Source organism: Mobula birostris, chromosome 4, assembly GCF_030028105.1.
Source record: "Mobula birostris isolate sMobBir1 chromosome 4, sMobBir1.hap1, whole genome shotgun sequence".
NCBI lineage: Eukaryota > Metazoa > Chordata > Chondrichthyes > Myliobatiformes > Myliobatidae > Mobula > Mobula birostris.
In genome coordinates, this window is record NC_092373.1 from 79,339,736 (window position 1) to 79,411,824 (window position 72,089).

Below are 72,089 nucleotides of genomic sequence, written 5' to 3' on the forward strand. Positions count from 1 at the left end.
CTGAGGCTTCTGCACCTCCACCCCTGATGGCAACAGTGAGAAAAGATCATGGCCTGGGCAGTGTGGGTCCTTCATAATAGATGCTGCCCTCCTGTGATAGCACTGCACGCAAATATGCTCAGTGGTAGGGAGGGCTTTACCAATGAGGAGCCGCGCCATACCTCATTACTCTCTGGATGATTTCTCATTCAAGGGCTTTGGTATTTCCATACAGCCAGTCAATGTACTCTTCACCAGACATCTATAGAAATCTGTCAAAGTTTTGTTTTGAATCTTTGCAAACTTCTAAGAAAGTAGAGGAGCTGCTGTGCTTTCTTTATAATGGCTCTTACGTGCTGGACCCACGATAGATTCTCTGAAATGATAACACCGAGGACTTTAAAGTTGCTGACCTTCTCCACCTCTGATCTCTCAATGAGGACCGACTCATAGACCTCTGGTTTCCTCCTCCTGAAGCCAATAATCATCTCCTTGGTCTTGCTGACATTGTGTGAGCGTTTGTTGTTCTGGAAGCACTCAGGCAAGTTTTCAGTCTCTCTCCTATATGCTGATTCATCACCACCTTTATCCAGCCAACGACAATGATGTTGTTAGCAAACTTAAATATGGCATTGCACCTGTGCTTCACCTTACAGTCATAAGTGTAAAGCGAGTAAAGCAGGGGCTAAACACACAGCCTCATGGTGCACCCGTGCTGATGGAGACCGAGGAGGAGGTGTTTTTTTTGTTGAAGCTTTCAACAAGTATTATGGGAGCAGGACATCTTCACTACCAAGGTGAAGCTGCCATTAAAATCTTACTGCCAAAGCCCCAGGTCAGGAGGCTCCAAATAAAGTGCCCATCACATCCAGCTCAGGCAAGTGTGATTATAGGATGGGCTGTACTTCTGTGATGGCACAGTTCCAGGAAAATCCATGTCACTCTGCTTTTAACTTCAATATTAGGGAAAATAAAATATATAGTGAGTTTACATACTTTTCATTTAGGTTACAGTCTTATTAATAATTGACTAAATATTAATCCTGACTATACAACAGGTTTGTTTTTCAAGAAGTAGTCACAATAGACTGCAGATGCTGGAATCAAAGGCATCAAACAATCTGCTAGAGGAGGATATGGAGGAAGAGTTGATGTTGCATTAGGTTTGCTTTTTAATTTCTTTTTATTTGCACTAAAAAGACCATCAAAAGAGTAAATGTCAGTAAAAAGATAACCCCTAAACATGTGCACATGGTTGGATATAATCCAGCCTCTATCTTCTCAGCTCTGTTCTGCGCATTCTGGGCTAACACTTTCCAGCAACACTGTGGTCATAAGGAACCTTGACATCCTGTCTCTGTAGCTGGACTCAGTCTTTTTAGAGCCATGGGGCAGAAGGGGTTACTTCGTGACTGGACCCCCAGCACATAATAACCTGAAACATTTGCATTTCGGATGTTCTCTGTCTCTTTGTTTGGACCTCCTGTCAAAGCGAATGAGAAGTTGTGTGATTATTATAGAGCACAGCACAGGGAGCTTGATGGAACCACATTGCCTCTCATTACTAAGTTTCTGTTGGTTATGTTAAGGGAATAACATAATTAGCTTCTGTCTGGACTTTCTGACTTGTTTCTTTTGGAGAAGAGGAGTTCGGTGAGTAATACCGTTCCGGCTGACCGGAAGTGCACCGAGAGCGGTAAGCGGTGTGAAGGAGTGGGGTGCTTACTGATCTGGCTAACAACGGATGGTGCAATCCGGGGTATATTATGATCGAGGAACGTGTTTGCAGACTGGATATTGAACTTTTTACTGTTGGACTTTGGCCACATTCCACCGTGACACAACACTTGGCGGCACGGGAGGTCGTTCCTGCCTGTGGCCATTGAACGTGCAGCTCCTCCCGTGGAGGGTCAGACACCCTGAGCCAATAGACTGGTCCTGGACTTATTTTCCATCTGGCACAGTTTGCATTTTGGTGTTTGATTGTTGGGGGTTTTTGTATTGCTATATTTACGCTCTATTCTTGTTTGGTGCAGCTGTAACAAAACCAAATTTCCCTCGGGATTAATAAAGTATATCTACCTATCTATCTATCTTCACCCAGGTTTTGGCACAACTCTGAGACTTGGGCCCCCTTGAATACATTTAAGAGTCAAAAGTGCAGGGAACAAGGTTATTAGGAAAATGGAAGTTTACATTAAGGCCCTTCATGAGAAATGAGTAAAAGAGGTGGGTGGATAATAATTAGTACAAAAGGAATATCTCTGATAGGGAGAGACCAAGATTGTTCAGGATTGTCATGAGGATACATATTGGGTTGATAGGCTACTGCTAGTTGAGAGATCAATGACATAGATGAAGAAGTGTAAAATATTGCACAGGCTGCACACAGCTTGTTATAACAATGCAGAAGGCCACATGCTGGAGTGAAAGTGGAAGCAGAATTAAAATGTCAGGTGACAATGAAGCTCAGGGTCAGCACTGAGGACCAAACACAGGTCTTCCATTGGTCTGCGTTTAGTTTGTCCATTGTAGAGGAGATCAAGTTCTGAATACACAATGCTGGACACCAGACTAGAAATTGTCCATTGTAGAGCAGATCACATTCTGAATACAGAATGCTGTACACTAGACTGGAAATTGTCCACTGTCGAGCAGATCACATTCTGAATACACAACGCTGGACACTAGACTGGAAATTGTCCATTGTAGAGGAGATCACGTTCTGAATTCAGAATGCTGGACACTGGACTGGAAACAGTGCAAGTAAATCATAGCTTCACTTGGAATGGCAGGACTGCTCAATTCCCTAAGCAATGGAAGAGAACGATATGAAAGGACAGTACTGCACCTACTGCAATTGAAAGGGAAAGCCATGTAAGAAGGATAGTGTTTGGACATGATTGAAGAGCAGACAGGGAATTACAAAGGAAATAACCTCCTCTCTGTCCTGAAAGGGAGGGGAGAGGGCATACGCTTCTGGTGGTGCAACTGTTAAAGTTGTTGAAAGTAATGAAAAATGACTCATTAAATATAGACACTAGAGAAGTAGAGGGAGAGGACAAGGGGTATTCTAACCTTGCTCTGTCCAGGGGGATTGGGTTGAGAGCAGAAGTAGGGGAAATAAATAAGGTGTGTTAAAGGACTCTGTCAACTATGTAGAGAGAGCTCTAAAGTTCAGGAAAAGGGAAGACATCTCAGAGGTACCTGTTGTAGCGTGGATGAAATCACTGGAGAGACAGAGTCACTGGTAGATACAAAGCAGCTTCTTTATTCGACACAACAAGGTACAGCAGGCATTTTAACAGATGGAGACACTTTCCACAGAAAGGTCTGCTAGCTAAATGTGGGCTCGATATTTATATGCTAAACACAAAGGCAATCTCTACTTAAAAAGTTACAGACAATACATAGACAATGCTTCCTTTTGAAGTTGCATACAAATGTCACACCTTCGGATTTCATCCTTTCCTTCCGACGCCAACATGTCTGTGTTGGTATCCACAGCCTTTAGTTCAATCCACAATACACTTATTTGGCATTTTACGTGCTAACATAGAAGACAATTAATATTTATAATGTATAGATAAGACTGTCTTCGAAACTACAGCATCAGGCACCGGAAGCATCTGGTATTTACACCTTTTAGGAAGCCCATTGTGGTGGACTCAATCCACAGTCCTTTGTCAAACAGTTAAAATAGAAGTCTGGTGGCCAAAGTCATTTAAGTGTTAACAAATCATCTACCCAAAAAGAAATCCACTCTTACAGTCCCTCCCCTTGGCCTTCCTGGACAAATTAAATTTGTATCAGGAAAGGCCAGCCTAGGAGGATCTGCTCAAATAGGGCAGCAAAAATGCCCTGTCTCGAAATTCCCCCCCAATTTTATGTACGTCGATATCTATCCTAGCATTACCTACCAAATGTTAAGCAGAGAGGCTGTTCCAAGTCTTTAGGAATGCAGCTCCTTTCGTGTGCCTGCAGGCTGACTGCATCTTAATCACATTCCTTTGTCTTCAGCCCTTTATCCTCTGGTCACTGAAACTCTCCTTCCAGGAGCACCCGCAGGCTCTCTCATTGATGTACAGGAAGGGGTTGGGGTGACCTCTACGTAAATATCTGCAAGGACCTCTCCCCGGTGGCACCCCCTTCCGAACTGTCCAGTCGATCACTGGCTCAAATGCTGAAAAGGGCTCAGCTCCTCAGACTGGGGGTGACTGCTTTCAGATGCCGTGTGCAGTCTGAAATGCCATCGAAGGGGTGGAACTTGCCATCTCTGCTTTACCTCAAAAATCCCTCCCCATCTATTTCCCAAATAATTTTCTATACTATGCTATAAAATTAATCATCTACCTTCAGCAACCAGCCTTCTTTACAGAGTACCATCGTCATCACACTTTAGCAGGCTATTTGTGGTTTTCCAACACGTTCTCAGTGTCTTCTGCCACGCTCTCAGCGTTTTCTGCCTTTGCGTTTTCTCTGGGTATGTTTTCATCAGCTGTGGTCAGGTCTGCCATGGCCGACTGGTGTTCCTCTCTTAGGTTCTCTGTAATTACATGGTTACTGGGTACACTTGGTTCCCCACTCCATCTGTGGGAGCAACAAGAGGGTGAGTTGTATGCTTTAACCTGGGCCTAGTGTTTCCACTGGCTGCCTCGTCGAGTCTGTACACAGACACAGGTATCATTGGTTAAGAGTACTGTCTGTGGTCCTATCCACCTGGGGGCAAACCCTGGCCGTTCCGGCAGCAACCTCACCATAACTTGGTCACCGGGCTGTGGAAGAACTATCCCCTTTCCCTCTGGCTCTTTCTGATCAGCGATTTGCTGTTGTTGTTTCGCTCGGTCCTTTAATACTTTAAGTTGACAGTAACTTTTCCCTCTGCTTTTTGGCAGGGGCCTGTGAAGTCTATCTGGATGTTTTCCCAGAGTCCCCTCGGCCGAGGCTGATTTGCCCGTTGTAGCTTTCTGCCCTCACCAGGGTTATGCTGGGCACAAGTGATACAACGGCTGCAGAATTTCTCAACATCCCCGCCCATCCCTGGCCACCACCAGTCCTGCTGGAGGGTTGTGCTCATGCTCTGCCTTCCCTGATGCATCACCCCATGATATAACTTTAGTACCATCTGTCTAATGCAGGGTGGGGCCACCGTGACTCTTTCCTCCCCATGTGTCCAGCACCCGTCTGGTCCCTCCTTTGCTCCTTTTCTCCTCCATTTTCCCTTCTCTTCTGCCTCTACCTCTCCATATAATTTTACTAAGCTGGCTTCTGTCCTTTTCTCCTGCACACTTGCAATTTCAGTTACCTCTTGTTCCTCTGCTTCCTTATTTGCAGTAATGTCTACCCTCGGAAGAACTGGGAAAACTTTATGTTCTGGAGTGGCCGCAGTCTCTCTGAGTATCCCCTGGTGTTTTTGTTCCTTCGCTATACCGTGAACAGTGGTCAGTGTGTCAGTTTGTATTGGGTCCTGCTTCGGGGGTTTATACAGACCCTCCTCGATTTTAACTGGGTCTATCTCTACCTGCTCACAATCTTGCTTGTCTCTAGCCCACACAGCTGGGAACTGCTGACAAGGTAACCCATAGACACCATCCCGGCTACAGTCTCTAATGATCGGGTCAGCTGCGCCTATGCTAGCCAGGCTGTGTATTCTGTTGGTTGTGCGCGTACTCTGCCCCTGACTCCTCCATATTATTTCTCCCTTTCCCGAATCTATGACAGCTCCTGCTTCCCTGAGGATGTCTATTCCAATGATCATGCCCTCATTATTTGGACATACCCAGAAATACACTGGAAGCTGCACTCCCCGGATTTCTAGTATTTGCTTCTCGCTTCTTTCTGCTTTTACTGTTTTCCCTCCTACACCCCTGATATAACTGGCCTGTCCAGTTGTTCGTAAGGGCAAGTCTGTTATCGATACAGATGCCCCTGTGTCCACTAACATACTGCATTGCTGTCCCCCTAACAATGCCGTTATGTACATCCGCGGGTCACCAGAGCTGGCAGTGGAGCCTGCTGCCACATCGTTTCCTGACTTAGAAGCCGTCTTTACTAGTTCTATGATCTGGTCAGCAGTCAGATTGGACAGACTGGGTACTGATGGGGTGAATGACTGTGTGTCTGCTGTCTCCTTCGCCTGGGTTTTCCCCTCTGCTTTGGACACTGTCTCCAGCCATGTCCCGATAGGCCACAGCTGTAGCATATCAACTCCTTCACTGTCTTGTACCTGGTCCGGCAGTCCTTTGCAAAGTGCCCTGGCTGCCAGCAAACAATACAAACTATCCGGAACATCACAGCAGCCGCATCCACTATACCCACTTTATGATTTCTCTTGCCTTCTCTTTGGTCTATCTCACTGGCCCATGAAACTATCTCAGAGTAGTTGGACCCTACCGTTATGCCTAAATCTAAAACTTCCTGGTAGGCTGAGCTCAGGCCTTCCTTCAGCATTTTTAGGAAGACTGGGTCATCCTTCCCTGGGTTATCCAACCCGGAATACTCCTCGAACACTCGGTATTTACGTTCTGCGTAATCCATGGCTGTCTCGTCAGCCTTTTGAATCACTGCCATTATTGTTCCCCAGCTACTCTCGCCTCCCACCAGCCGCTGCCTCACTTCCCCTTTAAAGGAGCGATATCTTTCTTCATTACTGGCGCTCCCGGTAGTCGTCCATGTACCATCCCACACCCCCTGGGCCATCCTGTCCCACATATTCCTCGGGCACTTGGCTTTCACTAACACATGTATATCTTTAGGGTGCATCTAGTGAATTTCAACCATTTCCTCGAGTTTGCGCCAGAACTCTGAATTCCCACAGGCGACTTTAAGTGAGGGCAACTCGGACAAAATGCTCTGTTTCTCCCGGGGGGTGAAGGGCTTATGAATAGTCATAATCAAGGTCAAGGGCTGGCTCGGATCATCAGGGTTCTCAACCTGACGTTGCCTGACCTCAATAGGTGCCATTCTGATAGATCTCTCTGGGTAAAACCTCTCCCTGAGAATTCCCCACGCTAATTCCCACACTACGCAAAATATCATAGACGGGTAGCAGTTAAACAGTACATACTTAAAACCGCAGAGTATGTATTCCACAGTCTGCCACTTTTGAGAACTTGAACTCATGATGCCTGTTGTATTCCCTTGCATCACTCTTGCACACGCATACACTAAAATGCAGCTCCCCAAACGAGTATACACACCCCTACGCTGGCGTCTCGAACGTCTTGAACCGTACCATTGGTTACCACTTTTCGCATCTGGTGGCTCCAAGTTAACCAAGTCAACATGCAAAGATTTCTCACTTACATAAGTACACATGCACACGCACACACTACTTTAATATCTACCAGTTCAGCTCTCCGCATTTGTGATAACACGTGTTCCCATGTACCACTGACCAAACAGATCCAAGTGTGAGTGTTATTTTAGAAAACTATTCATCAACTTAGACTGCTAGGAACGCTGGCCACACGACGGGTCATGAAGGTATCCCACTCCTGACACCAAATGTTGTAGCGTGGATGAAATCACTGGAGAGACAGTTACTGGTAGATACAAAGCAGCTTCTTTATTCAACACAACAAAGTACAGCAGGCATCTACGTACCGAGACCTTTCTGCTGTACTTTGTTGTGTTGAATAAAGAAGCTGCTTTGTAACTACCAGTGACTCTGTCTCTCTGGTAATTTCGAGCACGCTACAACAGTACCCATGTGGAAAATTTCATCACTGGAGCAAATATGTTGGGGATAGATGAATTGAAGAGAATGGAGTGAAATAATATGTAGGACCAGGTTACCCAACTACTTTAGAAAATCACTCTTTCCTGTTCACCGAGGTTTCTGAAGCCACTTTGAATCAGTTACAAATGCCATGAATCTGTGGTCAGACCAGCTGCTAGCCGGCGCAGTAACTGGTCCAAGAATAGGGACTATAAACAGTGTTCCTTTGGTACCCAATAACTAACACACACCCACTCTAATGGTAATTAAACATGTCTGTTTGGCAAAACATGGGGATCAATGCAGCAAGCAAATGAGAGAGGAGATAACTCCGTTTGACTACAAAACTCCAAGTCTCTGATTTCCGCCCATCAATTGAGATCACGCTGTATGTATTTGCATACTCCAGTCCAATCTAATTGCAGATCTCCTTGCTCTCACTCGACAACCTTTCAATGTTCTTTGTGTTTGATAACATCATGTTCATTGTCAATTAATTGGCTGGAGTGTTTACAGTCATCTTCAAACTCTTGCTTCAACAAGTACTCACCTGTTTCAAACAGGCCTCAATCCTACTGGTACCCAAAAAGAACGTGATAAGCTGCCTGAATGACTATCATCCAGTAGCACTTACATCCACAGTGATGAGTGCTTTGAGTACTTGGACATGGAACATACCGTCTCTTGTATGAGGAGTGATCTGGATCTGCACCAACTTTGCTCCCACCATAACAGGTCAATAGATGATGCCATTTCATTGGCTCTTCACTCAGTTCTTAAACAATGGCAAATGAAGATGCATATGCCAGGATTCCCTTATTGACTACAGCTCAGCATTCAACACTATCATCTCCTTGAAATTTACCTCTGAGCTCCATGTCCTGGGCTTGATACCCCATGTGCAATTGAACCCTTGATTTCCTCATTAGAAGAGTTTATTTAGTATGGATTGCTACAACATCTCCAAACTCACCGAGAGGGTGGAAATCCAGTTGAGTGATGCCTCAACAACCACCTGTCAATCAACATAATCAAAATCAGAGAGCTGCTTATTGACAACAGGAGGAAGAAACCGGAGGTCCATGATCCAGTCCTCAGCTGGATAATGGAGATGGAGGGGGTCACTAACTTTAACTTTCTTGGTGTTAACATGTCAGAGGATCCATCCTAGAACCATCAAGTAAGTGTCATCACAAAAAAGGTACGGCAGCACCTCTACTTTCTTAGAAAGTATCCTAACTGGTTGCATTGTGGCCTTAGCTTGGCAGGAAGTACCAATGCCCAGGAACAGAAAAAGCTAAAAAAAAGTGGTAGATATAGCCCAGTAGATCGCTGGTGATTCTATGACCTTCAGACTCACTTTCAAGGACTCTTTACAACTCTTGTTTTCAGTATTGTTTTTATTTGCTCTGTTTATCTTCTTTTGCACATTGGTTGCTTGTCAGTCTTTCGCTGTTTATGTATTGACTTTTGATAAAATTTGATTACATTTTTTCCTTTAAATGCCTGCAAGAAATAAATCTAAAGATAGATCAAAGTAAATTTTATTATCAAAGTACATATATGTCACCATATAAAACCCTGAGATTCATTTTCCTATGGGCATACTCAGCATATCTATAGAATAGTAATTATAACCAGATCAATGAAAGATCAGCTAGAGTGCAGAAGGCAAGCTATGTAAGTGCAAATATAAATAATAGTATTAAATAATAAGAACATGAGATAAGAAAATAAGGAGTCCTCAAAGTGAGATTATTGGTTGTGGGAACATCTCAATGGATGGGCAAGTGAGTGTAGTTATTCCCTTTGTTCAAGAGCCTGATGGTTGCGGGGTAGTATCTGTTTTGAACCTGCTGGTGCAAATCCTGAGGCGCTTGTACCTTCTATCTGATGGCAGCAGAAAGAAAAGAGCATGGACTAGGTTGTAGGGATCTCTGATGATGGATGCTCGTTTCCTACGACAGCGTTTCATGTAGATGTGTTCAATGGTTGGAAGGGCTTTACCCATGATGTACTGGGCCAAATCCACTACCTTATGTGGGATTGCCCATTCAAAGGCATTGGTGTTTCCATACTTGGCTGCGATGCAGCCAATCAATGTACTCTCCACTACACACCTATAGAAGTTTGTCAAAGTTTTAGATGTCATGCTGAATCTCCGCAAACTGGGGAAGTAGAGGCGTTGCCATGCTTCCTTCACAATTACACTGACATACAGGATCTAGGACAGGTCCTCTGAAATAGTAACACTCAGGAATTTAAAGTTGCTGACCTTGTCCACTTCTGATCATCCAATGATGACTTGTCATAGACCTCTGGTTTCCCCCTCTTGAAATCTGCAATCTGTTCCTTGGTCTTGCTGACATTGAGTGATAGGTTGTTGTTATGACACCACTAAGCCAAATTTCCAGTCTCCCTCCTGTATGGTGATTCATTACCACCATTGATACAGCCCACAACAGTGGTGTCATCAGCAAACTTGTAAATGGTGTTGGAGCTGTACTTGTCCACTTAGGTGTAAAGTAAGTACAGTGTACAATAAGATATATGTACTCTGATAATAAATTCACTTTGAATTTTGAACTTTGATCCTATTATCACTGACGTACATCAGAGTCATAGCACAGTGGTGTAGTAGTTGATACTTCTGTTTACAGCTTCAATCCTGACCTCCAATGCTCTCTGTGTGGAGTTTGCATGTTCTTCCTATGACTGTGTGGGTTTCCACAAGTGTTCTGGTTTCATTGTCCATGCCAAAGATGTGCTGGTTAGTAGATTAACTGGCTGCTGTAAACTACACCTTGCATAGATATGTGAAAGCAGCAATGGTGCGTAGATGTACATTTGAGAGAGTATAAGTGGCCATAAATGAGGCAATTCGTTCAGATGGGAATGATCTGTGAGCTGGCATGGTTGTGAATGGCTGAATATCCTTCTTCAATGTTACAATAAAATAGGAAATATATATGACAACATTTAATTTTTTTTGACTGCTCATTGTATTGATAATTTCCTTTACAGAAATATTGTACTCATAGTAGCAGTGAGAGTGAATGTTGGTGTTGATGCAGGATGAATTTGGTCATTACAAGCCCATTTATAACTCTTGGAATTGGCCTATCAAAGCCCACTTCGATTCAAATGACCCTGTTCAAAGACCTTTCAGATATTTCCAGAAAAACAAAATCCCCTTTATGTATGTTCATAGTCTGACCTGCTATTAATCACTAGGATTAATAGCAGGTCTGACCAGGATTCTGCCTGGAGCGAGAATATACCGCAAAGTTAGGCAACTTCTAAATAAGATTTTCTTTAAGGGAAATGTATCTGGCAGTTGAACTTTTGCTGAGTTTAACCTAATCTGACGTGTAAGGTCAATGAACAACTGAAAGAAATAAATTCTATTTACATAATTTTTCTAGTTTTTCCAAAATCCTTTGCTGAATTAATGGGAAATTATTGGAATACCAACAAATGAAATAACTATGATTAGTATTTTAATTAAAGAAGTTATGCATCATCTGATTCTTAGTAATACAAGTAAAGATTCACCTGGTTATGTCACTAGCTTAATTCTGTCAACACCTCTCCATTAGGGATAGGGGCAAATAACGTTTACCTCTCTGTGCCCTTTCTAATATACCATGCTGTAATCCTAGAACTAAGATAATATAAATACATAGAACATAGAAGGACATAGAACAGTAAAGCACAGCGCAGGCCCTTCGGCCCACAATGTAGTGCTGACCTTTTAACCTAATTCGTTAAGACAGTAAGTCTCCAGGTAAGTAAATAAGCCGAAATGAAGATTAAACAGAATTCATGCTGAGGAAACATGAGTCCAGATATTTCAATTTAGACTAAGGAAATATTTCATTTTATGTGCTCAGTAGTAATCTGGTTTGCTCTTTGAAATAAGAAACATAAATACCATGTTAGTGAATATAACTTGAAAGTGAAACTGCAGGAGATTCTGAAGCAGTCATTGGGATGGCATCATAGTGCAGCAGGTAGATTTGGTGGCTCATAGCTCCATCAAAACAGGTTTGATTCTGACCTCTGGTGCTGTCTATGTGAGTTAACACATTCTCTTTTTAACCCCATAAATATCCCCTGGGTGCTTTGGTGTCCTCACACATCCCCAAAAAAAAAAGATCTTTGGTAAAGTAATGTTACATGTTAAATAAGATAATCCTGATGGTAAGGGATAGAAGGAGATGAAGAGCATCTGAGTGATAATGGGTGAATGGAATAGATGGTATTACACTAAGAGCCAATGTAGGCTTGATAGGCCAAATGGCTATCTTGCATGAAGTCAGGATATAAAAACATGCATGAAACATGAGATTTTGTCCTTTCTTTCAGTTCTCCTGCCTGAATATTGTATTGTTGCCTTGCTTATAGCCATCTTTTCCATTTGAAGACTGGTGTTCTCAGCTCAGGACTCAATACAATCATCCCTCAGAGGCTGGTGAGTAAACTGTCCCTGATGGGACTCAAGACACCTCTCTTTGGACTTCCTGATGGAAAGTCCCCAGTCATCCCTAGATAGCATCAATATCTCAAGCTCCATCATGCTGAGCACTGGTGACCCCCAACACCCCCCAGGGCTGTGTGTTCAGCCCGCTACTGTTAACACTGCTGACTCCCAACTTCACTGTCAAACCACATCAGGTCCATTGATGATACAACAGTGGAGGGCCTCATCAACCAGAATGATGATCCGGCATACAGAGGGGAGGTAGAGAAGTTTGTCAAATGGTACGAGAACAGCAACTTGAGTCTCAATGTGGACAAGACATAGAAAACATAGAAACATAAAAAATAGGTGCAGGAGTAGGCCATTCAGCCCTTTGAGTCTGCACCGCCATTCAGTATGATCATGGCTGATCATCCAACTCAGAATCCTGTACCTGCCTTCTCTCCATACCCCCTGATCCCTTTAACCACAAGGGCCATATCTAACTCCCTCTTAAATATAGCCAATGAACTGGCCTCAACTGTTTCCTGTGGCAGAGAATTCCACAGATTCACCACTCTCTGTGTGAAGAAGTTTTTCCCCATCTCGATCCTAAAAGGCTTCACCCTTATCCTCAAACTGTTACCCCTCGTTCTTGACTTCCCTAACATCGGGAACAATCTTCCTGCATCTAGCCTGTCCAATCCCTTTAGAATTTTATACATTTCAATAAGATCCCCCCTCAATCTTCTAAATTCCAGAGGGTATAAGTCTAGTCGATCTAGTCTTTCATCATATGAAAGTCCTGCCATCCCAGGAATCAATCTGGTGAACCTTCTTTGTACTCCCTCTATGGCAAGGATGTCTTTCCTCAGATTAGGGGACCAAAACTGCACACAATACTCCAGGTGTGGTCTCACCAAGGCCTTGTACAACTGCAGTAGTACCTCCCTGCTCCTGTACTCGAATCCTCTTGCTACGAATGCCAGACTAAAGAGATGGTTGTAGACCTCAGGAAGGCACAGGTCAGCTTCTCTGCTTTGCACATCAATGGCTCTGCTGTGGAGAAGGTGAAGAGCATCTATAGTTTCTGAGGAGACTGAGGCAAGCAAAGCTCCCTGCCCCATTCTAACATCTTTCTACAGGAGCACCATTCACAGTGTCCTGTCTGGCTGCATTATTATGGGGTAAGCAAGCTGCAAGGCTTTGGACCACAAGACTCTATAGAGGATAGTAAAAACCACCAAGAGGATCACCAGATCCCCCTTCCCCACCATTTGTGACACTTACTGGGAGAATTGTATAATAAAGGGCCCAAAGCATTGTGGAAGGATCCATACTATCCACCCACAATCCATTTGACCCACTGTCATCAGGAAGCAGGTAATGGAGCATCAGGACTAGGACTGCCAGACTGGGTAACAGCTTCTTTCCCCAGTCTCCCAGCTAATGAATACCCCGCCCCCACCAAAATCTCATCACTACGACAGCAAAATGTTTACTGTTTACTGTTTACCTGTCCTGTACGTGCACATTGAATTACATTTTATTAACTTATTTGTGAAAATATTTTGTCCTATGTGCTGTGAATGTTATATGCTTTGTGGGTGCACTGTGATCTGGAGGAAAGTTGTTTTATTTGGTTGTATACATGTACAGTCCGGTGACAATAAAATTAAACTGGATAATTCAAAATAGAAGTTTAATTAGATAATTTGGCTTAATGTTGAGAAAATCACTCACTTAGAACTAATTCTATATGAATTCCATTTTTTTAACCCTTCTCTCTTTTCTACCACCTACCACCTTACATCTACATTCAGTAACCATTTTATTAGGTATCTCCTGTTCTTAATAAAGTAGCCACTGAGTGTATATGAAAAGGTTGTAGAAGTGCACAACCTCCTGTGCACTAATTGCTGGCCTAAATGCAGAAAATTATGGTGTCGAGCAGGATTTGTCATTAATCCAACAGGTAGCTGAGCCTGTGGAGGGGAATGACTGGAGCTTTGATCCATATTCTGCTGTGAATCAACTGATCACCTGAGGCACAGCAATGTTCTTGCAGCTGAGACACACAGATATGATTCTGATTATTACTCTTGCCCTTCCAGAATGATGGCAGCATGCTTGGATGCAGCGGCTTTTCAGAGGTCACTTTTTTATTTTTCTGTTTTACGATCGCAAGACAATGCTGAACTCCAAGGACTTCAAATACTGCAGGTTTACACCCCCCACCCCCATCAGTGAATTGCTCTTTGGCAGGGTAGCTGGACTTGGTGCAGACCATGTTGCTCTCTGCTACAGGATGGCATCAAAGGCATTGGAGTTGATATGGGAAGGTAGCGTGAAGTGTAACCATGGGTGATTGCCTTGGACATTCCTCTGGTGTTCCTAAGACCCTGTTGGAAAATGATAATGTAAGATGTCACAGGCCTGTTTCCCTTGTTTGGTGGCGTGACAGATGGCAGGGGAGCTGTGTGGGCTTGCTTGTAGCAAGGACTAGGCTTCAAGCTGCGGGCTTTGCTGTTGCTGCAGTCCAGCAGAGAAGACACTGGAGGCAGTGTAGCATGTCCTCTCCAGCTGAGGTGTGACCTCCCTGTCAGTGCTGCCCTCCAGTGTTTGATAGGTGGAAAGGCAAGCTGGATTGTGTACATGTGTTTGGCTGAAGACTACCGGGAGCAGCACCACCAATGTGTAGGATATGTCATCCACTGACTTGGGTCAACTTATCTTTTTTTTTTTGCGTGACTGTATGTGTCTTCACTGTCTTGAATGTGTTGCATGCCTTGTGCTGTGTATGTTTTGCACCTTGACCCCAGAGAAACATTGCTTTGTTTGCCTGTATTCATGTATTGTTGAATGATAATTAAACCTGAATTTGATTTGACCATTACTGGAATAGTAGTTGGTTGATGGCAGGACTGACAATCTGCTGTAGTGCTCTAAGTATTAGATAAACCACCAAATGGTCAGTGTCCAAGTTCATGAGTAACTAACAAACCAATGCCAATGAAATCTCAGTAAACAATTGGTACCTTTAAGCAGATAAGAGTTAACATTGCTGGAATAAATTAACATGTGGATGATTGAACATTTTGTGCCATTTTAATTGTGATATTTCTCCTATTATCTAATTATTTATGCAAGAGCTTTTTTTTATAATCTTCAAAAAGTTCTTTCATTTTTTTTCTTTCTCCTGCCTAATTTAATGAAATAAGAATAGAAAGAAGCTGAGATATAAGGCGGAAGCCCTGTCGCCATCTGACAAGAGAAAATAACAGGTTAGCGTTTTGGGTGCAAAGCTGACAGATGCTGACAGACTTACTGTTTACTTCCAGCGTCTACTGTTTCTATTTCAGATTTCTCATATCCCACCTCCTTTTCTTCTCAATGTTTCTTTCATTGAAACCCTTAGATCATACCATAAGAAATAATTAAAAACTCTTTTCTTACTTGTTTTCCAAAAAGTAATCAAAACAAAATTGAATTTTTAACAATTGAGTTTTAAAGCAGATATCTTCCAAACACTTGTCTGTGTTTCCTTTCATTAACAGAAGGAGCAGAGTGCAAGGAGCTAGGAAAATTGCTACATGCCTTGGGCAATGGACTTGTTTCAATGACTTTAATAGATTGAAGGAAATACTGATTAACATTGCCTCTTCAATACAATCATAATTTTAACCTGAAACATTTAATAGCCAGTTTAACAAAACACTAAATATATCCTTGAGAGCAAACTTATAAAAATAACCTTTACCATCAGATTAGTAATAACCTTTTCAAATCTTTGATATGCCCATGCTTTCCAACAACTCTATTTCCATCAATAAACTATTCATGGTAAGCATTGAATTGGTGCTTTTGAAAAGAATGTGAGGAAAATAATTAATGTCAAGGGTGTAGTAAAGATCACACAACGATTAGCCAGAATACTTTCTTGAAAGTCAAGTTATGAAGTTAAGAAATTAATCTGAACCTCTTTATGGGTAAATATTGATGGATCAAAAAACTGCATATTGGGAAGCACAGCCAAATTCACTCCTTCTGCAAACAATTCCTGAGAAACATAGTCACAGTGCAGCACATTGAGTTCCAAATCTAATTATCAATTAATTTTCCATTAATTGGGATTTACCACTGGGTGTGTTATCTTATAGCAGCTTTGTCTGAAAAAAGTCGATTACTGATTCCACCTGCATTGAGAAATGAGTTTTTTAAACAACAAGACTTTAATAGAGAAACTGAATGGAAGGAAAGAAGAAAAGTACAAACAATGAATACAACAATGGAAATAAGCGCTGGAGCAGACCATGAGACATTTAACCATGCTTTGTATTCAATAATATTATTAAAAAGTCTGATGTTTGGACTCAGTTCCTTTTTGCCACAAATTTCCCTGTAACCTTAATACGAACCCTTAATATTTAAGGGTTCTGTCTCCATCACTGGCTGGGTTAGAGAATTCCAAAAACACTCATTGTTGTCTCGGAAAAGTAGCTTCTCCTCTTTCTATGACTATGTTGCAGTTCCAAACTCACCAACTACAGGGACATATTGACTCTGACATGTGATAAGAGGCTTTGGAGACGATGGTAAGGAGCCAAGTGCTGGAGTATCTGAGACTAGACATGATTTTCAGATTGAGGTGAGAATGGGGTACTTGACTAAATGCCAGATGAGAATCCGATTGAGACAGAAATCCTAAAATGCAATTACAGATTGAACAAAAGTTGAGTTGATGTCTCAATGCTGAACCTGAACATTCAGACTCCTGATGTCTGAACCTGAGAAAAGGTGCTCTTTAAATAATAAAATCCTGGCACCAAAATATGACCGTCAATTAGCAGAGCGGGCCTTAATATTTAAGTGGCCTTACCAGCTATTCATACTCTGGAGAATCAGAGGTTCTAGACCCTGGAAGCTGGCACTGTTGGGTGCGTACTCTAACTTGACAAACCTCAATGAGATGACCTCTGTTGACTTCAGAGATTCTGGATACTTTTGCATAATCTTTCTGCAAAGGACAACCTTCCTATCCCTGGAATTAATTTAGTCAATTTGTCAATTGTTGGATTGATCAAATAATTGAGAATTCAACATCCAATCAATTGACTCTTGAATTGCACCCACTATTATCACTGGTCTAGACAACTTTACACAAAGGTGGATTCCACAAATAGGGTGCAAGATGAATGACCAATTGATCTATATCTTTGGAGGCAGAGAAATAAAAGCTGCTCTAAAACAGTGGACCTTCACTGTTTGATCAGTATCTGGTTTAGGTGAAACCTTCCGCTGAAACAATTTATGGGTGTTGGGAGATCTGGAAGTCATTTTTTCAAAGGATCTATGTCTTTATCTTCTAATTACATCTCAACAGAGTATTAGCTTGTTTCATGAAAATTTCAAAATGGCATCATATCCAAAGGTTAGTAATCAACATGATGAGATGCAATATTGCTGATAAAATTCATAGGCTGCTTGCAAACTGTTATGATTCTCCCTCCTTTGTACTTATGAGGCAAATAGATGGAATTAGATGTAGCTTGTTTTATTAAGCATTAATATTCCATTGCAATGATTTTCTAGTTAGTGTTCTGCTGATTTAATGTTCTTGTAAATATTAAAATCTTTAGATTTATTCCTGTCTCATGGGATGTGGTTGAGGGAATTATAACTTTCTTTGTATTATTTGCATAGCAGTACTCCTGCACTCCAGAGAATTTAGTGCAAGGTTGCTGATTCACTCATAAAATTGCCTGCTTTGCTTAACACATCACCTAATTATCAAGTTTTCGTAATTATGAAGTTTGATCTGTGTTTAAGCTGTATCACAGTGTACATTTCAGAATAGATTTATTGCACCACAAGCCTCTTTATCTTGGTAAATTTATAGTTGAGATTCCGTTTTATTGAATATCTTGTGCAGATAAACATGAGACCAGTGCAAGGTAGTTATTCAAAATAGAACTCTAATATTTGACTCAAAAATAAAATAATACAGTCCCAGCAAAGTATCTTCTTCTCAGTTCAGTGTTAAATCGTGTAAAAGGATTGAAATTTCTGAGTAGAGTGCCAGTCCCAAAGATCAAATTCAGCATATTGCATGAAGCTGTGCCAGGAATGCTGATCTGTTAAACCTATAAATACATATGTAGAATGCAAGCAATAAATATTATTTTATATCGATGATCTTCATTTTAATTTGTTTAAAGATAATAAATGTTTCTTTGCTATCCTTCCGTACTTATACCTTGCTTTATTTTAGCATTGGACAAAAATGTTAAGATTTTAGATAACTTATGATGATTTTCTCATGCAGTATATGATGTGTACTTGAAGGTTAGCTTGTGCCAGTGAACAATGGATGTTGACACTGGGGTGGTAAGAGGTGAAAGGAGAGAAAAGGTGGAATGATGAGCAAATCACAAGAAGATTAATTTCGTTGAAAATCCAACTAGCTCGTGTTGGAGACGGCATCAGAAAAGTGAAAAATATGCTTATCTGACAAGAGTTCTTGTAACAATTGAAGAAGAAGCCAATGACTAGAATTTCTGAGTGGAATTGAGTAAGTACCTATTCAGTACAGACTCTTTGTAGCAGTAGATGAGATCATGGGGTCTTCTTTACTTTTTGTGTATTATAATAAATCTGTTGTACAGAGACATGCAATCTTTTTTAATTCCCATTCTATACAATGGATAATTTAGCATCTCAACTAAATGTTGATTATCCAGTTAACTGCTTAGAAAATAATTGTAGAAGGATTCCAGAAAATAGCAATCTAAGTATTTCCTCTACTTACACATTTCAGCAGGAATCTTCAGATTATGATCAGGAGTGGGAAGTCCTGATGGGTGGTCTGGTGACACATCTAGTTCAACAACTGCTGAACAGTGCCAGAGATGAGGTTTCAATCATGACCCTTGCTGTTTCTATGTGTATTCTCCCCGTGAAAATGTGGGGTTCTTCCTGATGCTCCAATTTCCTCCCACATTGTGAAGACTTAATTGGCCTCTGTATATTGCCCCATGATATGTTCAACGCAATTTTTTTTATCAAAGTACATATATGTCACCATATACTACCCTGAGATTCATTTGACAATAAAATCAATGAAAAACTGCACACAGCAAAGTCAGACAAACAACCAATGTGCAAAAGACAATAAATTGTACAAAAACAAAAACAAAATAATAAGTATTGAGACATGATTTGTAGAGTTCTTGAAAGTGAGTCCATAGGTTATGGAATCAGTTCAGTGTTGTTGCAAGTGAAAGTATCTATGGTTTCAGGAGCCTGATAGACAAGGGCTAATAACTGTTCCTGAACATAGTGGTATGGGACCTAGGGCTTCTGTGCCACTTTCCAGATGGCAGCAGTGAGAAGAGAGCATGGCCTAGTTTGTGGGAGACTTTGATTATGGATGATGCTTTCCAGTGACAGTAATCCTTGTGGATGTGCTCGATGGTGGGGAGGATAGTAGTCAATAGTCAGCTGTTTGGTTTTCCTGACACTGAGTGAGTGGTTGTTGTTGTGGCACCATTCAGCTAAATTTTCAATATCCCTCCTATATGCTGATTTGTCACAACCTTATGTATGCTTATGTGAATGAATGAATGGAAGAATCTGGAAGGAGTTGATAGGAATATTAGGAGAATAAAGAGTAGGATTAATATATGATTGGTGTAAATATGTGGCCAGTGGTCAGCATGGAAACAGGCCAAAGAACCTGTTTCTGTGCTCTATCTCTCTACGACACCTCTGAATATTTACATAGAAGGTTTTGTCTTAATATTAAAATTCTAACCCCTGCTATGGCTGAAGTTATCACAGGAAAAGGATAGCTGAGAAATTAATCTTAGAATCTTTTGTTCTAAAACAGAAATTCTCCATTTTTCCGTCCTTGAATCTAGACTGGATAGGCTACAGGGTGCAGCAAGGTGAATTTGTGCATCTTATATTGATAAGTATGATTACAGTGCCCAATTTCTGCATTATTTGACATAATAATCCTTGAAATTAACATGTGATACTGCCTGCACATACATAGCCTCTAACTCTCTCATACTGGAATTAACAACACTTAATAAGGCTAGATGCAGAACATTCAACTATTTTGCTTATTGTTAGCAATTGAATTCTGCAGATTACAGTCAAAGAAAATTGCATTTTGTTAATTAATCAGATTAATTCTAACTTTTGGTGAGTGGTGTAAAGCTAACTTTCCTGGTCTTCTATTGAATTCAGTGGGAAGAGTAGCTGAGGAAGATGTAGGAGCATTGGAAAAAAAACTCATCGGAAAAAAATAAAAATAGCTCCAGTTCTGTTTCTCTTCTGGAAAACTGGGGAGGGGAACAACAAACCACGAGTCAATTTCTTTCAAAAGGTGGTGTATGATATTTGGCATGCAAATATTTTAGTTTATTTCTCCGGTATTATAATCCTGCAGGAATTCAACAGCAGATTAGCCAACCATACAGGCTACATCACCAGTTAAGGCATTATATGCCACAAAAACATTATGCCATGCCTTTGCAAGTAGAACAGTTCTTATTTTTAATGGGTGTGCATGTGTGCAGAAATTATTGAATTGAAGCAGGCTATTCTGCCCTAATGGTCTACATTAGTGTTTATACTCTGCATGTTTACCACCTCCCCAACCCATTACCATTTACAGCCTTAACTCAGTATCTTTATTTCCTACTTGCTCAGGTCTGCAAGAAGGATCCATTTTCCTTACTGCAGCCATTCCTCTGCTGCAGTTAGTATACCTCCCTTCATATTAATAAGATCAATAAAAGTAATTCATATCTCTATTACTTGCTCCCAAATTCTTCATTTGATCCATTAGATGCTATACTACATTTACACTCCTTTATTATAGACTTATAACCAAATGGAAGTCTTTTCTCCACACCTACTTTATTAATCTGTTCTTAATTTTATAGACTACTATTTGATCTCCTGATACGAAATAACTCAAACATACAAGTATTTCCAGATAACCTCATGCTATAAAGCTTTGTAACAGTAGTATTTTATCCATTTTATATTAGTGTTGTAATATGCATTAGTTTTATAGCTTTCCAAGAAAAATCTGGTCAAAATTCCAGCTAATTCTATTGCTTCCTCTTCCATTTTCTCTACAAATGAACAACAGCATTTACATACTTTATGATCATATCAGTTTGATTTATGTATCTGTATTTTCAGATCTCTTTGATTCTCTTAAATGGGGTAATGCATTGCTTAACAAGGCTTTCTGGGGAATTTTTAATGTCTCTCTTTATCTCAGTTTAGTAGTTAAAGCAGATAGGGTCATATATTAAATTTTCATATGTAAGGCAGCACCTCTGAGAATGCAACACCTCTCCATACTGCACTGAAGCATCAGTCTAGATTATGCACTCTATCAATCAATAGTGCATGAATGACAACCGTCTGATTCTCTGAAATTGTGAGTCAAGCCAATGCCACAAAATATTCAAAGCAAATACCCTCAAGTTTTCCAAATAAATTAGCTTTTCCTACCATCTCCTTCTCTCTATAAATCACCCACAGATATGAGAGGGGATTTGTACATTCCTACCAATCAGAGTTTTGTTATGAAGTTTAACTTTAATTTCTTTGTTGTCTATTTTGGTACCATCATACAATTCATCACTGACTTGGCAAGGAATCCATCAAATCAATTTTCCTTCACAAAAGCCATTGACTGCCAAAAACAATTAAATCTGTTCTTGCTTCTTATACAGTGCCCATGAATGTGGTTCGTTGTGCCTATTCTCTTCAATATACTGTACATTCTTTCCAAAACAAAATCTCTTCAAAAGAAGTCAATGTCAAAGAATTTCAAGTATATTTACTTCATTCCCTTAGGCTTTGTGCAGTTTTTTTTTCTTCCAAAAGATGGTCAGAGATTTGACCCTATTGTCCACTTGTGAAACATCTGCAGTTCCCACATTTACCTTGTCAGTCACTTGAACTCCCAGAAGTATCTAAGAATTGAATAAAGATTGGCCAGAGATTGTACTATCTGCTAGTTTATTTGTAATTCTGTTCTACTAATACCCACTGTGCTGAACCAGTCCAATATCAGTTTTTCTGACTGCTTTATGATCAAGAATGGTTTTGCATTATCAAAGAACACCATAATAGTAAGCGTGATGTAAACTCCTGAAAGAGGCTTTTTATTATATTTATTTTTTAGTACCCGTATGCTCCTGTTGAAGTCAGTATTCACTGTCCATCTGTAACTTCACAGTCATACAGTTGTACAAGACAGAAATAGGGCTCTTTGGCCCACGGCAACTATGCCTCCTATTAACCTATCTATACTAGTTCTATTTTCTTACACTGAGCATGAAGCCTTTATGCCTTGGCGATTCGAGTACCTGTTTTAGATGCTTCTTAAATGCTGTTAGTGATCTGACCCCACCACCTCGTTACGCGGTTGTTTCTTGACGCCAACGACCTGCTTGGTGAATAAAAAAATATTCCCTACCAGATCCCCACAAAACCCCTACCTCTCACCTTATGCCCTCTGTTTTAGATGCCTCTACCAAGGGAAAGAAATAATTCTGATTGTCCATCCCCTTCATAATCTTCTTTACTGTTATGAGGGTCACCCCTCAGCCTCCTCTACTCCAGTGAAAACAACTTATGTATTAGTGTGACTGTTTTTTTTTCCATGTATTAGTGTAACTGTCCCAGCAGGAAATTACTTGATTTTCCCATTCTCTTGTTAGCTGGTGACACGGTAGCGTAGTGGTTAGCACTACACTTTACAGTTCAGGCGACCTGGGTTCATTTCCTGCCACTGCCTATGGGGAGTTTGTACGTTCTCCTCATGTGGGTTTCCTCAGGGTGCTCGCGATTCCTTGCACAGTCCAAAGACATACTGGTTGGCAGGTCAATCGGTCAATGTAAATTGTCCCATGATTAGGCAAGGATTAAACTGGGGAATTGCAGGGTGGCGTGGCTTGAAGGGCCGGAAAGGCCTACTCCACGCTGTATCTCAATAAATAAATTAAATAAGTACTTCCCTCCTAATCCATGATGATTGACGTGATTTTTCAGTTATTTAAAAAAACAGTACCAGAAACCATATGATCTGTGACCACAGTACTATCCCTTATCATTTGAAATGTTACCTCACTCATTTGGACTCTTTGTTTCCTGCTCGAAACCATGCAGTGTGGTTTCTAACACCCCCTACCTCCCATAGAAAAAAAACCTGCCACAGCCAAAGTCATAAATGACGTTCTTGGTGACCGCAGTGACTTCACTTTCTGCACTCTCCACAGGGTTTAACTGCGTTACCTTCTTTGTTCTTAGAGGACACCATCCTTTGTACCTCCTCCTCTATCCGGAAATGTCATGTCTGATCTTTTATCTCAATATCCTTAGATTCACTTGATAACTTCATCTACCTCAGCTATGTGCTCTGGAACTCTATTGAGATGCTCCTCATCCTCCATGGCTTTCGTTCATTCTTGTAAGCTTTGCTAAAACATGAGGTTTGCCATTTCTCCTGGTCTATTCCTCTGGTATATCAGTAATTTAATCTTTCTCTGAGACATTCCATCCAGTTTTGGGAATTCACTTCTCCAAGGAGCTTTGGTTATCTGGACATGGATTGTTCCCAGCTTTTTGGTTGCTAGGTGAACCAAGGCATATAGCAACCATCCAGGAATATGGACTGGGCAAAGCATAAAAATCACAATCATGAGAAAGTCTACAGACGCTGGAAATCCAAAGCAACATGCACAAAATGCTGGAGGAACTCAGCAGGTCAGATAGCATCTATGGAAATGAATAAACAGTAGACATTTTGGGCTGAGACCCTTCTTCCTGACTCTGTAAATCAGAATTGTAAGGGACCACCTGGCTTGTTTCTTAATTTTCCTACTTTTCCTCATTGAAAGCACGGAGTTAAAACAGACTGAGTGACTGCCTCTATCAGATTCAGCATACTTGCTAATATTTTGCTAAGATGTGATTTTTGAATCAACATTTTCAAATTCTAGACTTTTTTATTGCCTTTCTCACTCCTCTGTTGTCATACGTAGCTTGATTTATTATCATACTGAAAGTCTGCTGCTTTCATTTAGTTTATGGTAATAAAAAGATATATTGTAATTCACATCATTTCTCCACAATAATACTTGGAAATTTCCAAGTCAGTTATCAAAACTTTATCCTAACCTGATTAATTTGGCTATGGTAAATAGAACTGATATAGTAAGGGTGGGGAACTAGGGAATGCTACAAATTCAACTTGTTAGTAGGTGAATGTTTCAACTCAGGCAATTTGAAGTGACTGACAGAAGAAGAATGTAACTCAGACAAGGAGTATGATTCTCCCTGACCTCTTGAAATCCACACATATTCTAATCAGAATCAGTCTAAAAGCAGTCAGGATGAGATTAATGGTAAATCTGGGGAATTTGTAGCTCATACTGTTCCAATTGCTAAATTAAAGGAAGGGAGAATGTGATTATAGTGAGCAGAGAGAGTCTCCAATGGGAATAGTCCAGCAAGAAGATGGAAGTGTAGTTTAAATATCTGTTGAAGTAAGTTGTTTCTTCCATTTATCATTTTTATTTATGAGGGGTTTGAAAAGGTCCCTCTGAATAAACATTCTACTGAAGCAAGTACTCGCGTATCTAAAGCAATGTTTTACAATCGTTGCTGTATGGGCAACTTCCTGCAGATATCGTCATACTGTTGGGACTCATCCCCTTCCACACCCCCTGGCCTGCAATTATTGACATACTCCAAGGGGTCAGCACAGTGGCTTGAAAGAAACAGTGTCAGCTACACACAAAAGAAATGCCATGATTGCAGAAGTGATTTTTTTCAGTATCCAACAACAAAAATGATGAAGGTGAATGTTAACTATGTCCACTTATTGGAATTCCACAAAAGCAGGATTTAAAATGACTAGTTGACTGCGCTGCTGACACATCCATATGGCTGCACCATACAAAAAATAATGTTAGGTCCTGTTTCAGGTATCTTGCTCAACATTATGCATTCATGATCAACATATTAAAATAAGATAAGAGATGCATTTGTCCTTCTGCTATTTGTGAAAATCATCTGAGTTAAAATTAGTTGCCACATTTTATGGTATTAGATGTGACAATATTTCAAAAAGTTTTCTCTTTATTTTCCTTTAGGAGTGATGGAAATCTGAGTGAGTGCTGTACTAATGTAAGTTAAGTTCTTTTTCTCTTGTACCTTGTGCAGGGAACTGTACTTAGTTTTGTTACATTACCATGGAAAATATTTTATTGTCATTGACAGAGAACCGAGGTGAATCAGGAAGATTACTGAGACATTTGGGAATTATAGAGGAAGGCTGCACGCATTGACTTTACTTACTTTGGAGAAGTGACCTGAAGTTTCCAAAACTGCCAAGTGTGATTCATCTGAGTATTTATTATGGCAAAAGTTTAAGATATCGAATAACTTGCAGTACATATTAAATATATATTACACATCTAAAGACAGCAGTGGAGGTGGTGGGTCTCAGAGAAGCAACGTGGAAGATAGTAACATTGGAATGGCAAGCTACCAGTCACCCAATCTCGTTTTTGCAAGAGTGTTCTCTCTCTCTCCCTTGTTGGTGATAGAAAGCCTGTCTAAGACAGCGAAGTACTGGATTATGAACTGTAGTTTTTGATGGACTCTAGATCAAGGTTGCTTTGGGGGACTTTTGGTATTGCTTGCCTGGTGTGGGGTGGGTAGGAAATCAGTGCTTCTGCTGGTGCAAGTGGGAGGAGGAGGGGAAGGCTCAACACATCTGCTGGTGCAAGTAGGGGGGAGGAAGAGTGTAGAGTAAACACATCTGCTGGTGCAAGTAGGGGGGAGGAAGAGTGTAGAGTAAACACATCTGCTGGTGCAAGTAGGGGGGAGGAAGAGTGTAGAGTAAACACATCTGCTGGTGCAAGTAGGGGGGAGGAAGAGTGTAGAGTAAACACATCTGCTGGTGCAAGTAGGGGGGAGGAAGAGTGTAGAGTAAACACATCTGCTGGTGCAAGTAGGGGGGAGGAAGAGTGTAGAGTAAACACATCTGCTGGTGCAAGTAGGGGGGAGGAAGAGTGTAGAGTAAACACATCTGCTGGTGCAAGTAGGGGGGAGGAAGAGTGTAGAGTAAACACATCTGCTGGTGCAAGTAGGGGGGAGGAAGAGTGTAGAGTAAACACATCTGCTGGTGCAAGTAGGGGGGAGGAAGAGTGTAGAGTAAACACATCTGCTGGTGCAAGTAGGGGGGAGGAAGAGTGTAGAGTAAACACATCTGCTGGTGCTTGTGCATGGAAGGTGTAAGGGAGGACTTGGGGTTCTGATGCTACTATCATTTATTCTTTGGGGTTTCTTGTTTTGTGGATGTCCCTGTGAAGGGGAAGAATTGCAGATTGTATACCATATACATTCTATAAGACCATAAGACCATAAGATAAAGGAGCAGAAGTCGGCCATTCGGCCCATCGAGTCTGCTCCGCCATTTTATCATGAGCTGATCCATTCTCCCACTTAGTCCCACTCCCCTGCCTTCTCACCATAACCTTTGATGCCCTGGCTACTCAGATACCTATCAATCTCTGCCTTAAATACACCCAATGACTTGGCCTCCACTGCTGCCTGTGGCAACAAATTCCATAGATTCACCACCCTCTAACTAAAAAAATGTCTTCGCATTTCTGTTCTGAAAGGGCGCCCTTCAATCCTTAAGTCATGCCCTCTCGGACTAGACTCCCTCATCATGGGAAACAACTTTGCCACATCCACTCTGTCCATGCCTTTCAACATTCGAAATGTTTCTATGGGGTCTCCCCTCATTCTTCTAAACTCCAAGGAATACAGTCCAAGAGCGGACAAACGTTCCTCATATGTTAACCCTCTCATTCCCGGAATCATTCTAGTGAATCTTCTCTGTACCTTTTCCAACATCAGCACATCCTTTCTTAAATAAGGAGACCAAAACTGCCCATAGTACTCCAAGTGAGGTCTCACCAGCACCTTATAGAGCCTCAACATCACATCCCTGCTCCTATACTCTATTCCTTTAGAAATGAATGCCAACATTGCATTCGCCTTCTTCACCACCGACTCAACCTGGAGGTTAACCTTAAGGGTATCCTGTACGAGGACTCCCAAGTCCCGTTGCATCTCTGAACTTTGAATTCGTTCCCCATTTAAATAATAGTCTGCCCGTTTATTTTTTCTGCCAAAGTGCATAACCATACACTTTCCAACATTGTACTTCATTTGCCACTTCTCTGCCCATTCTTCCAATCTATCCAAGTCTCTCTGCAGACTCTCTGTTTCCTCAGCACTACCGGCCCCTCCACCTATCTTCGTATCGTCAGCAAACTTAGCCACAAAGCCATCTATTCCATAATCCAAATCGTTGATGTACAATGTAAAAAGAAGCGGCCCCAACACGGACTCCTGTGGAACACCACTGGTAACCGGCAGCCAACCAGAATAGGATCCCTTTATTCCCACTCTCTGTTTCCTGCCAATCAGCCAACGCTCTATCCACATATGTAACTTTCCCGTAGTTCCATGGGCTCTTATCTTGTTATTAGCCTCATCTGTGGCAGTTTGTCAAAGGCCTTCTGAAAATCCAAATATACAACATCCACTGCATCTCCCTTGTCTAGCCTACTGGTAATTTCCTCAAAAAATTGTAATAGGTTTGTCAGGCAGGATTTTCCTTTAAGGAATCCATGCTGAGTTCTGCCTATCTTGTCATATGCCTCCAGGTACTCTGTAACCTCATCCTTGACAATCGACTCCAACAACTTCCCAACCACCGATGTCAAGCTAACAGGTCTATAATTTCCTTTTTGCTTCCTTGCCCCCTTCTTAAATAGCAGAGTGACATTTGCAATCTTCCAGTCCTCCGGAACCATGCCAGAATCTATCGACTTTTGAAAGATCATCGCTAATGCCTCCGCAATCTCCACAGCTACTTCCTTCAGAACACGCGGGTGCGTTCCATCTGGTCCGGGAAATTTATCTACCTTTAGACTATTCATCTTCCTGAGTACTTTCTCTGTCGTAATTGTGACTGCGCACACTTCTCTTCCCTGCCACCCTTGAGTGTCTGGTATACTACTGATGTCTTCCTCAGTGAAGACTGATGCAAAATACTCGTTCAGTTCCTCTGCCATCTCCTTATCTCCCATTACAATTTCTCCAAGCGTCATTTTCTATCGGTCCTATATCTACTCTCACCTGTCTTTTACTCTTTATATACTTGAAAAAGCTTTTGGTATCCTCTTTGATATTATTTGCTAGCTTCCTTTCATAGTTAATCTTTTCCCTCTTAATGACCTTCGTGGTTTCCTTTTGTAAGGTTTTAAAAACTTCCCAATCCTCTGTCTTCCCACTAATTTTTGCTTCCTTGTATGCCCTCTCCTTTGCTCAATTTAATTCTCTGATATTAAATTGAACCCTTTGAACCATTTGACATTTTAGCAGAATTTATTTGTCAAAATATAACAGTTATAAAATAATTTATCAGGATGGCTTTGAGGCATGCAAAATAAGTGAACATTAGAATCATTTGGATATATTATTGGCAAGAACATAGATTGGAGGCATAGTTAGAAGCTAATAAATAGGGCTGAATATGCTAAGAAAGGATGGGCTTCTTAAGCATTATCACATATTTCTATTCCTAACTATTTTGTTAAATGCTATCTAATTTTGACTTACCAGCATTTGCCTGTTCATTTCAAAGGATATTACTAACCTTCAAGCTGTTAATTGTGCTGCTCCACCCATATTTCTCTGATGATAGCAGCATTGATTCATATTGTCAATGAACAGAATACCTTCAGATATATTTTTACATTTGGCTGCTCCTGATCTGCTTTCTCCATTATTAAGCAGTAAAAATTTTGTAAACGTGTGAGTACATTTAAATGCTAAGCAGCTGCTTGATGACCTATATATACACTGCTCTGCACCCAGAATAGGTTTATCAGATGGTAGTTCTGAAGACTGCCTTCAAACTAATGAAATGATATGAGAAGATTTCCAAAACGATATGGCAAGAAGCCTCAGAATGATAGAATATGACCCAATTTGATTGTTGACACGGATGATTTGTACTAAGTGCATGAATAAAGACATACTTTTATTTTACTCCATTAGGAAAGGAACAAAAAACCCTTCTAATACATCCTTTTTTGAAGAGAGGCTTGGTCAATCAAATATGATAAAATTCTAAACAGAAGGATGATATTTGCAACTGGAATAAATGGTAAGAATAAAACAGGAACTGCTATTATTCTCTAACCCACAATAATGAAGATATTTGAATTGTCTCTGGATTAAAATTAAGGAAAGCTATCAAAAATAACGTTATCAAGAGCATTACTAATGAAATGTACTCTTGAACTACTAACTTTTAAATGAAAAATGTGATCATCTGGATACAATAGATTTAAAATTAAAAAAACAAAATAATGGATATTGAGGGCTAACTGATAGAGAAAAAAATGTAATGTCCACAATTTGTCCATTTGCCAACTAGCCTTAATACTACATGTAACAGTTCCTTATGAGACAAGAGTTTTAACAATGAGCATATTGTAATTGGATTGAGTTAGATATTGTCTTGCTCTTGAATTGCTGTCACCTTGGTTCATTTATCAGCAGAACATTTGAGGTTGTAGTGATTATTCTGATTTTGACCTGCAAGGTTGACGTTGCAACAGCTCTGACATTTAATTTTTAAAATAGTCAATAATGGTGTTTCCTTGATTTTCTACTTTAACCCCGGGGAGATATGACCAAATGTGTGTTTATGCCCAGCATAACTCAACAGGGACGACCGTGAGCAATGAAAGCTTCCACTTACCTTGAATTCTAATTGGTTAAACCTTTTGCTAATCCTTAGGAGCATCCTCAATAAAATATTGATGAAGCCACATAGGCACAAACAAGAGACAAAGATACTTTAAAGGTGGAGGACAAGGACTAGCGGTAAAGAATTTTGAGGAGGATTTTAAGGCCCAGAGACTAGAAAATCAAACCGAAAGTTCTAGCTCCACTAAAGAATATGTTCGTGGTGGAGGTTAAAATATGAGATTAGTAATTCAGAGACTGGAGTTCAAATCCAAACAGTTGATAAGGAGGAATGTTAATGAGTCATAGTACCGTTTACCTTAAATTGTTATAAATTAGTCTAATTGATCAATGCAATGGGAAGAAATCTGCCTTCCTTACCCAGTCTGCCTATGTTACTGGGCCCATTTCATATGGACTTTAAAAGTCATTGCAGGTCTCTCAGTTGAATATGGCTCATCACTACGCTCTTAAGGGTGATTAAGAATGAGAAACAGAATTTACATTTTAGGTAAAAAGAACTCTATAAATTCTAGAAATCTGCCGTGTCCTGGTTGTACCACATGAAATAAACTACCAGTGAAAGTGGTAGAGGCAGGTGCAATTACAATGTTTAATGGATGTTTGGACTGGTTCATTGGACAGGAGAAGTAAATGTGGCTAGCTCAGGTAGGTACTTTGGTCAGTATTGTTTCTATCTTGTATAACTAGAATCTGTGGCTCAGTGAAACAAGATCAAAACTGCCCCAATCTGTACATGACCAGTTGGGTCTCGCTCCCTCTCTCTCTCTTTCCTCTCCTCTTTCCTCTCCTCTCCCCCTCATTACTGCCATCATTACTAATATTAGTTGTGTATTTTTTCAAGATTCCAGATGAAGTGAATTTACATTCCACAGCTCCTGTGTAAACAAGTGAAGACCTCAGAATTAGCTATTTGGCGAATTAACAATTGCACCATCATTCTTCCTACCGAAGAAGTAGAGAAAGGAAAAATGCTAATGGCTAAGTGCTTTATCTTGGAGGAGAACACATTTGTGGATGGATTTCAGAGATGGAGGTTTCAGGATTCAGAAGAGAGAGGCCCATGGAGAGGTTTGAAGACATCAATGAAATCTGAAATATAAAGATATCGCTGTTTGGAAGCACAAGAATAATGTTTGAAGAGAAGCTGATACTTCACTCTACCAATGGAGGAAGATACTGTGAATGTGTGTAGGATTTACCCTGGGGTAAAGACAGGAATGAAAGTAAAAGAGCAGAAAAACAATTTGGTGTGATTGATGAATTAGACTTTATTCCCACACTACATCATATATTCCTGGCCAGGGCCAGTGATGTGCCCAGTTACTGGTGAGGAGAAAACGTTACCATCCTTTATTATACTCAGCTGGAAGGGACATGATACAAGAAAGGATAGATGTGTAAACCACTGTTCTTCTCATCCAGCACATTTAAATTTCACCAGCATGCCCCCAAGTCACTGAAATATCATTATTTTCTGAGATCTCATATTTTATTTCAGGTTTTAAATGAGTACTCTGAATTTCATAATTGTATCTTATTACCTCAGGGTAGTACAATAAATTGTTCTGAAGCACTGTAAAATAAATTGAAACACTCTAAACAAGGCTCTTAAATAGATAAATATAATGCTTGTTGAAAAAAAAATCGGCAAACTGGTCTGTACTTTTTCAACAGACAACAAATCTGGTGAGAAACAAGGATGCTTGAAGAGATCAAAGAACATAGAACAATTCAGCACAAGAGCTGTACCATTTGCCAACAATGCCTGCACTGAAAATGCAGAATTAAAATTTATCTCTCATGCCTGTATATGATCTATATCCCTCCATTCCCACATAGTTATGTACCTATCCAACTGACTCTTAAATGATACTATGATATCTGCTTCCACTGCTAGCCCTGCAGCTGGTTCCAGGCATCTACCACACTGTGTAAAAAAAGATATTCCCTCGCACATCTGAGTTTTCTGCTCTCATCTTTAATACATGTCCTCTAATATTTGACACTTCAAGTCTGGGAGAAAGATTATCACTGTCTACCCTAACTATGTCTCTCATAATATTATAAACCTATCAGGTTGACCTAGAAAATATTTTGCTCCCAAATGGGACATTTAAACATGTTCATTTTTGCCCCTGAGCCGTTTTGAAGAAGTAGCTACAATGGCTAGTAGGCTAGCTAATGGGAGATCTGATTGGATTTCTTGTCATTGCTGGAAATTAGCCACAAAATTGGAAGTTTCAGACTTGGGCCTTAAAGGGGTCCACACAAATGCAAGGGGTGGCCAAAGCTGGTGGCATGGCAGAGAGAGAGGGAGGGAGAGGGAGTGGGAGTGGGAGAGGAGGGGAGAGAGACAGACAGAGAGAGAGAGAGAGAGAGAGAGAGAGAGAGAGAGAGAGAGAGAGAGAGAGAGAGAGAGAGAGAGAGAGAAGATTGAGGGGAATGAGATTTTCCCACTTCATGGACAAAGATCTTAGCATTCTGGTGGAGAAGGTCCATGGTTGTAGAGAGACACTTAGTACCAAAGAGCAAGAGGTGGTCAGTAGTGAAGTGTGGCACACCAGCAGAAGAAATGAACAGTAACAATGAAACATTTCGCACATGGTGTAATATAGGAATAAATTTCATGTGCTTTCAAGGTGGATGAAGGTGAGTTGTCCAAAGTTTACAATTCCTACTGAGAGGTACTACTGTTAGATTCAAATCTATAGACATTTGTTCTCCCGGCCCGCATGTGTGCTTTCAGTTAGTCAGGGCATCATCTCACTCACAGTGAAAAGACATCAATGTAATTCATTAACTAGCCCCTTTGTCTTGAAGTTCAAGATGAACGGTGGCCATCATTCCGAGGAAGAGGAAGATACTTGTCTGTTCGTGGTTGAAAGGTCAATAAGAAGGAGCCTTTCTTTTTGACAGACACAGTGTCAGTACCTCCAGTTGAACTTTGTCTTTTTGTGCGTTTTTCCACTAGCCGTGATTCTGTGGTTTTGTATTACCATGTACTCTTGTTTGTTTTCATGCCCCATGTGCTCCTGTCCCCACTTCTGCTCTACTCTGTCCCTCACCCGTTTCTCATTATTATCTGTTTTGCTGCCACTTCTGTCTCATTGTGCTCCACCTATCATCTGCCTCTCTGTTTATTGCTCAGTGTATTTTAGTCCTGTGTTTTCATCTGTTTGTCGCCAGATTGTTTGAATTTTCCTGAGCCTTTCCAGCATTTGTATCTGGACTCTGTCCATCTGGATATCAACTCTGCCTGTTTCCCGATTGTGGTTTTTGGATTTCTCTGGCTGTTTTGATCTCTGCCTGAACTTTGACGCCGACTTTGTTTGCACCTCGAAATTTGTTACTTAATTAATATCATCGTGTGTACAGTACTGGGTTTGCGATTGGATCCCTGCTCCAGCGTCCTGACACAGCAACAACCAACTCCCTTGCAGCCAGGTGTGAAAAGAAGCAGCAACTGTCAGAGGAATTAAAACATCATTTCTCCTTAAGCATCTCTATTGCAATGGCCTTTCAGAATAAAAGAATACACATACACTGCCCACTCGGGACTTTGCCTGCAGCATTTCTGTAATATCATTGCAGGTCTGACACGATGACAAGAAGTTTGTACAGAGGCAAAAGGGAAGGGAGAATATTATTGATTAGTATTGAATTATGATTGTAAGATGTCCCAAGATACAGTGAAACACTTTTGTTTTGTGTGCCATCCAGACAGATCATTCCATACCTCAACGTAGTAGAAAGAAAACAAAATGTGGTATACAGTGCTGCAGTTAAAGAGAGCATGTCATGCTTGTAGACAAAGTGCAAGGGCCACAAAAGAGACTTTGTGAAATTTAAGAGTTCAAGAGTTTATCTCTAACATATAACAGGACAATTCAAGAGTGCAATAGCAGTGGGATAGAAGCTATCTTGAGCCTGGTGGTTTGTGCTTTTAAATGTTTGTGCCTTCTGCCCATTGGAAAAGGGGAGAAGAGTAAAGGACTGTGGTGGGAGGGGATTCTTCATTAACTGCTTCTGCATGTCAGCGGGACATCTCAATGCAGTCATTGGCGGAATGGTTGGTTCCACGATGGACAATTATACAATATTTTTGGTGCTCTCTCTGACAATGAGCCAGAAACTAATATGATAAGCCAACCCTGCATTATCATATCAATATCCATAAAGTCCCAGATCAGGCACTGCCTCTGCAAGAACAGGTCATTGGCCAAAGGGAGCACTGCATGAATGGAGTCCACTACTACAGGTTTATGCAGTCTGGAGAAAAGATAAGGAAAAAGAGTTCATAGAGTTTTATAAAATATAGACAGGTTATTCAGCCCAACTGGTTCACACTGATTAAGATAGCATTTGGCCCATAACATTGTGAATTCACAAGTTGATTATGGAGCTAGAAGATGATCAATTGTCTTCCACTGTCAACAGAACAATTGGATGCAGCAAATTTCTGCTCTGGCCTTTTAAAGAGTTCACATAGAAACATAGAAACATAGAAAATAGGTGCAGGAGTAGGCCATTCAGCCCTTCGAACCTGCACCGCTATTCAGTATGATCATGGCTGATCATCCAACTCAGAACCCTGTGCCTGCCTTCTCTCCATACCTTTTAGCCACAAGGGCCATATATAACTCCCTCTTAAATATAGCCAATGCACTGGCCTCAACTGTTTCCTGTGGCAGAGAATTCCACAATTCACATCACCTTTACGAATCGGAGACCTGTTAACCATGAGCCAATTGTAGATTAGAAACTGGAAACACTGCAAAAATTTTGCCCTATCCAGGTCCTTTGTACTCTGCACATTCAATACCAGGAAAATTGAAATCTTCCACTAGCATTTCTGTTTCCACAAATATCCAATTTCTCGACACACATACTCCTCAAGTTCCCACTGACTATTGAGAGGTCCATAATATGGTGACTGTCCCTTTCTTATTTCTGTGCTCTTCTTGAATGGCCTTGTTAGATGAACCATCCAGAATATCTGCTAAGCATTTTATGCCCTCACTTATAAAAAGGGTAGCACCCCCTCCACTCCTATCTGTTCCCCTGTCATGCTTAAAGTGTCAATTTTCCAAAACTTTGATCTGCCAATCCTGTCTTTCTCTTATCTAAGTCTCTGTAATGGTCATGCTATCCCAACCCCCAGAGGCAATCCACACACTCAGTTCTTCTGTCCAATGGAAGGGGGAGAAGGGAGAATGTTCAGAATGGCAGGGTTCTTTGTTTTATTGGCTGTTGTTTTCTGATTCAGCAGAAACTGTATTCAGAGTCCATAGAGTGGAGACTGGTTTCCATGGTATAGTGAGTGTGCTCACAACTCTCTGTAGTTTCTTGTGCCACAATGCAACATCAGTAGTATAAACAACATCAACCCATCCTTATTATTTTCCAGCATATTACTTATTCTAACAGAGAATTGAGAGCAAAGGTAGTTCACAAATCTGTGGCTACAATTTATATTGTTGAAATTTATCCGTGACTTAGAATGCCCCTGCTGGCAGAGGAGAATTTTTTTTTTTGCTTTTGATTTTAACTACCTGATTGTTCAGTGCATTTCTTATGTGGAGAGCTCTTATTACAGTGTGTGTACTTACAGGAGCTGCTCACTGCAGAGCTTAATGTTGTGATATCAGTTTGAATTATGACTTCATACTTCGTGATGTGGAACAACATTTTGCATGGGAATTGATATGCGGGGGCTTAGTGACAGGGAAGGATGAGGTGGCTACAGACACCTGGGACTTCTCTTTTCCACTCTGGATAACTCCCCACCGCCTCCTGTCAAGGTTTCTGTCAGCTCAATGCTGACCATGTGCTACTGCCTTGTGGTTACCGCAGAGTGATTATTTTAAAGCACTAACGTTCTTCCCAGTGATCAGCTTTAAAAAGAAGAGGCAGCTGAAAACAGCAGGAATTCACATAGCCAAGGTTGTAATGAGGGAAAGAATTTGCATCATCCAAATGACTTCAAGATAAATTTAGTTTACTAGAATTTTGTTTGGTTTTGCTTGATCTTTAATTTGTACTAAATTCAGCTCCCAAAAAATTAATCAGAAATAGATTAAATAAAATTCCTGAGTACATAAGTTTTCAAAGGATTCTGGATTACTTGAGTAAATGACACAAGATTGGCAGATAAAGGAAACATAAGTTTCTCCTTTTTATCAGAAGGGTAGAAAAGCAGATTTTGGTTTTAATGAAGAAGCTACAAAATGCCAGACACGATAATTAGTTTTTTATTCATGAAAAGAAATGGGTTGTGATGCAGGTACAGGATGAAATACAAAAATATACTTCCATAGCAGGATTCAAAGAAGGCAACTTCTGGAGTGCTTTGTAAAATTTTGTTTGCTATACTGTACTTGCATTGGAAGCAGTTCATAAAAGGTTTAGTAGGTTAATTTCTGGATTTTAAGATTAAGAGAGACGATTGCCAAACTTTTGTGGAGTTTAGAAAAATAAGATGACATTTTTCAGAAACATAGAGTCTAAGGGAGCAACAGAATAAATGCTAAGAGAATGTTTCTGCCACATGTGGAATTCTAAAAGGAGGAGAGATTATTTCAGAAAAGGAGGTTGTTCATTTGCAATGGAGGAGAGTTTGGAGATGTGAAACCTTAGAATTTTCTTATTGAGTGAGCTGTAGAGATTGTGCTTGAGCTTTTTACTGAAAAAGTACTGAATGCACATATGATGGCATGGACAATTCCATCAGATCAACATCTGAAAATGCCCTGCAGTATGCATAGTGATTAGCAATCATATATTAAGGGAATGATACCTATCCTTCAGGATCTAATAATTGGGATATGGAAGATGTTGGGCAACTACTAGCGCAAACACGAGGAAATCTGCAGATGCTGGAAATTCAAGCAACACACATAAAAAATGCTAGTGAACACAGCAGGCCAGGCAGCATCTATAAGAAGAGGTACAGTCAATGTTTTGGGCCGAGACCCTTCGTCAGGACGAGACTCTTCGTCCTGACGAAGGGTCTCGGCCCAAAACGTTGACTGTACCTCTTCCGATAGATGCTGCCTGGCCTGCTGCGTTCACTAGCATATTTTATGTGTGTTGGACAACTATTAGTACAGATTGAGTACTCCTTATTCAAAAATCAAAAATCCAAAAACTCCAAAATCAGAATTTTTTTGAATGCTGATGTGATATCGCAAATAGAAAATTCCACAAGTCACTGGGAAGGTTCCCAGGTGATTACAGGTCCCTGCACACTCCAGACCTCATATATGTAATGAATAGAAGTTAATGAAAAAAAAAATTAAAATGTATAAGGCAAAAAATAAGATCTGGATTGTGTATTAAAAAAGTGGATTCATCGGTGTCAGAGTGGACATATGCCAGTTAATAGTATGCTGATCATGAAACAAGCAAAGATCTATCACGACAAACTGAAAATTAAAGGTACTTGTGAATATTCAGCAAGCTGGCAGAAATCTAAGAAAAGGCACAACATTATATTTTTAAAGCAACTGCTGATCACGAAGCAGCAAACAAACTCATTCATGAATTTGCCAAGATCGTCGCTGATGGAAGTCTAACACTAGACCAAGTCTGCAATGCTGGTTGTTTTTATACCTTACATAAAACCTAACAAAAAGTAAAATACAGTGTATTGTAATCTTTTAGTCAAAACACAACACCGTAGGTACCAACTGAAAGCCTGCCATTGTTTGTTGCCGTTCAAAAGCTGATTCTGGTATTCTCTCAGATCTGCTGTGCTGCTTTTGTTACCCTGAGTACATTATATTAATGATATTTAACAATATTTACTGTTATGTATATATGTGTGATGAACAAGTGTAAGACAAAGACTGCATGTTGATGGTACATGAATTCAGAATCAGAAATGATGGCAATCCCAAATTATCTCATTATATATTCTAAAATCCAAAAAAATACAAAAGACTTCTGTCCCCAAGCATTTTGGATAAAGGGTACTGTCTTGTGAGGCCATGATTTATTCTGCCTGTCGGAGGTCACTTTATCATGATTGGTTAGTTGAGAAACTGCCGCTGCTTTTCCATTGGTTAGCCAGCTGGAGTCCAGTTTCAAATATCCCGGATATAAAATATCACATGGAAGAGTCTTGCTTTCTCTTCATTTGTTCAAGGCAAGCAGTGTGCATAACCATTGGGAAGATATGCTCTGCACATGCATTTAGCAAAGTGTGTTCATTGAATCTATATCTGTTGAATACTTATCTTTGTAGTTTCTATAACGTGGGAAATATGAACGATTGATTGCAGTTTTTACTGTTGGTGAATAAGTGATTAATATACTTATTCGGAGTCAGTGTTTTCTGTCTCTTTTGCCAGACCCGCAGCTCTGATTCAACGTTACATTTTGGCGCTGCAAGCGAGCAGGGTCCGGCTTTTTGAGCAGAAATGGATTTCTTTACAAGGCTGTTTAAAAGAGAGGACCCCCCCTCCCCTGAATGAGAGATCCAGAGTCCCAGGGTGGACAGTTAACAGCACAGCCATTACAAGTCTCGCTAACCTACTGATGGGTTATGGAATGCCAGTAGATTGGTCAGACCAGTTAGATTTCACTGGGGTTGAAATGGGACACCACATTGCTTCCATGCTTAAATCATTGGGTTTTCACAGGAGAACGGATAACTGGCTGGATACTTTCTGGCTGTTTGCAGCAATTGTAAGGCATCAGTATAAAATGATAGCATCTCCTAAGAATGTATTATTCTGAGAGAATCACTATCGAAGGCTCAGATGTGCTGCAAAGTTGAAGCTGAAAAGAATACAGAGATAGCTTGTCAGCTAATGAAACCACAGCTCTTGGATGCTGTGTACCGAGCTGGTGAGCTGCTTGATTCTGTTAAGGTTTAAGCAATGATAAGAACCATGATCCTGCTCTGGAGCTGGGGGTTGGAGATGTCTAGCTGGGTGATGAAAATGAGGGAGAGAGGGTAGCATGCACCCCTCGGTTTAATCCTCAAAATGATCACTCTCGCCTACAAGTGTCTGAAACAGTACAGGCCAAGCCAGCAATCACACATTCCCACACCCACCACATCAGTCCACGGCTTCTTCCTCTCAGGAGGGGGAAAAGGATCGGGAATGTCTGGAAGAGGGATTAATGAACACCTTCAAGACAACTGAGGTCAGATAATTCTCCACTAAGGAATTAGCGAGTGTAGGGGATAGGTCCAGACAAAAGTCTTTAGCCACATGGTTATTGGGGATATGAGATGAGGCGAGTACTGGACTGAGCCTATCTACCAGAGAGATAGGTGTTGCAGGGAGCCTATCATCCCAACGTGTGATCAATAATGCCCTCAGAATGCTGCTTGCTTGCCCCAAGTGGAATGGAGCACAGTAGCTAAGGATACTAGAGTCTTACACCAGTGTGTACTTATCACAGAATTATACCAAGGTAGAGGTATCCCGCTAGAGAATATTGCATTAACATCTGGAATGTTAAGACAGCTGGTTACAGGGGCAGCTTCCCAAATAAAAGGGGTATGCTTTCTTTAACAGCAAGAGCTGTTGGTCAACCTATAAGTACAGTGATTTAATTATTACAAGGTTTAGAGTACGTAGCAGACAGTGTGTATAGTCAAGTATGGAAGTTGGATAAGCAGACAGGGAGTCAGCGGGGGGGGGGTGTTGTTCCCACATATTCTGTAAAGAAATGTTTTAGTGTTGCTCAAATCTGGGATCTCAGAGGTGCAGGTAAATGGGGTTCCCAATCCCCTGCTATGCGATGTGGAGAAATTATTGTCCTGGGAAGCAAAAAAGGGAGGCTGGTAAGGGGAAGGGTCATTTTTCAAAACCTCTGAAATTGGGGGTTCCTTTTGTCCTCTACCAGATTACTCGTATTCAAATCAGGATATCTTGCAAAGGATATTGACTAACGTTTGGCAGCAGTGGGAATCAAGGGATGGCTAGCACATTTGCACCTCATCCTCATATGAAGGGGGTCATTTGACCTGCATCCCTCTTCCCTGTAAATAGAATGTGAATGATTTTCATGCAGAAAAATGTGAGGTGTAGCCACATGCATCAGTTTGCTTTTGTGCTGTATGTAAGGACTTTGCCTTCAAAAGACTGTGAATGTGTTGGGTCCCATCTAGTTTATTTTTCCTTCACAGTTGTTCTCTGATAAGTGTACTATTTCTCTGTGAGAAATTAACTGTCTGTTTTCAGTTTTTGCAGTTCCATACGAAGTACAGCCTGAGCTTTGTGTTTTGTGTTCTAATCTATTAATGTTTCTTGTGTTTGTTTAGTCAGTTACTATGTTTCTTATTTTATTAAATATGTTATGTGTTTATTTTGTCTTAATTTGTTATGTTGTGCTTTATTACTTTGTTTTCCCATGCAGCTGGTTTTAGGGTGACTCACATTTCGTACTGGCCATATGAAATTCGAGTAGGTGATGCAGAAATTGGGTAACTTTATTTCAGATATGAGAAGCCCATATTTCAGAGAGCGATAACTATTTGGGGAGCAATTCTGGTAGTTCTGTTGTTTTTGTGTTTTCTAAATATCCAGTGACTAATCAGGAGTGAGTGAACTTGTATCTCCCTGCATTAGAGATGTTAAAATAGTAGGTGCTAACTTGTTGTGGGAGATCCTGTGTTACATTCCTGTGGATGACATTTGAATTTCCACACTGGACCGATGAGTCAGATTACTGAATTTATATGAGGACTTGTTACTACGTTGCGGAGGGGACACCACAAACATCAATCCGTTTGGTAAAGAAAAGACAGCCGGGGAAATGATCTGGCTGCTAGGGTTTTGGCATTCTGGTTTGGAGAAGCTGGGAGGGGGTAGTCTATTTCAACCAACATCAACCCAGAGAATGCTAACAGACTTAGGGGAAATGAGCCTTAGTAGCCCTGGTGGGGTATGTACTTTAAGGACTGGTATTTCCCTATGTACCATTTATTTAATTGGCAGAGATTCTCTCTTAAAGTGATTTCTCCACCTGATAGCGTGTTGGTTTAGGTGGTATGTTGAGTACAGGTACAAGGTGCAAGCAGAATGGCAAGTGTGAGTAGGAACAGTGTCCTGGGATAGCTGTGTCTAAGCCAAATGGTGTGGAGAAGCTGGACATTTGGGCAATCAATAGCATTTATTAGATATGCAGTTCCTCAGCCTATCTGTGGTTCCCACAGGGTGGTGTGGTTGATATGTGGTGCTGTACGTATTCCACCCCAGTCCCCTCGATGAGCAATTTGCTCATGCTGGTTAGTAAGAAGGCTAATACAAAGGAAGGAAAGTTTGAATAATTATCATGTGTGTGCCATGCGAGGTGACAGCGCATTACAGTAGCATCATGTATTTGTTTGTCTTAATGTTATTTAGTGTGTTTCTTTCATTGTGTTAGTACTGAATAGCAACACACTGAGATAACAATGAGCATTAATCTGTTTAAGGATACTTTCATCATCCTTCTGGCTCCTGGGATATTCTATTCCATTGAGTGCTGTGACTACAGTAGCAGAGGCAATATTGTATATAGCCTCTATATTGTATATATTGGGAACAGCTCCCATCAACGAGGAGCAGCTTTGTTTGCACAGCAGAAGCTCAATATTGCAGACAAGCTGAGATGGAGATACCGAGGCTGCAGATAAGAGCAACGCAACAAGAAACGGAGATATAAACCATATCTCCCAACTGTCATTATAGGGAATGTAAGACTGCTAGCAATGAAACTGGAGGAACTAGCAATAGTCACGAAGACACAGAACAAGTACTGGGAATGTAGTATAATGTGTTTCTCCGAGACATGGCTACATAAGCAAACCCTGGATTCCAATGCTACCGTGAATGGGATTTCAATGATATCAGCAGACAGTTAATCTGCAGTGTGGAAAGAGGAAGGGAGGTGAGCTTGCTGTGTTTGTGAACAAGAAGTGGTGTAATTCCAGTCACTTTTCTGGGAAAGAACGAATCTGCAGTCCGGACATTGAACTGCTTGCTGCGAACTTGTGTTCATATTATTTACCTCATTCGGCCACGTCATTGTCTACGTTCTGCCTTCCTGACACAGTCCCAATGTTGTGTGTGACATCGTACATACTACCGCCGAGCGACTCCACACTCAACACCCCAATGCGTTCACTGTAGTATAGGGAGACTTCAACCATTCTTCTCTCTTGACAACCCTACCCACCTTCGATTGGTTTGTCAAGTGTCATACAAGAGAAAGTAAAACTTATGACCCCTTTTAAGCAAATGTTAAAGATGCATATAGCTCCACCCCCACTTGGAAGATCAGATCACAACCTGGTTCACCTCATGCCCTTGTATAAGCCCAAAGTACAGCAACAGCTCGTTACCACTAAGATAGTAAAGGAACTGTGTCCAGAGCCCATTGAGGCCTTGAAGGGCTACATTAAGGTTTCTGACTGGAATGTGCTTTGTGAACCATATGGGGAGGACATTAACAGACTTACAGTACTGGTTGCATCACTGGCTACATCAGCTTCTGTGTAGACACTGTAATATCATCAAGGACTGTTCGCTGCTTCCTTAACAACAAACCATGGATCACCAATGATCTGAAGGCTATGAAAATAGAGCCTTTCGATCAGGAGACAGGGAGGAATTGAAACTTATGCAGAGGGAGCTAAAGGAGAAGATCAAAGTGGATAAAGAGGAGTACAGGAGAAATGGAGCTGGAGGACAAGCTCGGGCAGAGTAGCACACGAGAGGTGCAGAGAGGAATGAAGAACAGTACTGGCTTCAATCAACCTAGCTGTGGAGCCTCAGAGTGCAGCCTTAAATGAGCTAAATTGTTAAACCAATTCTTCAATAGGTTTGAAGATTGCCATCCTGTTCGCACACCCCTCAGCACACCAGCTCAGGTGCTGAGGCACCCAATGCTCCCTCAGCACCAATGCCTCCCCTCCTCCCTCCTCCAGTTCAATATGTGGATGAACAACTCAGGCTACCACAGTCTACATCCCCTCTATCCCCTCCACCTACCATCCACACCTCCACAAACCAACTGCTATTGTCCTGATCTTCACCTCAACCAGCCTCCACGTTCCATCAACTCCTCAGTCATCATGGACTCACCTTCACTACTGAGCAGGCAAGAAGGCCTCTGGGGAAACAGACATGGCAAAGCATTGGAACCAGATGCTGTGAACTCCAAGCTCACTGACCTTACGCATCATGAAAACCCTCAAGAGGCGGGTCCTGACTCACCTCTGACCCCTGGTCAGATCAGTCCTCAATGCCCTGCAGTTTGCCTACATTGGAGTTGACGATGCTGTCATCTACCTGCTGAACAGGGCCTACTCCCATTTGGATAAGCAGGGCAGCGATGTGAAGACCATGTTTTTTTTTGATTTCGCAAGTGCCTTCAATACCATAAAGCCCTCATTGCTGGGGGAGAAGCTCCATTCAATGCAGGTTGGCACTTCCATTGTATCCTGGATAATAGACTACCTGACTGGCAGACCACAGTTTGTGCAGCTTCAGGGCTGTGTGTCAGACGTGACCAAGAGCAGCATGAGAGGCCCACAGCGGATTGAACCAGCTCCCTTCCTGTTCACCCTGTATATTTTGGACTTTAGATACAACACTGAGCTATGTCTTCTGTAGGAATTCCCTGATGACTCAGAAATAGTTGGTTGTATAAAGTGAGGACAGGAGGATGAATACAGGGCCCTGGTGGAGAACTTTGTCGAATGGCTCAAGGTGAATGATCTGCAGCTCCACATCAGTAAGACAAAGGAGGTGGTGATGGACTTTAGGAAGACCAAGCCTGCATTGTTCCCTGTTACTATTGATGGTAAGGATGTGGATGTGTTGAAGACCTACAAGTACCTGGAGGTGCACCTGAATGACAGACTTGAATGGAGCACCAACACAGAGACTGTGTATAAGAAGGGCCAGAGTCGCCTCTACTTCTTGAGGAAACTGAGGTCCTTTGGATATGCAGGCTTCTCCTTCACACGTTCTACCAATCTGTTGTCACCAGTACGATCTTCTATGCGGTGGTGTGCTGGGGCAATGACATCAAGATGAGTGATGCCAACAGGCTCAATAAACTGATTAGAAAGGCTGGCTCTGTTATAAGAGTCAAAATGGACACACTGGAGGCTGTGATAGAACAAAGGATCCTCCAGAAAATCCTCATAATTCTGGACAATGTTTCTCACCTGCACAGAGCCTTAGCTGAATAGTGATAGACCAAGTGGTGCTGCTCCAAAGAGCTCTATATGAGGTCATTCTTCACTCAGCCATTAGGCTCTATAATGAGTCAACCCATAGTTGGGGAAGTGATGATCCCCTCCTGTTATTCTGTTTAAGCTCTGCTTAGCTCGGTTTCATTTTAAGGTAACTTTTTGTATTCTTTCTTACTTCTCTTCTAATATTGGTATATGTGTGAATTGTAATGCTACTATGATACTGTAATTTCCGCTGGGATCAATAAAGTATCTAGTTGTATATCCATGTATCTCTCTCAGCATGATACGGCCAGACTTTCTCAGGAACTGATTTTGATGACCTTAGAGTACCTACTTACATAGGAAGGAGGCACTTGTACTGTCATTGGTCAGGAATGCTGCACCTACATTCCTGATGGGTCGGGTAACATCACTCACATGGTATTGATTACATCTGAGAGTCAGAGTACAAGATCATGTAGAGGACCAGCTCATTAGCTATTACACTCCGAGGTGGGTTGGTGGCCTTTTGAGGCACAGGGAGGCTGGTGGACTACTGCAATATACTGTGAGGTGACTGTTGGGTTTACAGCATTGGGTATTGTACTCTTGTGTTTTATATGTAACTTAGGTAGTTCATGGGAGTCGTACTAGTCTGAGGGTTGGATTATCATGTTTGCAACTTTCAAGGATCGGGGTGTCCTGTGGGGTGTGTGGTAAACCATATATATGTTGTAACTGGGTTAAGTCTGGACACACCCCTCTGCTGACTGCCCCTGTGGCTCCTCCCACAGAGTCCTGAATAAAGGTGATTTCGCCTTGCCCCTCCCCCTTAGTCCGGGGGCAGACACTCAACATGGAGGTCGTATTGTACAGCGAATAAAAGCCTTTCAGTATTTACCCTGCTTCCGTCTTTTGGAATTATTGAAGGTGCTTCAATTTTATTCGCTGTAACTTTAAAGCATGGAACATCCTCCGAGACCCGGCAAGTTAGATCTCGATCCGCAAACGCCTGAGCTGGAAACGCTTTCGAACTCTGGCTGGCTTGATTCGAATTGTACCTGGAGGTGATTGAAGCGACCGACCCCGCAGTGAAGCGCAGAGTTCTACTCTCCAGGGTCAGTCCTTGGGTCTACTCGGTGTTCAGAGACCAGCCGAGCTACGATGGCGCGGTGAGCGCCCTCAAAGGACAATACCGTCTACAGCGTCTACGCGTGACATCGTTTAGTGGCTCAAAACCAGCAGCCCGAGGAATCAAGTGCTGAGTTTGTCCGGGCGCTACAGACGCTCGTGCGGGCCTGCAATTGTCAAGAACTGGCGGCAGTACAGCATGCAGAGCTCCTAGTGAGAGACGCCTTCGTCACGGGGACCAGGTCAGTGTATGTGTGGCAGCAGCTGTTGCAAAAAGTCGATCTTACCTTAAGTTCAGCAATCGAGCTGGCCGACACGCTGGAGGCCGCTCTGCGTAACTCCACGGCTCTCCAGGCAGGCGATCCCCCGATGGCCTCGTGGGCGCCGCAGACCCTGCAACCTGCCGGCGATTCGACCACGGCTGCTGCCAGTTGCGAGTCCCCGCAAACCGCCGGCAAATCGAGCTCGGCTGCTGCCAGTCGTGAGTCAGCGAAATGCTACTTCTGCGGACTTGAGAAGCACCCCCCGAAATTCTGCCCAGCCCAAGAAGCTACCTGCTTCAGCTGCGGAAAGAAGGGCCATTTCGTCAAGGTCTATAAGTCCAAATCTCGAGCTGAATTGAGCAGCGCTGCGTGCAAGACATGGGGGTCGCCATCTTGCCTGCCGCCATCATCCCTGCACACCGCCACCACGTGCGAGACATGGGGGTGGCCATCTTGGTCGGCGCCCCCTCCTACCGCCTACGACCAATGGGTGCTCACGGGGCAACCCACCGCGCCGGACCAAGACAGCAACTCAACCCTGGCCTCTGTGACCCTCGACCAAAGCGCTCCCCACCAACTTGCAAGGTCAATGATGGACATCCTGGTGGAGGGGCGCAGGACAAGCTGCCTGTTTGACACAGGCAGCACAGAGAGTTTTATCCACCCAGACACGGCGCAGCATTGCGGACTCGCGATACGGCCAGCAAGTCAGAGGATCACCATGGCTTCTGGGTCGCATAGAACAGACATCCGGGGGGCGTTGTGTAGCGACACTAGTGGTGCAGGGCACAGAATATCGAGACTTTACGTTACTGGTCATGTCTCAACTGTGTGCCCCTGTGCTATTGGGTTTCGACTTCCAGAGCCACCTGAAAAGCGTGACAATAGAGTATGATGGGCCCCTCCCACCAATCACTGTCGTAAATCCCCAGTTTTGTAGGGATACGTCACATACCCCGCTACTGACCACACACACACACACACACACACACACACCGACCCACACATCCCACCCAACTGCCGCACTACCGACGCCACTTGCAGCCTCTCCACCCTCAGGATCCTTCCCCCACCGCTATTCACCAACCTGACCCCCAACTGTAAACCTGTGGCAACTAAGAGCAGGAGGTACAGCGTGGGGGACAGAGCTTCCATTAATTCAGAGGTGCAGCGGCTGCTCAGGGAGGGGTTCATTGAGGCAAGCACAAGTCCTTGGAGGGCGCAGGTGGTCGTTATTCGGAACGGGGAGAAGAATAGGATGGTCATGGACTATAGCCAGACCATCAATCGGTTCATGCAGCTCAACGCGTACCCTCTACCCCGCATCGCAGATATGATCAATCAGAGAGCACAGTACAAGGTGTACTCGACCATAGACCTAAAATCCGCTTACCATCAGCTCCCCATCTGCCAGGAGGACCGCCCTTACACCGCCTTCGAGGCAGACGGCAGGCTTTATCAATTCCCGCGCGTCCCCTTCGGTGTCACGAATGGTGTATCTTTCTTCCAGAGGGCAATGGACCAGATGGTGGACCAGTGCCAACTGAAGGCCACATTCCCATATCTGGATAACATCACCACCTGCGGTCACGACCGGCAGGAACACAACAACAACCTCCAAAAATTTCTCCCAGCGGCCAAAGCTTTCAATCTCACCTATAACAGGGACAAGTGTGTGTTCAAGACCACCTGACTTGCTAACCTTGGGTGTGTCATGGAGAATGGAGTCATTGGCCCTGACCCCGACCGTATGCGCCCCCTGTTGGAACTCCCTCTTCCCAATACCCTCAGAGCCCTCAAAAGGTGCTGGGCTTCTTTACATATTACGCCAAATGGGTCTCTAACTATGCAGACAAGGCCCGCCCCCTGGTCAAGTCCACCACATTCCCCCTCTCTGCCGGGGCCCGTGTGGCCTTCAGCCACATAAAAGGGGACATTACCAAAGCAGCAATGCATGCGGTGGATGAGGTCATTTCCTTCCAAGTAGAGAGTGACGCCTTCGACTTTGCACTGGCTGCTACCCTCAACCAGGCAGGAAGACCAGTGGCGTTCTTCTCCCGTACCCTTCAAGGCCCTGAAATTCGGCACTCCGCGGTGGAGAAAGAGGCCCAGGCCATAGTGGAAGCTATTAGGCACTGGAGGCACTATCTTGCCAGCAAAAGGTTCACCCTGCTAACTGACCAGCGCTCCGTCGCATTCATGTTTAATAACCAACAGCAGGGCAAAATCAAAAACGATAAAATTCTGAGGTGGAGAATCAAACTCTGCACCTTCAACTATGACATCATGTACAGGCCTGGGAAGCTCAACAAGCCCTCCGATGCCCTATCCCAGGGAACGTGCGCCAGTGCGCAGATCAACCAGCTATACGCCCTACATGTAGATCTTTGCCTCCCGGGGGCCATCCGGCTTTTCCACTTCGTGAAAGCCCAGAACCTGCCTTACTCCCTTGAGGAGATCAGGACGATGACCAGGTCTGCAAGTCTGCGCAGAGTGCAAACCGCACTTCTACTGACCCGAAAAGGCACAACTAATCAAGGCCACGCGCCCCTTTGAGCGATTGAGTGTTGACTTTAAGGGCCCCCTTCCCTCCACCGACTGCAATGTGTACTTTCTTAACGTTACTGACGAGTACTCATGGTTCCCCTTCGCCATCCCTGCCCCGACCCCACTACCACGTCAGTTATAAAAGCCCTGTGCAAGCTCTTCACTCTGTTCGGATACCCATGCTATATCCACAGTGACAGAGGGTCCTCGTTTATGAGTGAGGAGCTGCGCCAATACCTACTGGCTATGGGTATTGCAACTAGTAGGGCCACGAGTTATAATCCCCGGGGGAATGGACAGGTAGAGAAGGAGAATGCCATGGTGTGGAAGGCCACACTCTGAGCCCTCAGGTCAAAGGGACTGTCGGTCTCTCGCTGGAAAGAGGTCCTTCCCGAGGCACTCCACTCCATCCACTCCCTGTTATGCACGGCCACCAATGCCACCCTCATGAGTGACTCTTTTCTTTTCCCAGAAAGTCACACTGAGACCACCCTACCAACTTGGCTGACGTCCCCGGGGCCAGTGCTGCTCCGGAAACATGCGAGGAGCAATAAATACTCCCCGATGGTCGAAAGGGTTCAGTTACTTCATGCGAACCCCCAGTATACCTATGTGGTTTTACCTGATGGGCGGGAGGCCATGATCTCCATCCGCGACCTGGCCTTGCGCCCTCAGGAGAACCGGGCCCCTACACTGAACTCTCCGTAGTGACTATTGACCCCGTACCCACCGATATACATACCCACGAGACACCGCGCACTCCAAGCCCTACACAGACACCACACGCCAGTCCCATACCGGGCACGATGCACACACACGAGGGATTACCAACGCCTAACCTGACACCTGAAGTCAGGCCGGAGCCAGCACAACCGCTGTCGCTGGTACAATCACCACCGGTGCTGCGTAGATCACAGCGACGGACTCGACTGCCTGATAGACTTGACCTGTGAATATACTTGTTGTAAATATTGTCAGTCACTTCACCCTGCAGGACTCTTTTGAAAAAAAGGCGGGGTGAATGTGGTAACCTGGTTAACTGTCTGGACATGCCCCTCTGCTGACTGCCCCTGTGGCTCCTCCCAAAGAGTCCTGTATAAAGGTGATTTCGCCTTGCCCCTCCCCCTCAGTCTGGGGGCTACACTCAGCATGGAGATCATATTGTACAGTGAATAAAAGCCTTTCAGTATTTACCCTACTTCAGTCTTTTGAAGGTGCTTCAGGGGGGAGGGGGCGAGGGTGGCTTATTACACCTGTCGAATGTCACTTTATCATGATTCATTAGTTTAGAAATTGTAGCTGCTTTTCCCATTGGTTAGCCAACTGGTGTCCACTTTCAAATCTCCTGAGTACAAAATAGTGCGTGGAAGAGTCTTACTTTCTCTTCTTTTGTTTAAGGCAAGCGGTGCGCATAACCATAGGGACGGTATGCTCAGCACATGGTTTTAGTCAAGTGCGTTTGCTGAATGGAAATCCGTTGAATGTTCAGTTTTTTACTTTCTGTAACTTGGGGATCATGAATGTTTGGCTGAATATATGATTAATATACTTATTCACAATCAGTGTCTTCTGTCTCACCTGCTAGACTTGTGAATCTGATTCAAAATTAGAGTTACAACCTGTTATCGTTGGAGATGGCACTGATCTTGAAGAGTTTCCTTTCTGTAAGTATGGCAAAAACTTAGATGACCTGGAATGTAGATGAGCTTGAGGTTCTTGAGTAGTTCCAGATTCTAAAAAAGTTGGAGGAACTTCTTGCTTATTCTGAAAACAGCTCTGAACCAGTGAAATTGAAATTCTGCAAATTGGAAATTCCTTGCACAGTTGAATGAATGCAATCATCCATGGCTAGAATATAGAAAAAGTGGATACTGTTGACTAATCCTCAGGCATGCTTTGTCATGTGCTGAAACAAAAGAATGAAGAATTTTCCCCTAGCCTGGAATGTTGCTGACTATGGACACGCTGGGAGATTTGACAGGTTTATTGCAGCTGTTTGGAATAAGTCTGCGAAGTTGAATGTGTTGAGTGTGAGTGGTCATCTATGCATGGAGCCAAACGAAATGGGGTAGATCTTAAATGGCTATTTTGCATTTGTATTTACTCAGGAGACAGACATATAGTCTAGAGAAGTGAGGCAAAGCAGCCTTCACTTACACATCACTTACAGATTACAGAGGGGTCGTCAGGAGAGCTTTTGCCTTATTGGACTGCATAAATCAAAGTATTGAGTGCAGAGTTAGGATGTTCCGTTGAAGTTGTACAAGACATTGGTGATGCCTAATGCCTAATTTGGAGTTTTATATGCCATTCTGGTATATTATGTGCAATTCTGATGATCTACCTACAGGAAAGATATAAGTTTGAAAGAGTGCAGAGAAAATTTTCAAGGATTTTGCCAGGACTTGAGAACCTGAATTACATGAAAGGTTGAATCAGTTAGGATTTGATTTCCTGAAGCATACGAGTGATGGAAAATTTGATAGACGTGTATCAAATTATGAAGAGTAAAGACGGGGTAAATGCAAGCAGGTTTTTTCTACTAAGGTTAGGTGAGACTAGAACTAGAGGCCATGGGGTAAGGGTGAAAGGTTAAATGTTTAAAGGGAACATGGGGGGGAACTTTCTCTCTCAGACAATAGTGCAAGTGTAGAATGAGCTACCAGTGGAAGTGGTGGATGTGGGTTTGATTTCAATGTTTAAGAGAATTTTGGATAAGCAGATAGATGGGAGGGAAAGGAGGACTATGGCCCAGGAGTAGGTCGATGAGACCTAGACAGGAGTCTGCAGGGAGCGCTCATGGAGTGAGGTCGTTTCTTTGGCTTCGCTCCATCCCCGTTATTCTTTTCAACCTATGATCTCCTTGATCTAATCAACTTTAAGTACACCAGAAGATTTATTTTATTTTATTGATTTACTGATTAATTGATTTCCTTTTGTCAACTGCAAATCTCGAGTTTAGAGAAATGAGTACGAGATCTAGAACCAAAAATGGGAAAGACGCTGATGGGAACGGAGCAAAGAAGAAAGGTGATTCTAAACAAACGGAATTAACTTATGAAGTTATGGAGGAAATGTTTGAGCAGCAGCGGATAAAGTTACCTGATAGTTCATTGGCTCAATTTGAACAACATCGCCAAAGCCTCAATGAAGATTTAAAATCAATCACGGACTCTTTGAAATCCCTGGATTCTGATGTTCAGAAACACGATGTCAAAATTTCTGAACTGGATACTAAATCTCAGAAGACGGATACAAAAGTCGAGATCTCAGAGAAGAATCTAGCTTCGACTACTAAACAACTCCAACAACTTAAATCCAAAGATATTGATCTCGAGAATCGATTGAGAAGACAAAACTTACGTTTAATCGGTTTACCCGAGGATGTTGAGGCTGGAGATCCTGCAATATTCTTTGCTCAACTTTTAAAGGATTCGTTCGGTTCAGTTTTTCCCAATGATCCTCCATTACTCGACCGCGCCCATCGTATACCATGGACAAAGTCGGCAGCGATTGCTTCTAAACCCAGACCAGTTATTCTCCGTTTCCATTATGTCAATGTTAAAGAACAACTTCTCCAGACTGCTCGTCGACAAGGGATGATCAAGTATCACCAGCATTCCTTCAGGATAGTTCAAGATTACAGTCCTGAAGTGATGAAGGAACGACTGACTTTTAAGCCTCTAATGTCGGAATGCTATCAAAAAAAATCTCAAACCGGCACTATTGTATCCTGCACGTCTCAGAATCTCTCTTCCCGATGGAAATCGTCGTGTCTTCCACTCTACAACTGCCGTTCGAAGCTTTTTGGCTGATAACTTCCCATCTGATACAGACACCCTCTCTTAATCTGTGTCGGGTGCTTCCAGCACCAGTTTTTTTTTCTTCTGCTGTTTTTTTTTATAAAATGAACCTCTTATTATCATGCAATGAAGGTTTATTTTAAGTCTAAGATTTTTGTTCTATGTTTACTACTATAGTTGTTATTCTATAACTTATATGGAATATTTATCTTCTGTAAATTAACATCAGTTTTCTTTTAGTTAACCTTTTGTTTTAACTTTTCCTTTTTCACTATTATTTATGATATGATTCGACGATCATTTTTAGTTATATGTTTCCTACTTTTGGTTTTCGCATAATTAAAATGGCGACTTGTCTTTCTTTTTGTTTAACCTCCTTTGTTTCTTTTTCGGGACACCATGTTCTTATGCTTCTTCTTCCCATAATCCTCCTTTCATCTTGGAAGCGATTTTTTATTTATTCGTTTATAACTAATTATATGTACTGACTGTTTTTTAATTTATATATTTTACTAATTTTTATTATGTAGATTAATTATCATACTAGTTATTTTTTACATGTATCAGTTTCTGGGTGGTCATCTATTTAACATATATTTTTGGAGTTGCCCCCTGCAGAAATGGGGTTAGAATTAGTTTTAGTCAGAGCTTCCTTCAGCCATTTCTGGCTTAGTTCGGGGCTCTTGGGGATGGGGGGTGGGACAGTCTTTTTCTTTTTTAATTTTTTCTATTGGGCTGTTTCCGAACTACAAAGATGTCTGCAGTGTCGAGATTTCCGGTTCCTCTCTAATCATGTATTCCTCTTCCGGTTTTATGAGCTCACATTGTGGTTAACCCCTTTCTCACCAAAGGGTTAACTCTTAATTATGGCTCATACTATTAATTTTGTTTCCTGGAATACAAATGGTTTAAACCATCCAATAAAATGGAAAAAGGTTTTCAAAGTGTTCCAAAGACTGAATGCTCATATTATTTTTGCACAAGAGACTCATGTAAAGAAAGAGGATAATCAACGCTTCTTTAAGTTTTGGAAAGAGCAACAATACCACTGAAATGCTCAAGCCAAAATTAAAGGCGTTTCAATTTTTATTGATCCTTCAATTACATTTATTCATCAAGACATTATTTCGGATCCTAATGGCAGATTTCTGTTAATTACTGGGGTACTTTTTAATAAAAAGGTCGCTATGGTGAATGTTTATGCTCCGAATGTGGATTACCCTGAATTTTTTAAACACCTATTCACTTCCTTTCCTAACTTAAATGAGTATATGTTGATAATGGGTTGTGATTTTAATTTATGTCTGAATCTCATGTTGGACAGATCCATAGCTAGTCCGGCTTTACCGAATAAGTCGGCTACTATTATTAATTCTTTTATGTTGGATTCTGGGATTTTAGAAATTTGGAGATTTCTACATCCAAATGACAAGGAATTCTCCTTTTTTTCACATGTTCATCGTTCTTTTTCCCAAATTGATTATTTTTTGATTGACTCCCGTTTGATTCCATATGTACTTGATTGTAATTATGACAGTATTGTTATTTCAGATTATGCTCCACTGAAACTTTCCATCAAGTTAATGGACACCTCTTGTACTAGCCGGCAATGGCGATTTAACCCTATTTTGCTTCAAGATCAAGATTTTGTCAAATTTATAAAGGAGCAGATCGATTTCTTTTTTTCAACTGATACTACGGACGAAGTTTCCAATGGAACTTTTTGGGATGCCTTTAAAGCTTATATCCGTGGTCAGATCATTTCCTATTTGGTTGGTTTGAAAAAAACGTGTTAACAATGAAATACTTTTGTTGGTTGATAATATTAAAGAAGTCGATAAAAATATGGTATTTCTCCCAGTAAGGAGCTGTACAAACACAGAGTTGAACTCCAATTGGAACATAGCCTATTATTAACATCCTCCATCGAAAATCAATTAATGAGAACTAGAAGTGATTTTTATATTCATAGCGATAAATCGGGTAAATTACTGGCTAACCATTTGAAATTTGATTCGGTTAAACGTCAAATTACTAAGATTCGTAAACAGGATGATACTTTCACAATGGATCATGCTGGGATAAATCAAACCTTTCAAGAATTCTATACCTCTTTATATCACTCTGATTTTCCTCATGATTCTAATTTCATGCATGACTTTTTAAGTAAATTGAGTTTTCCGAAATTATCACCCGAAGAGTCCCTATCATTAGTGTTACGTACCCCGTAACTGGGTTGCCAAACCAGCAGAAATGGATCACTCAGTTGGAGTCTGGATTACTAGAACTAAGAAAGTTTTATTAAAGAAACAAGCAACACAGTAGTCGAAAGGATAATAAATGCAACAGTTCAGCAATGATACACACACGTGCACAGAATTAAGATAACAGCATCAATTAAGCTCTATCGTTGTCTAGGGATAAATGAGTCCAATTTAGTAGTTCAGTTCGCAGTAATCGTTGCCATGGCGATGGACAACGTGGAGGGAGAGAGAGAGAGAGAGAGAAGGGGAACGACTGATCATTCAGAAACGACTTCCACTCACAGACCGGCGATATTTCTCACAAGCAGCTTTCCGGGCGGGTCCTTTGTGATGTCACCTGAGGTCACCGACTATGACCCCTCCTCCAGATGCGGTCGATCCTCTGCAGTGAACCCGGCACCCAAGCGAGGGTGGACACACACCGAGTTCCCGCTGATCGTACCTTTCCACCCTGTGCATTTAAGGTGCGGTACCTCCCATTGACTCGTGAGAGGCGCACCGCTTTCAGGGTCTCGTTACCTCGGGTGTCATGTGTGTGTCCTGCCTTAGCGAACCTGTCCCTTTTTATCCCCCTGCCAGGGTATCGCCTGTCCATCACTTCAAACAGTTCAGGGTTCAAAGGGGGGAGCCGCTCCAGACAGTTTCTCTCTCCCGTCCCTTCATTACACATCTCCAGATGCTGCTTCATTGTGTTCCTTATCTCTCTCTTGAAGACAGGTGGCAGACCAACTGCTGATCACACAGGACAGCTAACATCTTATCTATGTGTATTCTCGTCACATTAGAAACTTCTATTTCAGAGGAAGAAATAATAACTGCAATCTCATCTTTGAATTCCGGTAAAGCACCCGGTCCGGATGGGTTTACAGTGGAATTTTTAAAATTTTTTTCCTCCATTCTTTCCTCTAAGTTGCCTAGAATATTCAAGGAAGCAATCAGTTTAGGTAAATTACCACAATCGTTTTACGAAGCCTCTATTTCCTTAATTCTTAAAAAGAATAAAGATCCTACTGATTGTGTGTCATACAGGCCGATATCTCTTTTAAATGTAGACTCTAAAATTTATTCAAAAATTCTAGCAACTAGATTGGAGAAGGTGTTACCTAAAATTATTTCTATGGATCAAACTGGATTTATTAAGAATCGCTATTCATCCTTTAATATTAGGAGGTTAATGAATATTGTTTATATCCCCTCATTTACCACCCCGGAATGTATTATCTCTTTAGATGCTGAGAAAGCTTTTGACAGAGTCGAATGGCCTTATTTATTTAATGTTCTTGAGAATTTTAATTTTAATTTGACATTTATATCTTGGATTAAATTGTAAACTCCCCGGTAGCCTCGGTTTGTACAAATAATTATAGATCTCCCTTTTTTCGTCTTTTTCGTGGCACTAGGCAAGGTTGCCCTCTTAGTCCTTTGCTATTCAATATTGCTCTTGAACCTTTAGCAATTGCTATTCGTAACTCGCCAAATATTGTTGGTATTACCCGTGGAAACGAAATACATAAGTTATCGTTATATGCAGATGATTTGCTGTTATACATCTCTAACCTGGAGAAGTCAATTCCTGCTATCTTAGATTTGTTAGCTCAATTTAGTAACTTCTCTGGTTACAAACTGAATCTTAATAAGAGTGAATTATTCCCTTTAAATAAGCATGTACCTATTTATGGACATTTACCATTTAAACTGGTTACTGATTCATTTATATATTTAGGGATAACAATTACGAAAAAATATAAAGATTTATTTAAAGCTAATTCTTTACCTTTAATTGATCAGATTAAACTGTTATTTACCAAATGGTCGTCAATCTCTTTGTCTTTGATTGGTCGGATTAATGCTATTAAGATGATCACTTTACCTAAATTTTTGTATATATTCCAATCAGTTCCAATTTTCATCCCAAGATCTTTTTTTGATAATGTAGATTCAAAAATTTCGTTATATATTTGGCAGAATAAAAATCCTAGGTTAGGTAAAAGGTATTTACAGAAGTCTAAAAAGGAGGGAGGGCTTGCCCTCCCGAATTTTAGGTTTTATTATTGGGCAATTAATATTCGATATTTAAAATTTTGGTTACGAGATCTGGACGTATCTTTAAATCCTCATTGGGTAAATCTTGAATCTAATTCATTACAAGGGCTTTCCTTGGGTTCAGTTTTAGGAATTTCACTTCCTTTTACTTCTTTTAAATTATATAAACAAATGAATAGCCGGTAGTTAAGCATACTTTACGTATATGGTTTCAATTCCGAAGATTTTTTGGGTTCAATCAATTTATCCTAGCAAGCCCCATCTTGTCAAACTTTCTTTTTCAACCTTCCACGATGGATCAAGCTTACTCTGATTGGAAAATCAAAGGTATAATATCTTTTCGCGCTTTATTTATGGATAATTGTTTTATGCCTTTTGATCAACTTTCTAATAAATATAACTTACCCAGATCTCACTTTATTAGATATTTACAGATTAGGAACTTTTTAATTACTGTTTCCCCTAATTTCCCATATCCATATCCAACGGATATTTTGGAAAAAATTTTAGATTTAAATCTCTCTCAGAAAAGTGTTGTAGCAATCATATATAATATAATTTTGAATTTATGTCCTGATGCTTCTAATAAAATTAAAGCTGACTGGGAAGGAGAACTTGAGATTAATATACCGACTGAAAAATGGGAAAAAATTCTTCAGTTGGTGAATTCATCCTCTGTGTGTGCTAAGCATAGGTTAATACAGTTCAAAGTAGTACACAGGGCTCATATGTCCAAAGATAAACTATCTCGCTATTACTCTTATATTAATCCAATATGTGACAGATGTCATTTCGAGATAGCTTCTCTAACCCACATGTTTTGGTCATGTCCCCTGTTGCAGAAATATTGGAAAGATATTTTTGATATTATTTCAACGGTTTTAAATATAGACTTACAACCGCATCCAATTACTGCTATTTTTGGACTACCAATGATAGATTTAAATAATTTAACCTCTTCATCACAAAGGATGATTTTATTTCTTACTTTAATGGCTAGAAGGTCTATTTTGTTGAATTGGAAAGAGATTAACCCTCCTAAGGTATTTCATTGGTTTTCACAAACTATGCTGTGTTTGAATTTGGAGAAAATTAGAAGTGCAGTTTGTGACCCTTCCATTAAGTTTGAAAAAACTTGGAGGCCATTCATTCAGCATTTTCATTTGATGTAATATCTTTATTTCCAAACTTGTTTTATTTCTCTGTATTGCTGTTGGAGGGGAATGGAGTCGTCGGCACTAAGGTTTTCTTCTTTTTCATTTTTAAGCTCTTAGATTTGCCCAAGTCTTTTAGTTTAGTTGATATTTTTTTTTCTTTTGGGATGGGATTTTTTTTTTTGGTTTTGTTTTTTTTTCTTTTTCATGATTTTTTTTTAGTTTTTTTTTTGACTTGTATTATCCGTTGTTAGTTTTATATGATTGGGAGCTTTGTCAAATTTCAATATTGGACTTTACGATTACTGTTCATAAGTGTAACAATTTATCTCCTAATATTTGTATCATTGCTATGTTTTGTTTATATATTCTGAAATTAATAAAAAGATTGAAAAAGAAAAGAGACCTAGACAGACTTGTTGTTCAGCACAGACTAGATGGGCTCAGTGGCCTGTTTTTGTGTTGTAGTGCTCTATGACTCTATGAATGCTGGAATGTAAATAAACTTAAAGACCTTAACACTTGTAATTAGTGGTCATGCCCAACATTTTGTTTTAATTAGCCCTGATATTTTCCCTCAATCTCAGTGGGAAATGGATGTATGGTATCAATAGCTCTTTATTTTGCTTTAATCTGATTTCCACTCATAGGTTGGTCTGATCACTTGGGACAACTTTGCAGCCAAATTTCTATCTTTTGCATTGTGAAGCAATATTTATGTTTTGTTTAGTCTAGTGCAGCTTTGGAGTCTGATCCCAGTGGTAGGAACTATTCTGGAAAATTCACAGCAACCCATACCAAAAGGCAGTCCAAGTAGAGAAATATGAAGTACTGTTGTAAACAAATTACACCTTGGCACTGTGTCTGAAAATAAGAGACAAGTTATATTGATCCAAATTGATGTAGTTTCCACATATTGTTTCTATTGTCCAAACTTAATTCCTCCGTCACTAGAAGGACAATAGGTGACAAACAAGAGAAAATCTGCCAATGCTGGAAGTCCAAACAACACACACAAAATGCTGGAGGAACTCAGCAAGCCAGGCAGCATCTATGGAGAAGAGTAGCTTCCATTATGCCACAATAATGAGGATTGACTGTCAGGTGTTTTCCATCTACTTTTACTTGTACTTCAGCTCTAGAATGTTTGGTATGAGCTGCTCTATATTATCATCATACAAGATATTTAGCCTGTGAAATGCAGTTTTGAAATCTGCTGCAGGAACATTGCCGTACGAAAGCTGACAGTGATGGTAATAGGAATTAAGGTGCATTAAGGATACCTTTCATATATTTGATATTTCCCAGTCAACAAACTGTAGTCCTATTATAGAAACTTAGTAGCTCACTTTCAGGTCCCAAGGATGAGAAATTTGGGTAAAAACCAAATTTAAATGTTGCTACAAAGTTCATCATTTGATGATAACTGCATCATTTTATTCAAGATATAGTTCCACCCCATCCAATTCTCAACTCACCGGTGTGACTGGTCTCTTTTGCATGATCAATTCTTAAAATGGCTGAAGATAACCAACACATTAGTATCTATGAAGTTAGTCAACCCACTAAAGGTGGTTATTAAGAAGAGTCTTGCTGTCAATACACACATTCTGGGACACCTTTTAAAAATAATTCCATTTGTTTATTGAACTGACATTCCCTTTCTCCCCACTCCCTCTGTGATGGATATTCACTGTCCAGAACTCAGCAGGCCTTTATCGCCAAGCTGAAGCTTCCTAACGTAGTAATTGATTCCTCCAGGGTCAAGCAATTGATTTGAAGTAATTTCAAAGTACATTTATTTTCATAGTATGTATGCCATATGCAATCTTCAATTTTGTCTCCTTACATGCAACCAAAAAACAAATCCCATAGAACAAATTTTTAAAAAGGCCCGTTAATTATAGACTACACTCTCAGTTCTGTGTAGAGCTGAGTATAGTTTGTGGAACTGTGAACTGAACCAGCTTGTCCCTTGCCTCCAGCCATGACACCCTGACCTTTTCAATCTAACCCAGCATTTAAATCGCCCAAACCTCAGGCCATTCCTTGCACTTGGGCTTGGGCCCTGCATCCTTAATTCAACCTGTACCAGAACTTTCCGATCTGGTCCAGTGTTTAAATTGATCAAACCTTGGGTCTTTCTTTGCTCTTAGACCCAGGCTCTTCATTGACTGCCTTGCTTCTGTTCACCTTGGTTCTGCTGTATAGTATTAGAACATAGAACATAGAATAGTACAGCACAGTATAGGCCCTTCAGCCCACGTTGTTGTGCCGACCCTCAAACACTGCCTCCCATATAAGCCCCCAACTTAAATTCCTCCCTATACCTGTCCAATAGTCTCTTAAACTTCACTAGTGTATCTGCCTCCATCACTGACTCAGGCAGTTCATTCCACGCACCAACCACTCTCTGAGTAAAAAAACCTTACTCTAATATCCCCCTTGAACTTCCCACCGCTTACCTTAAAGCCATGTCCTCTTGTATTGAGCAGTGGTGCCCTGGGGAAGAGGCGCTGGCTATCCACTCTATCTATTCCTCTTAATATCTTGTATACCTCTATCATGTCTCCTCTCATCCTCTTTCTCTCCAAAGAGTAAACCCCTAAATCTCTGATCATAATGCATACTTTCTAAACCAGGCAGCATCCTGGTAAATCTCCTCCGTACCCTTTCCAATGTTTCCACGTCCTTCCTATAGTGAGGTGACCAGAACTGGACACAGTACTCCATGTGTGGCCTAACCAGAGTTTTATACAGCTGCATCATTACCCCGTGACTCTTAAACTCTATCCCTCGACTTATGAAAACTATCACCCCATAAGCTTTCTTAACTACCCTATCCACCTGTGAGGCAACTTTCAGGGATCTGTGGACATGTACCCCCAGATCCCTCTGCTCCTCCACACTACCAAGTATCCCACCATTTTCTTTGTACTCTGCCTTGGAGTTTGTCCTTCCAAAGTGTCCTTCACACTTCTCCGGGTTGAACTCCATCTGCCACTTCTTAGCCCACTTCTGCAACCTATCAATGTCTCTCTGCAATCTTTGACAATCCTCTACACTATCTACAACACCACCAATCTTTGCGTCGTCTGCAAACTTGCCAACTCACCCTTCTACCCCCAAACCCAGGTCATTAATAAAAATCACGAAAAATAGAGGTCCCAGAACCGATCCTTTGGGACACCATTTGTCACAACCCTCCAATCCAAATGCACTCCCTCCACCACAACCCTCTGCCTTCTGCAGGCAAGCCAATTCTGAATTCACCTGGCCAAACTTCCCTGGATCCCATGCCTTCTGACTTTCTGTTTCAGCCTACCATGTGGAACCTTGTCAAATGCCTTACTAAAATCCATATAGATCACACCCACTGCACTACCCTTATCTATATGCCTGGTCACCTCCTCAAAGAACTCTAACAGGCTTGTTGGACACGATCTGTCCTTCACAAAGCCATGCTGACTGTCTCTGTTCAGCCCAAGATTCTCTAAATGCCCATAGATCCTATCTCTAAGAATTGTTTCCAACAGCTCTCCCACCACAGACATAAGGCTCACTGGTCTACAATTACTTGGACTATCCCTACTACCTTTTTTGAACAAGGGGACAACATTCGCCTCCCTCCAATCCTCTGGTACCATTCCCATGGACAACGAGGACATAAAGATCCTCACCAGAGGCTCAGCTATCTCCTCCCTCGCCTCGTGGAGCAGCCTGGGGAATATTCCATCAGGCCCTGGGGACTTATCTGTCCTAATGTATTTTAACAACTCCGACACCTCCTCTCCCTTAATATCAACATGCTCCAGAACATCACCCTCACTCATATTGTCCTCACCATCATCAAGTTCCCCCTCGTTGGTGAATACCAAAGAGAAGTATTAATTGAGGACCTCACTCACTTCCACAGCCTCCAGGCACATCTTTCCACCTTTATCTCTAATTGGTCCTACCATCACTCTTGTCATCTTTTTGTTCTTCACATAATTGAAGAATGCCTTGGGGTTTTCCTTTACTCTACTCGCCAAGGCCTTCTCATGCCCCCTTCTTGCTTTCCTCAGCCCCTTCTTAAGCTCCTTTCTTGCTACCCTATATTCCTCAATAGACCCATCTGATACTTGCTTCCTAAACCTCATGTATGCTGCCTTCTTCCACCTGACTAGATTTTCCACCTCACTTGTCACCCATGGTTCCTTCACCCTACCATTCTTTATCTTCCTCACTGGGACAAATTTATCCCTAACATCCAGCAAGAGATCTCTAAACATCGACCACATGTCCGTAGTACATTTCCCTGCGAAAACATCGTCCCAGTTCACACCCGCAAGTTCTTGTCATGGTCCGGATCGAGGTCTCTTTAAATTTACTTTGTTTATGTTATGATCTGGACCGTTGACTCCCTGTTTCCCTTTGGTTCCCTGTTTTCCCGTGTCCCTTGGCCTTGGTGATTAGCGGCAATTTACTCTCGGCTGAACTGGTAGTTTATAGTCTCAGGCTTTCAGCTGTTCAGCGCGGGAGCGTCTGCAAAGTCACTAAAGATATGGCGTTCCAATGTCATCTGGCCGGACCAAGCCTAGTCTCCGCCCGAAGCGAGTGCCGGTAATTCGCCTTTCCTCATTGGAGCACTCCTGTCAATTTACCTCGCCAATGCGAGCCTGCAAATTTTCCTCACTGAGGTGGGTCCATCATTTATCTCGCTGGAGGGAATCAAGAACCGCTGTCTACTGTTCCCAGGCAGAGTCGAGGGCTCGCCACTACCCGGAGGCTCCAAGTCAAGTCCTGGCCCTGGCAGCATCCGCGTCAAGTCCTGGCCCTGGCAGTCTGTGATTCCTGTCCTTCCCCCCGTCTGAATCTCTTCTCTGCCCCTCTCGCCTCTAGTCCTCATCTGCAGCCCTCGCCTGCACCTCGGTCTAGTTCTATCGCCAGAGCTAGATAGGACCTGTCTGGTGTTCTTTCGTGTTGGTCTTATCTTGTCCTTGCCTCCGTGGGGTAAGTCTGGCCGTCTTGCCATTGCCTCGCAGGGGGTCATGTCTTGTCGTGTCTTGTCCTCGCCTCTGTGGGGTAAGTCAGGCCTCCTTGCCATTTCCCCGCGGGGAGTTATGTCTTGTGGTGTCTTGTCCTCGCCTCCGTGGGGTAAGTCAGGCTGACTGGCTGTTGCCCCACGGGTGGTCATGAGTCCCGGCCCTATGTCCTGTACCCAAGGAGGGGTCCCGGCTCTCTGGGCTGTGTGTGAGTCCCGGCCCTATGTCCTGTACCCATGGAGGGGTCCCAACTTTGTGTTCTGTGTATGTGTCCATGGTTCCATGTACCTGCTCTCCTGAGACCGAGGCTCTGTTTTCCCATGTTCCTCCTCACCCTAGCCCATGTCATGTCCATGCCTGGTTCTGGGGTCCAAGCCCAGGGCACGACCCAGGTACTGGGTCCTTGCTCAGTCTCTGGCTTGGAGTCCATACTGTAGCCTCTTCATGTCGCCGCTTGTTCTGGGATCCAATTCCAAGTCCTAGCCCAGACCCTTGGTCCCAGCCTAGTCGTAGTCCTGAGTCCTTGCCCAGTTCGTTATTCCTGCTTCTGCTTTGCTCTCCTGGTATCAAACAATAAACTCAATTTACTTAACCTCACAAGATGTGTCTTGCATTTGGGTCCACCCTTGCTCCCAATGCCCCACCATTGTGACAGTTCTAGCCTTATAGCCTCATAATTTGCCCTTCCCCAATTAAAAAATTTCTTTTCCTCTCTGATTCTACCCTTTTCCATGATAGTGCTAAAGGCCAGGGATCGGTGGTCACTGTCCCCCAGGTGCTCACCCACTGAGAGGTCTGTGACCTGACCCGGTTCATTACCTAGTACTAGATGTAGTATGGCATTCCCCCTAGTTGGCCTGTCCACATACTGTGACAGGAATTCGTCCTGAACACGCTTAACAAACTCTGTCCCATCCAAACTCTTGGAACTAATCAGGTGCCAATCAATATTAAGGAAGTTAAAGTCACCCATGATAACAACCTTATTATTTTTGCATCTTTCCAAAATCTGCCTCCCAATCTGCTCCTCGGAATCTCTGCTGCTATCAAGGGGCCTATAAAATACTCCCAATAGAGTAACTGCTCCTTTCCTGTTCCTGACTTCCACCCATACTGACTCAAAAAAGGATCCTGCTACATTACCCACCCTTTCTGTAGCGGTAATAGTATCCCTGACCAGTAATACCACCCTCCACCCCTTTCCCCCCCTCTCTATCCCTTTTAAAGCACTGAAATCCAGGAATATTGAGAATCCGTTCTGGCCCTGCTGCCAGCCAAGTCTCTGTATTGTCCACTACATCATAATTCCATGCATGTCTCCAAGCTCTCAGTTCATCACCTTTGTTCCTGATGCTTCTTGCATTGAGGTACACACGCCCTTCTACCTTCCTACCTTTACACGGTTTATTCTGCTTCTCCTTCCTCAAAGCCTCTCTATATGTTAGATCTGGCTTTACTCCATGCACTTCTTTCACTGCTCTATCGCTCCGGGTCCCAACCCCCTTGCAAATTAGTTTAAACCTTCCGCAACCATGCTAGCAAACCTACCTGCAAGGATATTGCTCCTCCTCGAGTTCAGGTGCAACCCATCCAATCTGTACAGGTCCCACCTTCCCCAGAAGAGATCCCAATGATCCAAAAATCCAAAACCCTGCTGCCTGCACCAACTCCTCAGCCACACATTCAACTGCCATCTCCTCCAATTCTTACCATTACTATCACATAGCACTGGCAGCAATCCTGAGAATGCCACCCTTGAGGTCCTGTTCTTCAGCCTTCTGTCTAGTTGCCAAAACTCACACTTCAGGACCTCAACCTTCTTCCTGTCTATGTCATTGGTGCCAACATGTATCACATGTTCTGGTTGCTTTCCTTCTCGTACCAGGCTGTCGTGCACCCGGTCAGAGACATCCCGGACCCTGCCCCCCGGGAGGCAACAAACCATGCGGGTGTCCTTCTCACGTCCACAAAATCTCCTGTCTGCTCCCCTGACTATAGAGTCTCCAATGACGACAGCTCTCCTCTTCTCCGTCCCACCCTCCTGCACCACAGGGTCAGACTCAGTGCCAGAGGCCCTGCCACCGTGGCTCACACCTGGTCGGTCGTCCCCGCCAACAGTATCCAGCACGGTAAACTTATTATTCAGGGGAATGGCTACAGGCGTGCTCTACACTACCTGTGTACTCACCTTCGTTTCCCCCCCTCTGACTGTCACCCAATGACCTGCTTCTGGCAGTCTAGGTGTGACTATCCACCTGTAGCTCTCATTTATGACGGCCTCATTCTCCCTTACGAGTCAAAGATCATCCCTCTCCTGCTCCAGATTCCCTACATGGTCTTCCAGATCGCCCAGCCGCATGTACTTCCGGCAGATGTGTCTCTGCGGGAGAGGGGAGTTCCCCCAAGACTGCCACATCTCACATGAGAGGCACATCACCGTCTCAGGAGGCATTGTAAAGACTAATTGGGAACAAGCTCATCCTCCGCCTCCTTTCGTCAAAGCCTCTTGAGCCAAAGCTCCACTCCTTCACTGGCCACTCACTCACTGACCGCTTTGCTTGAGCTACCCCTCTATTTATTTGTTTGAGCTGTTCAAACTATTTGGTCACCTGACCTCGATTGCCCAATCAGCAGCTTTCTGCTGAGTCTGAGCAATTCAAATCTTGATTGCACAGTCCAACTGCCAAAACTGCCAGAATCTCTCGAGTCAAAGCCTCAAAGCTCCACTCCTTCACTGGCCCGCTCACTCACTTTCAAGTAATATTCGTTGCTTAGCTTTTTGTCATAAACAAGTGAACAACAGGATCCTCATTGGCTCATTACTTAATCAAGAAAAAACAATGTGGTCTGCTTCAGCTTAAATAATCAATGCAGTCATGTGGCCTGACGAATGTAACTGAGAAACATCACATTCTTGTAAAGTCACAAAATAGCAAAAAACAGTACATATGTTGGAGAGTTGTCAGGCTTACTGTATAAATGCCCTCCCTTATTCCACAATTTACTAATAGCTCTCGGTGTTCCAATTTTTCAACTGTGAACTGAACGCTGGACTATTGGCATGAATCCTGTAGCAGAGAATTAATTCTTTAATGGGGTTCTAGATTGTCATGTTGAGATCTGATCTAGAATGCCAACATAGGAGGGAAAGAAAGCAAATCAAAACAGGAGATAGGGCAGAGTTCGTCAAGAGTTATGCCAGGACATTGTAATGAACCGTTCTGGTACTGACGTCAGGGGATGGCTTAATACTATATTATGTTCAATGCAGATTGACCTGTTGAGGCAGTATCACATACTACACGGAGTAGAAAGTGAACGGAGTCTTCCAGATGAGAAATGAAAAGTACGATGTGAAAGTCAATAAACCAAGGAGAAGAGGAGACCCATTGGAAGTCCCTGGCAGAAGATGACTCCAGTGGTTCTAGATATGACACTGATGCACTGAGTCCACACTTGCACAATTCTGCTCCACCCCTGAGGTCAAATCCCTTTGATCTAGGACACACTCTTGTATTCAATCACACTACATGGGTTAATGGGTTGGACTCAGAGCAGGTCCGATAGAATAGAAATAGCATCCATGAAGTGCAATGGGCAGTTGAAATGTCTGCCATGATTTGTCCCCTCATTGCCAGGCTGATCTTCATTACAATTAAGGCAGGAAATTAATGCCTTCAAAAACTGCAATTGGGCAATAAATACTGACTTTACTAGTGACGCTTGTGTCCTGAAAAATACCCTTAATGGGGGAGGTGGCAGGCGTTGGTAATGCGGTGTTGCAATGCTGACACAACTGAAGCATCATTTGAATAAGTATCTCAGCTATTTCATTGTAGAGAAAGAACTAATATTGTAAAAGGTGCTTGTGTAGTCCGCAGTTCTGAAATTGCCTGGTCAAATCCTTCATGTTAGGAGAGTATTCCTCTTGAAAATGGAAAAAGGCTGTAAGGTGTGTTCCTAGCTTGAATGAAACTGTTCTTCAAATCAGAAGACACAGTAGACACAGTAGACATAGTGTAGACACGGTTTTAATAAAGGATTTACAGTAGAAGCAGGTTGCCCTCTTCACTGTCTTGTATAATTTCTATAATTGTCTCCACCAACGTACCTGTGATGTTGATGCAAGGGCGTTTCTCATTGTACTTCACCTAGTGCACATGACAATAAATTTGACTTGATATCACATGACAGAATTACAATTAGCATCCAATCCATTTTGTGTGATTTCACCTGGAAATGATGGTTACATGAACTTTACTTTCTCTGGCAAAATTCAAAGTGAATCATGTAGCAATGAATCTTTTCCTTGGCACCACACGATCTCATTTCTAGAATAAGATTCCTGGAAGATGAGATACATTCAACTTTACCCAAGATTTTCCGCAATCTTGACTCGAGACTTATGGAAAGAATAGCCTGTGACCTGAAGTAACCTGAGTCCAGTGTTAGTCTGGCCTAGCTAAACTGGCTTGAACGGGTCTGGCTTGGTGGTTGGGGGGGGGGGACAAAAAAGTGAGAAACATGTCTATTGGAAGAACAATCAAGTAATGTTGTTTGTAGGCTTGGATCAGATCCAATGAGAAGCTGACACAGGCCAGCCAGATAAGCCAGAGCCAACAAAATTGAAGCACAACAGCTCAATCCAATGAGAAAGAGGGTAAGAATGGAGGGTGCCAGCCTATGAATCAATGAAGTCTCTGGAGACCAACTATTGCTAAAGGAATGTGAAAACATGCGCATTGCCTCATGATCGAGAGGAATGTCTGGCCAGTGTTGGATCTTATTTCTGGGTATTATCTTTCTGTTGTTTAATTGTGCAGGAGGGTCAGAGATGAATGTGTTGTGTGCATAGATAGTTTTGTATGATTTGTAGCCTTCCTCAAGTATTGATTTCTACATTTGTTTCAAGTGAACACTTATTATTTGTGTCAGGGAAATGAGCCTATGCTAAAGTTGACCCAGCATTGGCTGCTACAATTCGACATGTTTGCAGGAACAAAGATTTTTCAATAAAGGCTAAAATCCCTTATGATTCTTCAAGATTAAGAGTGTCTGATTACAAGTTCTGGCCACATTTACAATGCAGCTAGTGGGAACGATTTTATCGCTTAGTCTTATGACAAGCCATAAGTATTTATTTCATTATATGGGAGAATACATAGAGTGGAGATTGTTAGTTATGGGGAGAGATTAGAGTCATGTGGATTATTTTTCCTGGAGTTAAGGAGGCTGGTGGGTGGTTCAATAAAGCTAAGCAAAATTTAAAAAAGGCACAAGTAGGTTGGATATTCAAAAACACAAGAGATTCTCTCCATAGATGCTTTCTGATTTGCTGAGTTCCTCCAGCATTTTGTTTGTGTTACTTAAGATAGTTAGTCAGAATCTCATTTTGCTTTTGGCAAGGGCATCAAAAACAAAAGTGTTTGATATGAGAGGAAGAAATTCAAAAGGTGTTTGAGAGAAAAGTATTTTACATAGATCTGTTGTTATTTGGAGTTTGCTGTTAGGCACAGTAACTAGGTTTGAGGCATTTAGACAGGCAATTAAATATGCAAGGTGTGCAAGAATGGAGACCTAAAGCAGGAAAATGTGTTTGGTGGGCTGTGCTGTACAACACTATGACTTCATGTTGGAATGCATGCATATAAAGCCTGCATATAAGACCCACTACAAAGCCACTGTTCCCTTTATGTGTGGGATTGTGAAAGAAGTGGATTTGCAGCAATGTATGTCTTTGCTTCTAAAGGGTTATAGATGGTCAACTACATCTCAGTGATGGATTATAGCACATACATTGTTTGCTCATGTTAACCATACTGATTTACTGTCCTACTGGTCAAAGCTCTACACATTGACATTACTTGGGCAATCCTGATTCTGATACAGAATCACAACCTGAAATATCGACCATCCCTCTGTTTCCACAAATGCTGCTCGACCTGCTGAGTTCCTCCAGCAATTTTAATTTTATTTGTTCCAGATTCTAGTTTCTTGCATCTCTTGTCCTTCTTGAAATTGAACTACCGTAGTCATGGGTGCACTCCCATCTATTGAAGGCACATACATCAATGAGTGGAATTTGCAAGAAACCTAGTCTCATGAGTGTTGAAGGTGGAAAGATTACATGCTGTGTAAGTGGATAAGGTAGGAGGGTAGGTAGTAAATGTTATGGGAGAGAAGGACTTGGAAAGCCCTACTGATCTAGACTCCGCTGTATCCTTTGAAAGTCTTCTACACTATCCATGGCACAACCAATCTTTGCATCATCTGCAGACTTACTAACCTACCTATCTATATTTTTATCCAGTTCAATAATAAACAGCAGAGGTCCCTGCAAAACACCACTCGTCACAGACCCCCAGCCAGATTAAGTCTCATCGAATGTTACCCTCCACCTTCTATGGGCAAGCCAAATCTGAATTTTCATGGCCAATTCACCATGGACCCTAGGCATCTTTATTTTCTGGATGAGCCTCCCATGAGTTACCAATTCCTTATGTAAACAATATCCACAGCTCTACCTTCACCAATCACTTTCATAACCTTCTCAAAACTCAATCAAGTTAGTAAGACAAGTCTTGCCCTGCACAGAGCTATGCTGATAGTCACTGATTAGACCATGATTTTCCAAATGCTCAGAAATCATATCCCTTTGAATCCTTTCCTGTAACTTCTGTACCACTGACATGAGACATACCGGTATCTATCTCTATTTTCCTTCTTTTTTACTGGACCAACATTAGCTACTCCCCAGATCTCCAGGATCTCACCTGCAGCTAGAGAAGATACAAAGATGTTGGTCAAGACCCCAGAAATCTCATCTGTTGCCTTTCTCTATAGCCTGGCATTTATCCTATTTGGCCTAAGGGTCTATCCACCTTAATATTCTTTTAAAGATCCAATGCTATCCAAATTCTCCTTTATCTCCAATGTTATGTACCCCGTAACTGGGTTGCCAAACCAGCAGAAATGGATCACTCAGTTGGAGTCTGGATTACTAGAACTAAGAAAGTTTTATTGAAGAAACAAGCAACACAGTACTCTAATCAAAAGGATAATAAATGCAACAGCTCAGCAATGAGAAACATACATGTACACAGAATTAAGATAACAGGATCAATCAAGTTCTATCGTTGTCTAGGGGTAAATGACCAGTTTCAAAGTGACGCAAAGTTCAGTTCAATTTAGTTCAGTTCAGTTCGCAGTAATCGCTGCCGTGGTGATGGACAGTGGGGGGAAGGAGAGAGAGAGCAAAATGAATGACTATTCAAAACGACTTCCACACAGACCTTCGCAGTCAGCTTTCGGGCGAGTCCTTTGTGATGTCATCTGAGGTCACCAACCGTGATCCCTCCGTTTCCAGATACGAATCATTTCCCTGCGGTGAGCCTGGCACCCAGGCAAGGGTGGACACACACCAGGTTCCCGCCGATCGTGCCTTTCAAAACTTCCCACCGACTTGTGAGAGACGCACCGCTTCCAGGGTCTCGTTACCTCGGGTGTCGTGTGTGTGCTGCCTCAGCGAACCTATCCCTTTTTATCCCCCTGCTGGGGTATCGCCTGTCCATCACTTCAAACAGTTCAGGGTTCAAAGGGGGAGCCGATCTTGACAGCTCTTCTTCCTTCATTAACATCTCCAAATGCTGCTCCATTGTTTTCCTTATCTCTCTCTCCTGAAGACAGGTGGCAGACCAACTGCTGATTCCACTGGTACCAGCCCAGGCCAGCTACATCTTAATCTATGTGTATTCTTGTCACACTTCCCCCCTTTAAGGATTTTTACCGGGGGTAAAAATTACAAACATGAATACATTATTTGATACACACAAATATACATCTTTATGAGCTATTTGGCTAATACAGCGAGTTTGAAGTTGTCAACACCTGACAGACAGTCAGTCATCACATTTTCTGTTCCTTTTATATGTGTTACTAATAATCCCTTAGACCAGGCTCCAACTTAGCAAACTTCATAGTGGCCAAGAGCACGGATGAATTGCGATCAATGTAACCTCTCATTGGGTTTCGTCCCGGACCACAATAACAAGGGTCGTCCCATTCCGACCTAGTTTTCTCTCGCAAGGGCTTAGTAGGAGGGGGAAGGGTAGTAACCGCAGAGTTATTGCAAAACTTCCTACAGTACCCCACCATCTCCAAGCGCCTTCTGAGGGCCCTCTTGTCTGTCGGGGTTGGGATGTCAGAGATAACCCGTACTTTAGCTTGCATCTTTGCCAGCTGCCCCTGTGTCACCACAATTCCCAGGTAAGTGACCTACGTGTGGCCGAACTCATTTTTTTCAGGGTTCACTATCAAGCTGGCTTCAGACAGCCGTATTACATCGCCAATACACACTTCTGTGTTCGTCAGCCCGTTAGTCACTGAATTACTCATTCTATACTCATTCTGTGTCAGAGAGAGCTGTCTCTGCCAAAACCATCAGCCCCTCATCTCGCTCCTGCGCCTGCACAAATTCTTTCCTGGCTAATGCTACGTCTGTCCCAGCTCCCTCACTACCTCTTGTTTCACTACACTCCTTCTTTTCACTTTCTACCCCCTTCTCGTACAAGGCTGGCAGAAACGTCTCAGCTAAATTTCCTACCGCAGTCCCGTGATGAACCTGTGAGTCCATGGGCGGGGCCTCAATGCTGGCAGGCTGACCTGTCAATCTCACTGCTTTGAACACGATTCCCCCAGCGAGCAAGATTTCCATGCCTTTCATCGGTAATTCGGACCTCACCCCGATCGTGACTAGTCCAGAGACCAGGTTGCTCTGTAAGTGTATCTGGTGCAAAGGGACGGCCTCTGTCCCTTCCCCAATACCTTTGACCTTGACCTCCCCAGTCTGGGTCTCTGAGCTAAACTCTAATACACTCTTCAGTATCAGTGACTGACACGCTCCCGTGTCTCTCCAGATCCGCACTGGAACTGGTTTTAACCCCTCTTTTACCGACACCAATCCGGCCGAGATAAACTTCTCGCGCCCTTCCTGAACTTTGGCAGACCTGTCCTCTCCTAGCGGTTCATTTACCAGCTCGATACAGCCAGTCAAAATCGTCGTTTTTCCTTTTCCCGTCTCCTTCTTTGGGGCAAAGCACCTGGACGCAAAGTGTCCGACTTTCCCGCAATTATAACAGACGACCCCAGGAGACTTCCTACCAGACTGATCCCGGTCTACCTTATCCTTCTCACTAGCCCCCGGCTTACTTTCTGACTTTTCTGGCGGACTCTCCCCGCCGTCCTGACTACCCTTCTGGTAGCCTTTACTCGGGGCAAACTTCATTTTACGCGTCAACGCATACTCATCCGCTAACTTAGCAGTTGCGGCTAACATGGCTGCCTCTTTCTCATCTAGGTAGGGTCTCATACCCTCAGGGACACAACCAGGATCAGCTCAATCAGGATCAGCTGTAGCAGTCTGTCATAATCCCCCTCTACCCCCTTTGAGGCGCACCAACGCTCACAATATGTCTGCATCTCACGGGCAAACTCTAAATACGTGCGGTCCCACTGCTTCCTTGTATTCCGGAACCTCTGCCGGTATGCCTCCAGGACCAACTCATAAATCCTGAGGATGGCCTCTTTCACCACCTCATACCTCTGGGCATCT